The 70,991-nt window shown below is 38.3% G+C and overlaps 1 protein-coding gene across 2 annotated transcripts; it reads right to left on the bottom strand.

Moving 5' to 3' along the window:
- Window positions 1–20,284: 20,284 nt before the first annotated feature.
- LOC111833445 (electrogenic sodium bicarbonate cotransporter 1-like) lies at window positions 20,285–67,407 on the bottom strand. Of its 2 annotated transcripts, none has more exons than XM_072714467.1 (26): window positions 67,015–67,407; window positions 62,350–62,423; window positions 55,874–56,047; window positions 48,993–49,128; window positions 47,927–48,087; window positions 45,788–45,967; window positions 38,783–38,859; window positions 36,132–36,289; window positions 35,336–35,423; window positions 33,692–33,846; window positions 32,935–33,051; window positions 32,309–32,483; window positions 31,324–31,457; window positions 30,144–30,415; window positions 29,371–29,426; window positions 27,358–27,543; window positions 26,693–26,806; window positions 25,978–26,139; window positions 25,509–25,687; window positions 24,953–25,025; window positions 24,212–24,280; window positions 23,911–24,084; window positions 23,612–23,767; window positions 23,287–23,380; window positions 22,866–22,945; window positions 20,285–21,905 (listed from the first exon to the last, which is right to left on the bottom strand). In XM_072714467.1, exons 1-25 carry the CDS (start codon window positions 67,032–67,034, stop codon window positions 22,902–22,904), a joined length of 3,228 nt encoding a protein of 1,075 aa, XP_072570568.1. In that variant the 5' UTR covers window positions 67,035–67,407; the 3' UTR covers window positions 20,285–21,905; window positions 22,866–22,901. The 2 variants fall into 2 exon arrangements, with proteins under 2 accessions (XP_072570568.1, XP_072570567.1); XM_072714466.1 differs by lacking the exon at window positions 67,015–67,407 and adding an exon at window positions 66,504–66,565.
- Between the last annotated feature and the right edge of the window lie 3,584 nt (window positions 67,408–70,991).

The following is a 70,991-nucleotide window of genomic DNA, read 5'->3' as shown; positions in this document are numbered from 1 at the left end:
CCGGGAACAATGGGCACAGGCGGGAACCAACCCTGGGCATTCGCCAACACACCGCAGGGCACACACACACACCTACAGGGCCAATTTAGACTCGCCAATCAACCTGCCCTGCACACTTTTGGACCGTGGGAGGAAACTGGAGTCCCCGGCGGAAACCCACACGAACACAGGGAAAGTGTGCAAAAAGACCCAGGACCAAACCCAGGACCTTCCTGCTGTGAAGCAGCAGCACTAACCACTGTGCCACCATGCCAACCAGAAGAACCCTTACCACTGATTGTTAAAGTATAAATGACAGAAGACATCCCCTCATGCAAGCAACAACACAGATTTTGCAGATATTAGATAAATATGATTACAGTATGTCCTAAGGTAAATACTTAAACCTTAAATTAAATGAAGCATAATTTAGGTACTGTGTAGAGAATATGCAAAAGGATTTTTAGCTTTAATAAACGCAAATGAAGAATCACACAAACATCAAAAGTAACATTAATATACTTCCATAGCAACATTCTGTATTTATTTTGGTGTGGACATATATATTAAATGTTGCACTAAATGTTGTACTAATAAAGCAATGAATCAATAATTTAGCCTTACTTCACAGTCTTTCCTTTATTGCATCATTTTGTAGTGCATTTACTGCATATTCTCAAGGATACACTACAATGCTTCAGTAATGAAGTTGAATGAAAATGTCTATGACAACAAAGGGAAGAAGAGAATGAAAAACAAGCCATACTGACAGTCTACTATTTTAGTAATGTAACAAAAATATCAACCCGCCTTTCTTATGCAGATGGTACTGTGGCTCATAATAAGTAGGAAACGTAAGTATAAAAAACATATTTTATAAGAATCATAATTCCAAATAGGTTCATATTGTCACTAAACGTTTCCCTGTGTCTCCAAAGGAAATGTCATGGGGAGGCATTATATTCTGATTTCTAGTGGAAATATATGGAGATCAGAGGTGGACCAGATATAATTTAATGAATAAAAATTCATATTTTTTAGGGTTGAGAAACTGAGTCACATGCCTTATGCCATTTGCCATTCTCACTAGTGTAAGTGTATGCTAGCCTTCACCACTCTGGGTGTCATGTTGAGGTTGAAATTTGTGATGGGATTATTAGGTCATTCTTGTTTGGAGAGGAAGAACCAAAAGTCAGCATTCTGTTAAGAGTAACGAGGCAAAGATTCTCTCGCGCTCATGTGGTGCAGATGGTGGGGGAAGGCTCATTAATATTCATAAAGAAAGCAGTAGATGATCTTTGCACTACAACGCTTTTGGGAAACTCACCACTGTTTTGTAGCACAGAATGCTCTTTCTAATGTTAAAAAAAACATTTGCGCTATGATGTTTTTAGGTAATGCTTTTGTAATGCAAAAAAGTAATTGTGTTTGATGGCTATGGTACCAATGGTCAAAATTCTGAGGTAGCTGACTAGCTAGCTAAGTAAAAAGTAAGCCTTAAAATGCGTATCGGTTAACATCGGTTAAACGGTTGATATTTGTTAAAAATCAAGATAGCAGCAGATTCAAGATACAGATGCTCCTCTACTTACAAATGAGTTACGTTCCGAATGGCTGTTCGTAACTTGAAATGTTCCTAAGTCGTTATTCAACATCATTTTAAGGGTAAACGCAAGTACAAAAAACTAGGATGCTGGGAGTGCAAACGCTACGCTGCTACATGGCAGGAGTAGCGGCCAAAAGTCGTACTGGGTGGAATTGGCACACAGAAAGAAAAAATTGATGCTGCGGACAGGAAACGGGGTCCCAAGGAACACTATTTGGACTGACAGTCCTCTTTGTTCGTATGTCTAAAAGTTTGTAAATTGAAAGCTTGTAAGTAGAGGAGCGTCTGTACTTTATTCGTCATATACATAGCTATACAAGTACAACATGTAGTGAAATGTACCCCGGACAACCCTTAGACTGTGAAAATCCAAAATAGAATTAAGGATTAAGAATGTTAGCAAGTTACAAATCTTAGAATAAAATAAAAGTAAAAAAAACTAAGAATAAAATATACACATAATATAGAGAAACATACACCGCTTGAATTTAAATCAGCAGGTACTTAAAAGCCAATGATAGCATCTCTATTAAAGCTTAGCAACGTTATGCAGCAATAAGGTGAAGTTAGCTAAACACCTGAATCTACTGAATGGCCAGGTTATCCCATCAATGGATTTTTTCTTACCTAAAGGCATGGGCATATTCCAGGACGATAATGCCAAGAGTCATAGGGCTCAAATTGTCAAAGAGTGGTTTAGGGAGTGCAAGGAATCATTTTCACACGTGAATTGGGCAGCAGAGAGTTTTGACCTTAAACCCATTGAAAGTCTTTCAGATGTGCTGGAGAAGACTTTACGGAGAGGGACAACTCACCTATCATAAATACAAGATCGTGACGAGATATTTATGCAAATTTAGATGAAAGAAAAGTTGAGATGCTGCATAAGCACATGGAAACAATGCATTAATGAATGTGCACCATAATCAAAGTTAAAGGCAGTCCAACAAAATACTTTTTTTTGGCTAGGCAGTGTAGAAGTTGCTCTAATATAGAAAATAATCTTAAGGTTTAAACTGTACATGTGCATATGATTTAAAGTGCAGTGTGCCTTGTTGCAGGTGACATAAGCATAAATATATGCGGTGGGCGGATACAGGTATGTAATTTACAGATTGTTAAAATAGCAGGTTGGTGACCGGTAGGAAGAGTTTTACATGAGTTGTAGTGGTGGCTGTAGTGATGAAGGAGTCTTACAGCGTGAGGATAGAAGCTCCTCCTGAGTCTCTCTGTTTTTGCCATAATGCTCCTAAAGCGCCTGCCTGATTTCAGCAGCTGAAACAGACAGTTACTGGAGTGGTGGTCCCCCTTCTTAAAGAGGAGAGCGGGAGATCGACAGGCGGATCGGTGCGGCGTCTGCAGTGATGCGGGGCTACATCGGTCTGTCATGGTGAAGAAGGAGCTGAGCCAAAAGGCAAAGCTCTCGATTTACCAGTCGATCTACGTTCCTGCCCTCACCTATGGTCATGAGCTGTGGGTAGTGACCGAAAGAATGAGATCGCGAGTACAAGCGGCCGAAATGAGTTTCCTCCGCAGGGTGGCTGGGCTCTCCCTTAGAGATAGGGTGAGGAGCTCGGTCATTCGGGAGAGACTCAGAGTAGAGCTGCTGCTCCTCCGCATTGAGAGGAGCCAGATGAGGTGGCTCGGGCATCTGATTAGGATACCTCCTGGACGCCTCCCTGGTGAGGTGTTCCGGGCATGTCCCACTGGGAGGAGGCCCCGGGGAAGACCCAGGACACGCTGGAGGGACTATGTCTCTCGGCTGGTCTGGGAACGCCTTGGGATTCCCCCGGAAGAGCTGCATGAAGTGGCTGAGGAGAGGGAAGTCTGGGTTTCCCAGACTGCTGCCCCCACGACCCGACCTCGCATAAGCGGAGGATAATGGATGGTTGGATGGATGGAGTAACTTCCTGGAGTGTGAGGATCCTGAGACAGGGACGGGACAGGACAGGACGGAGACTTTCCGTGAGAGCAAACAGTAGCTCAGCCACTTCTCTGGCCACTGTCAATTGAATTATCTTTCTTCACACCTTGGTGGTGCCAAATGGAACCCCTATTTTCTCCCAGACTTCCCCCATGATCATAACTTGCTAACACTGTCTGTATTCAAATGATCAACCAAGAACATTGGTTATTTTCCTTGGTTTACTACTTTTCCATACAATACATAATAACAATTAATATTATACAGTAATAAAAGTAACTACATATGGTACTGTACTGTACCTTACGCTGACAAACCGCTGAACTTGTTTGTTGATGTTTTCACGAGCATCACAAAGGAGTACATGTGTTCATTATCATGAAGCATTGTATTTAACCCAATATTTTTTATATAATACACTTTATGGGAGTCCATAATTGCGAGTTGTCCATAAGTTGGATGTTCTTAACCTGGGAACCGCCTGTAGTTCAATGTTACACTTCAAAAACACTGCAGTAGTTATATGTTGATGCTTCCATGTCTGACTCTCGCCAGTGTGGGGAAGCAATTAAAAAGGCCAATAGGATGTTGGGTTATACAGTATCTCAGAGTTATCCTATTTTTGTGTGAGTCCCCGTGAAAAACGGTTTTTCAAAATCCATATAGTGATTTGTCCTGTCTTTTAATACATATGTCTTGCATTATATATGTATGTAAAACCATGTCGACCTTTCCCAGGTTTGGCAAATTTTATATATATTTAGAATTGTGCTACTTGGAATGCCAGATATAAAAAGTTTTACTGCACTTTGGAGCTTCCTTACTGTAAAACACAATTTGGCACCAGCTATTTACATTGCATTACATATTTGTATTATTTTTAATGTTAGCCTTGAAGTTAAAATTGACAGAGGCAAAAAATATATGTCTAAGCTACAGAAATATGAATGAGAGTAAAGAGCAACATTTTTTCAAAGTAACATGAAGTGAAGACATTTGCATTGGAAAGGACCAATTATGTACTGTATCTTAGGTCTGTAAAGGCAGAACATCACTAGAGCTCAGAAGGACCTTGCATAACTCATATGTTATTATGCATGGTGTGCACAGAAGTGTACCAGCTGGTACTGGTGCTGCATAAAGATAAATTTATCTATTTTAATTCGATAAGTTTCTATTTTAATACTCATAGTGATGTATTCCTGTTTGCACCAAAATACCAAGAGCTTTAGGTAAATTATCACTTCTACTCATAATAAGTTCCGTTATAATTAATGATATATGGAAGGGTTTACATATTTATTTGTTTTTAATTTAAAAAAACATGGATTCTTTCTTTTTTAAAATCCTGAATTACATCTAATGTAATCTGATTTGCATGATCTGTACAGCACCAGTCAAAAGTTTGGACACAGACCCCCCTCCACCCCAACCCCACACCATCGCATATTGAAAATTGTGAACAACCCCATGTAATGTCATTATTGTATTAAATCTATTTATTTAATTGTATTCATTTCTCATGGTCATGGTCACAGGGGGGCTTGCAGCCTCATCCAGACAGCACAGGGTATAAGGCTGGGGTACACCAGCCCATCATAGGGTATAAGGCTGGGGTACACCAGCCCATCACAGGGTATAAGGCTGGGGTACACCAGACCATCATAGGGTATAAGGCTGGGGTACACCAGACCATCATAGGGTATAAGGCTGGGGTACACCAGCCCATCACAGGGTATAAGGCTGGGGTACACCAGCCCATCATAGGGTATAAGGCTGGGGTACACCAGCCCATCACAGGGTATAAGGCTGGGGTACACCAGCCCATCACAGGGTATAAGGCTGGGGTACACCAGCCCATCACAGGGTATAAGGCTGGGGTACACCAGACCATCATAGGGTATAAGGCTGGGGTACACCAGACCATCATAGGGTATAAGGCTGGGGTACACCAGCCCATCACAGGGTATAAGGCTGGGGTACACCAGACCATCATAGGGTATAAGGCTGGGGTACACCGGACCATCACAGGGTATAAGGCTGGGGTACACCAGACCATCATAGGGTATAAGGCTGGGGTACACCAGCCCATCATAGGGTATAAGGCTGGGGTACACCAGCCCATCACAGGGTATAAGGCTGGGGTACACCAGCCCATCACAGGGTATAAGGCTGGGGTACACCAGCCCATCACAGGGTATAAGGCTGGGGTACACCAGCCCATCACAGGGCAGCTCATACACATGCAATCAATACTAAGGCCAATTTAGCCCAAATCATATCTTTGTACTGCAGACGAAAACCTGCAAGACACAGGAAGAATAAGCAGGGATTGAGACCCTGGGGGTGTGAGACAATGGTGCAACCCACTAAGCAACTGAAACACCTTTTTGATTATATATTTGAAGTGATTTTGCACATAGTCAGACGTGGCAATTACACTTAATATTTAAATATGTGCCTATGTAATTTCAATTGATATTAGAAATGACTGAGTACCAGTGTTCCTACATAATAGCTGTTTTTGCACATAAGATCCAACCCAGGAGAATAATACCACCAGCTGCTGAAATGATATGCTCTGAATATGTAACTTTGGCTGATGATCAAATTCATCATTTGCAATTCCTCCAGATCTCAAACTGAAAGGCAGTTTTTATGAAGGAAACACTTTCTATTTGTGATGGATAATGGGAGCTAATGCAAGAAACATTAAAAATTATAGCATACATAGGCTTATATGTTAACATCAGATACATTTAAGATGCTAAATCAAGAGAAAACTTAGATGCCGTGGAAAGGAAATATGTAGCATTAACAAATGATCACAGCAGTGGGACCCATCTAGAAAGCTGTCGAAAGTAAATGATTACAGGACATTAAACCTAACCTAAAACCTAAAGCTTATCCCACTTAAGTGTTTTCCATAGGGGACGACAAGAAAGTAAGACCGAATAAAAGCAAGGATTTAAAAATATATTCGAAAAGACTTTTCCTTGGCTTTAATGGCACGATTAGAGCAATTAAAGGATTAATACACACACAAAAGAAAGCATTCATCTCTTACATTAATGTCAGATTGTTAAACATTCTACACCCCTTAGTATCATCCGTGATTGGCAGTGTTGAGGAGTAGCTATCTAAAATTAGATAGTCGTAAGATGACGACAAAATGTATTAAAGTTTTTCAGTTTGATGACGACACCACCATTTTGGGACTGATCACAGACAAAGAGGAAGTCAGAATGCTGGCAGAATGCTGTCAGGAGAACAGCCTCTCCCTCAGTGTCAGCAAAAGCTGTGACATATAAAGGTTGTAACCATGTGCAATGATAATGATCATTGTGCAATATAATGTGCAATATACACTCACCTAAAGGATTATTAGGAACACCTGTTCAATTTCTCATTAATGCAATTATCTAATCAACCAATCACATGGCAGTTGCTTCAATGCATTTAGGGGTGTGGTCCTGGTCAAGACAATCTCCTGAACTCCAAACTGAATGTCAGAATGGGAAAGAAAGGTGATTTAAGCAATTTTGAGCGTGGCATGGTTGTTGGTGCCAGACGGGCCGGTCTGAGTATTTCACAATCTGCTCAGTTACTGGGATTTTCATGCACAACCATTTCTAGGGTTTACAAAGAATGGTGTGCAAAGGGAAAAACATCCAGTATGCGGCAGTCCTGTGGGCGAAAATGCCTTGTTGATGCTAGAGGTCAGAGGAGAATGGGCCGACTGATTCAAGCTGATAGAAGAGCAACTTTGACTGAAATAACCACTCGTTACAACCGAGGTATGCAGCAAAGCATTTGTGAAGCCACAACACGCACAACCTTGAGGCGGATGGGCTACAACAGCAGAAGACCCCACCGGGAATCCACTCATCTCCACTACAAATAGGAAAAAGAGGCTACAATTTGCACGAGCTCACCAAAATTGGACAGTTGAAGACTGGAAAAATGTTGCCTGGTCTGACGAGTCTCGATTTCTGTTGAGACATTCAAATGGTAGAGTCAGAATTTGGCGTAAACAGAATGAGAACATGGATCCATCATGCCTTGTTACCACTGTGCAGGCTGGTGGTGGTGGTGTAATGGTGTGGGGGATGTTTTCTTGGCACACTTTAGGCCCCTTAGTGCCAATTGGGCATCGTTTAAATGCCACGGCCTACCTGAGCATTGTTTCTGACCATGTCCATCCCTTAATGACCACCATGTACCAATCTTCTGATGGCTACTTTCAGCAGGATAATGCACCATGTCACAAAGCTCGAATCATTTCAAATTGGTTTCTTGAACATGACAATGAGTTCACTGTACTAAAATGGCCCCCACAGTCACCAGATCTCAACCCAATAGAGCATCTTTGGGATGTGGTGGAACGGGAGCTTCGTGCCCTGGATGTGCGTCTCACAAATCTCCATAAACTGCAAGATGCTATCCTATCAATATGGGCCAACATTTCTAAAGAATGCTTTCAGCACCTTGTTGAATCAATGCTATGTAGAATTAAGGCAGTTCTGAAGGCGAAAGGGGGTCAAACACCGTATTAGTATGGTGTTCCTAATAATCCTTTAGGTGAGTGTATACTAACAGTGTGTTCAACAAACATGTGCAATATTGCTAACACACAATACACGTGCTACAGACTGTTTAAAAACACATCACACTTGCACTCTTACGGTCACTCATGGGCACTCTGTCAGTAGCATATGTTATTTGCTAGCTGTTTATTGTCTGTTGTTTATTTAATGTTATTTATTTTAATGTTGCACTGCTCTGTTAATTGTTAATTGTCTAGTCTCCGAATAAGTAAGATGTTCATTGTACACTGTATACTGTACTTTGTACATATGACAATAAAACTTTTGAATCCTTTATTAATTTTCTCTCTTTACAAAGACGGGTATTTTCAACTACGGGGTGTTTATGATTGGTTTTTTTTGCTTGAGTACTCTGGGGATGGATGTTGAAGGGTTGAAAAATATTTCACGGCAAACAATATTTTAGGCACTTTCATTAAAATGCATAGGAGCACTTTCTTGGACAGAAAATCTTTTTTTGTTGTAACCCTTTTGTCACAGCAATTGTGAAACTTTTTTGAAACATTGTGATTACACATTTTTAACATTACATTGTTAAAAATATAGATTTTCATTTCAACTTTTAACATCATGTTTCACATCTTTTTAATTAATTTGCTTTACGCGTATCCTACAGCACATATATTAAGTATTACCCAATAAACTCACATTGATGTACTTAACTACTTTTTCTCTGTAGCTTGTAGTGTAGCTAACTACTGTATTAAAACAGTAGCTTGGCTGTAGCTTAGCTACTTTTAATCATAAATAGTTTGTAGCTTGAAAAGCTACTATTTACAAGGAGCATCCCAAACACTGATGATTGGTATATACATTCATTATGAATGCATATTCATGTTCAGGGACAGCAACGATTTAATAATCTAAAGCAACTTAAAGGAGTCAAAGTATTTTTGAATTCCATTTAGTATTTGGCTTGCTTTTGTTTTCTCAATGTGCACCATGTTTATTGATAACCCTTGTGTCCATAAGTGTAAAAGCCATACAAATGATGCAGGAGCAAAAAAAAAAACACCCAAATGTTGTGCCTTAGGTTGTTTGCAACTCGGTGTAAATCCCAGGTCCTTAAAGCTTATAGGCTTTTGCTTATCTATTGGGTTTTGTGTTTGCCTCAAGTGTGTGTCATTTTCATTTATCTCCATCGATAACCTCATCTAAATTCACAAGCACTAGCCTGCATCACTTGATGTTGCTGTTGTAAGTTGACAACGACTTCCCATGATACCCATGCCAGACCAACCGCAACCACACCCAGCTTCTTCTGAACAGCCTACGTTCCCTTCGTTTTGCTCCTTGGATTGTGTTATTGGATTTGTTTGCCTTCCCAGTGTTGACCTTGATCATACTTGACCATGACTCCTGATTCTCGATTAAACCACCTTCTGCTCTGCACTTCAGTGCTCTCTAGGTATTCATTATACTTGCATTCCTTAGCTGTAACTTGTATTCTATGTCAAATTGATGTGGCATTCATACTGAAAAAGTATTTTCAAGTATCCTTCAAGTAGAATACAGGCTGAAAACAGTACATCAACACTTCAAATTGAATGAAATCATATTGCTTGTTCCAGCTGAAGTGTCATTAACTGCAAATTTCATGTGGAATGATGTGCCTTGAAATGTTTCTGAAAATGATTCGCACTGTGCAGAATTATATTCAGTCATTGTTTCATACAACTGAGCTATTTGAAAAAGCTCTTTGTATAACTGAGTTTGTTATTTTTGAAATTCTGCATTTTTGTTGCTGACTGAGTCATTTCCTGGCATGAATGAAACTGTCTGTCCCCTACCCCGAACACACATGTATCAGACTAGGCTAAACAAGCACAAGCACAAATTAGCACCAACGGTACATGTACTGCAGCTCCATTTGCAGGGAAAGTAACTTTGTTGATTTCATTAGGAGTCCAAGCAGTGTTAGCTGATAGATCTCTATTGTTTTCCTAAATGTTTTCCCCCCATAAAGCATCAATTAAATTACAGCACAACACAACACAAAAACAAAGAATAGCAGTGACAGTAATCAGATAAGTTTATTCGTTGTTTTTGATAACTTTGTGTGGCTTATAAGCCTATTTTATATCTTTATGAAATTTACATTCACAAATATGCCTGAAATGTTCTTTCAGTAATAAACTTTAATTGATTGATTAAAATGGCTCTGCTAAGTTCAATAACAAATGAGTTATAAACAGTCACATTTCTCATGAATTACCATTGACTTATAATAGCTCCTGAAAAAAATAATGGAAACTTTCTAATTTTGTTCACACATCATTCTCTACAGCCAACTCATAGATGACACTTTAATTTGAACCACAAACTTGCCAGCAATTTACTTCCATAAACTGAGAACATATTGATCTAAAACATTATCTAAATCCATTGCTAATCTTATTACTGTAAACAAAGGAAAAAGAAAATGTATACACACCTCCCAAAAACAACAATGAACCCCATCTGCCCATTTAAATGATGAAAAACTGAGGATGCCATATGCTGTGTATTAAAAACAACATTTTTGAAATACCAAAATTTGATTTTTAACCAACATCAAAGCCACAGTAGGCTTTTCTGGAAATCAATCGATTTTTCAGAAGATTTTCCCTTTTCATCACACCCTACAGGCATCTCAGCCTGGCATCATAAGCAGCCCTTTCAGTTGAACAGCAGCTTTGGGAAAAACAGCATTACTATCTCTTTTCCTTAAGTACACCAGACATAAGGGAGAGATGACATTCTAGAGAAGCTAATGAAACAAAAAAAGGTTACCTGGTTTGCCATGCTATTATGCTGCATGTTTCTCAACCAAAAATGTGCTAGTGTGACCAGACAACCAGATGGAATACCTTTCATAAAGGCAATTTAGGAAGACCACGCAAATTCAATACCCAATACTTTGACGTGTCACACTAGGCAATCAACATGCCAAATTCCAGAAGCATTTCAGATCAGGTAGCATGTTTATTAACAGTACTCCTACTAAACAACTACTAAACAACTCAGCTACTTGCTATAATTTACTTTTATGTGAAACAAACAGGCTAATCTATGGGTCTGTATATTACTTCTTTTTTATATTTGCTGTCCCTGTACTGTAAGTTTCCTCATGTTATGTAGGAGGGGTGGGAGGGTGGAAATAAGCAGAGAGTAGGGCTCTCAGTATTGACCGAAATGATCGTGATTATGATTTTTGACATACTGTAATTAAGCAGACCTAGCATAGACTGCACTGCAAAATGACACAAATATATGTACGGAAGCACATCATAAAATCTTAGACTTCTACGTTAGAATGCAAACCTTAAATATAAGTGTTTGCTCTTTACAAAAATTAAAGTATGGCCATGGACTAAAATATCATTTCTGTTAACCAATCACTATGCTATGCTTTAACCAAAATTAAAAAAAAATTGTCCAGGAGTCCTTAGTCTATCAATTTCCCTTTTCTCGCTAATTCTGTTCTCTCTTCCTGCACAATATGTCCCAGCATTTTAAACAAAAATCATTGCCCAGGCTGGGCAAATTAATAAGTGTGTCAAACACTAATTCGTTTGCGATAATTTAAAATAAAAAACAAGCTGACCATCCCTGTATTAAAAAATAGGAACCAGACTGCTTTTGCTGTAATATATAACCCCATTCTCTTGTCGAGGCAAGCCACATCCTAAAATGTGTGAACTGACAAGACATGTACAAATGAATGCCTCCAAAATGACAAACTGTCAACTATCAAATACAGGGGAAGCAACAAATACAGGGGAGGCAAGAGTGCAACCCACTCAGCCAGCCTGCCATCCTTATTATGACTCACTTCAGGTTGTATACTGTAGGCAGTGTGAGCAGTGAATGTCAATCAGGGCAGTGATGTGTTAGCACTTCAATAGTGAGGACTGTCCTTAGGCGAACAGACAAGTGTGAAACTCCACTGCTCCAAGGTCAAGACATGAACCAGTTTTGAGGAATATCTGAAATGTAAGAACTGTAACAGCTCTCACGCATTGCTCCTGGAAATCATTCCCCATCATGAGTCAGATTTGATCTTTGTCAGAACATCACCTGGTGGAGCAACACATTAGCAAATAAAAGTCTTGTATTTGTATTGCAAACAAATCATAACTAGGTGGCTTTACAAGTAAGATTATTTCTTTACACCTACTTATCCTCTACTTCGTGCATGTGGAGATTGCATATTTCCTCTTGGTACTCCAATTCCCTTCTACATACACATACATATACAGATACAGATGCTGCTCTACTTATGAATGAAATACATTCCTAACGGCCGTTCGCAACTTGAAATGTTAGTAACGTTATTCAATTGATGTTGCGGACAGGAAACGGGAGCCCAACGAACACAATTTGGACTTACAGACCTCTTCGTTCGTATGTCTGAAAGTTCGTAAGTAGAGGAGCGTCTGTACACATCCATTTTCCAACTGCTTATCCTTCTGGGTCACAGGGGGACCAGAGCCTATCCCAGAAGCTATGGGCAGAAGGTCGGGAACAACCCAGGACGGGGGGCCAGCCCATGGCAGGGCGCACTCACACTCACTCACACTCACACTCACACACTCACACTCACACACCATTCACTCACACACCATTCACACCTATGGGCAATTTCGTAACTCCAATTAGCCTCAGCATGTTTTTGGACTTTGGGGGGAAACCAGAGTACCTGGAGGAAACCCCACAACAACATGGGAGAACATGCAAACTCCACACACATGTAACCCATGTGGAGACTCAAACCCTGGTCCCAGATGTGCTATGTTATAATACAAATGATCTTCATTAAATGATCTTCATGTTGGTGTAAAACTATGATATTATGTCTCTCAAAGTGTGTTAGCTTTTCCAAAACTTTGTTAAAACCAACCAGTACTTGCAGGAACCATCCAGTACACCAATGCATTTTTGGACCTGACCACTAGCCCACCTTGTATAGCTAATCAATACCTCAGTGACCATTTTAACTAATTAAATTAATTGATTAAGTGAGCTGGTGGTGAAATTTAATAAACACATGGAATGGCTGAGGTGCCCCTGAGGAGAGGTTTGGAAAATGAAGCGGTGTTCATCTAGCTATTTATCAGGATATCAGTGACTTTTTCAAGAACAGAAGAAATTCTTACTAGTTTTTATTGAGTTACACGTAATTTTCAGATGGTCTAATGCTAAATTGTGTGTTTTGTTCTAAGCAAAAGTGCACTTACTACCTAGATAAATAGCTTTAGACATTTCTTTTGACTGCCTTAGACTTTTGCACAGTACTTGACATTCACCATTTCTAAGAGATAGTCAATGTTGTTCGCTTCATATGGGGGTGGTCATGATGATTGGGCACGTTAAGTAAGTTTCCAGCCTTGGTCAATGGTGTTATGTTATGATTGTTTTGCTAGCCATTGGAATTGAACTCACAACCTTCCAGACACAGTAACAATATGTAAATAGACAATGATTAAATCTTAGAGTATTCACCAGGGCTGAATTGTAAATGTGCTGCAGCCGCTGTCATCCGAAAAGCCAGGAAAATGAGAAAACATCAGTTATGCATAATTCTTCTTAATCCGTATAAACCTATACGGCTGCTAGCAGTGACCTATTAGTGCTCCAAGTGACTGACTATTTTAACACTTTCCAAAGTTCTGATGATTTTTTTCCTTCAACATCTCTATGCATGTGCGATAAAAGAGTTTTGTTTAGTACAGCGGTAATTGTACTGTACTTGCTAGGAAATATCACATACTTCTGCCTAAATGGCAAGCCACACAAAATCCATCAGTTTTGCGAGGATGCATCAATTAGTTGGCTACTGCAGCCAGTGTGCTGCCTGGAGCCTGAAAAAAATCTAAATATTCTACCTACCCTGCTGCCTGTGACACCCCTACTACTTGTGATCTCCTTCTGGCCTGCCCGTCCTTCTCCCTGTGACGTCTCTCCTTCTTTCCCTGCTGCTGTACCACCATTCATCCTGTTGCCAGAAGCAGCACCATCAACTGCCTGCCCTCCACATTTAGACTCAAATCTTAAAATTTCGATTCTATGAATTAGGATTTTGTCATTTTGTTCATTTGACTCCCCCTGCTGGCCACTGGTGGTTGAGCTCCCCCTTTGAGTCTCCTCCAAACCAAGCTAAACTGTGATCTCTTGTTATACAGGACCCCAAAACTATCATAAAACACCTGCAAATGTTTGTGAAAGCCATAACCTTTCTAAACCTAACCCGAGCTTCAACTGGCTAACCTTAATATGGGGATATGGGATTACTTAACAGCCCTTGGAAAGTATATAAAATGTTATCAAACTGAGCTAAACTGTGGTTTCCCATTAAATGCTGACCTAGATCTTTGATAAAAACACCTTAGCATGTCAGGAACAAGCCATACATTTCTATCCTTGACCCTTGCTTCAATTAGTTAATTGTAATTTGGGGATTTAGGGTTACACAACAGGCCCTTGGAAAGTACGAAGCCAAGCTACACTATGGCTTTCCTTGATTTAGGGGCCCAGACCTTTGCATGTGTCTCAGGATGCTTCAAGATGCAGAACTCATGGTAGGGTTCACCTTTTCTTCTCATGACAGTTGATTTTCCAGATGTCCCAAACAGTCAGGAGGAGGCTTCTTCAGAGAAAATAACTTTGCACCAGTACAAGGATTGGACAGCAGAAGACTCGTGCAAAGTTATTTTTCCCAATGAAGTCTTATTCTAAATGTTTAAGAAATCTGGAAAATCGAATGTCGGGGGAAAAAATGTCAACACTACAAGGAGTCCTGTGGAGTGCCAACAGTTAAGTTTCCTGAGACCATCCATGGTGTAGTTGATTCTCATCCAAGGGAGTGGGCTCACTCACAGCTCTGCCCGAAAACACTACCATGAATAAAGAATGGTATCAAAATGTCCTCCAAGGGCAACTCCCAACGATGCAGGTGCAATTTGGTGATGAACTGTGCATTGTTCACCATGATGGATCACCATGTCACAAGGCAAAAATTGACAATGTAGAGGCTCAGAGATCATAACATTGAAACATTGTTGTTAGTGGCAACTTGCCACCTTCAGTCTCAAGAAAGGTACTGCTTCACTGGGTGAGTTTAAAAATCCATTACAACCCATCCAACCAACTACTAAATACAAGGAGATGGTTACAATCATCTGGTCAGTCTTTATATGAAATATTGAAATGGGAAATTTAGGATGGAGTAGAGTGGAGTACCCAAAGAAAAGCCACACGATATTATTATTTGTGTGGTTATTAACAGAGATGGGAACTCAAGTCACTGACTTGTGACTTGACTCGGACTCAAGTCACATATTTGAGGACTTGTAACTCGACTCAGTAAAACTGAAAGACATGGACTTGACTTGGATTTAATGCAAAAACTTGAGATTTGGACCAGACTTTGACCCTATGACTCGAGAAGACTTCAGGTTATAGTTCCCCTCTGGATACCATAATATTTATTTGATAATTTCAGTATATTAATTCTCTACTGTCTGCATTTTCAGTTGGCTGAATGCCAAGTTTCCTGAGATAGATTGTTAGAGAGATGCATCACTCTCTGCAAATACATGGACATAAAAACTGTGTTAGGAGAACCATACGTGGACACTCTTTTCAACCTATCTCTGCCTATGAAGAACATATCCTACGGGTTTTTGCTGCAGGAAATTTTAATAAAGTCAGAAAAACTGACATGGTAGGGACTCAAGTTAAATGACTCACAACTTGATTGGGACTCAAGTCACAAATTTGATGATTTGTGATTTGACAGCAAAAATGATGGAAAGACTTGGACTTGAGGGCAAATGACCTGAGACTTAACTCAGACTGCAATGTCTTGACTCTAGACTTGACTCGGGCTACAATGTCTTGAATCTAGACTTGACTTGGACTCGCCAAGGCATGACTTGTTCCCATCCCTGGTTATTTAGCTATTCACAATGTTGATGGTCAGCAGTTAAAGAACTTTCTTCAATAATCCATCGTGAATTGTGTTGGTAGTTATCATGTAACTTCATTATTACGTGAAAACATGCATATACTCCCACCTGGTGCCCAAAAGGAGTAACTGTCACATAATTTCCAATGTGTCTTTGCAATGCTTTGTGGGACTGCAGCTATACTTTCTTCAGGTAATCTTAGTACAGATATTATATCTAGATAACAAAATACAGGACAGATGCTTATCACAATATTGACTGTGATGTTACAATGGAGCTCCATTTACACGATAGTGATGTTCAAGCCACTTATTCTTTGATACTGCTATGTATATTTACTATTTAAACGTTGGTTAATATTTTTGTTTATGTATTCTACCTTGATTTGAATCACTTGTCTTCTGAATTTAGTTGAAGTGGTTTCTCAAAAATATCCTTGAAGTGTGACTGTGTGTGAACGTTATGGACTATCCACTCCCAGTAACCCTTAAGCTGTAATTATAGCATTACAAAACCCAGCAATAAACATTTTCACAGTGACAACTTGAGAAGTAATCCAGCAAACTAAAGGCCAATCTGTTTAACTTGCATAACTGGAAAAGTAATGGAAGCTATAATCCAAGTGAAAGTGGTAAATTACCTGGATTCAAATAACATTCTGAGGGATAGCCAACATGGATGCAGGAGAGGTAGATCCTGTTTAACTAATCTACTTGAGTTCTTTGAGGAAGCTACAAGAGAAGTTGATCGCAAAAAGGCCTACAATGTGATCTACTTAGATTTCCAGAAGGCCTTTGATGTTGTCCCCCACAAATGGCTCCTGCTTAAGCTCAAAGCTGCAGGGATTTTAGGAACTGTAGTAGCTTGGATCAAAAACTGGTCAAGACAGGAAGCAGTGGGTAGTTATTAGAAGCACAATGTCACAGTGGGCCTGCATTCATAGTGGGGTACTACAGGGTTCAATTTTAGGACCACTATTGTTCTTAATTTACATTAATGATATTGACACCAATACATACAGTAAACTGGTTAAATTTGCAGATGACACCAAGGTGGGTGGTGTAGCAGATACTGATCTAGCAGCACAGAGGCTACAATGGGATCTTGATTTAATTAGTGACTGGGCTGATACATGGCAGATGAAATTTAACATAGATAAATGTAAGGTAATCCATGCAGGGAGCAGAAATATAAAGTACAGATATTTTGTGGGTTCCACTGAAATAAAGGAAGCTGATTATGAGAAAGACCTCAGTGTGTATGTTGATGCTTCCATGTCCCACTCTCACCAGTGTGGGGAAGCAATAAAAAAGGCCAGTAGGATGTTGGGTTACATCTCTAGGTGTGTGGAGTTTAAATCAAGGGAGGTGATGCTAAGATTATACAATTCCTTGGTAAGACCCCACCTTGAATATTGTGTGCAGGTTTGGTCACCATACCTTAAAAAGGAAATTGCTGTCTTGGAAAGGCTTAAACATAGGGCTACAAGAATGATTCCTGGTCTTAGAGGGATGTCTTATCAGGAGAGGTTAGCTGAGCTGAATTTGTTCAGCCTCGAGCAAAGGAGACTAAGGGGGGACATGATCCAGGTATATAAGATTCTAACAGATGTGGATGCTGTTCGACCAAATAGTTACTTCAATATTAGTTCAAATGTAGAAATTCATGGCCATAGGTGGAAATTAGCGGGGGAACACTTTAAGATGGATTTGAGAAAGGACTTCTTTATACAGCGTGTAGTTAGGGTATGGAATAGTCTTCCTGTTGGTTTAGTGCAAGCTAAAACCCTGGGTTCCTTTAAATCAGAGTTAGATAAGATTATAACAACTCTGAGCTATTAGTTGAGTTCATCCCTACTGAGCTTGATGAGCTGAATGGCCTCCTCTCGTTTGTAAATTTCTTATCTTCTTATGTAATTTTTAAATTGTATTAAATTTCATGTTGGGAAGATGTTCCTGCTGCTTTAGTTTCTCTTATTTTGTCTTCTACGTTTTTTAACTTACATCAATAGCTTTATTACTCTGACGTTGTCCAGAAAAACCTACCTATGCTGCAAGACTTCACCACTAGATGGCATCAGATTCCATGCAGCTAAAAAATACCTAATGAATGTTCATCAAACCTCGAGTTCATTGCAAATATGCATAATAATGCAAATGTGGGGAAAAAAACTAACTGTTTATGAGGATGCAGTTATAAATTTCATTAATATGTTTTCAAAAAGAAGTACAGTATGTGCCTGGACTATATGCAAACTTTTTCTTTTTTTTTTTACCCGGGAACAATGTGCATAAACTGAGTAAAACATTGTCGAGATATCTGGGGTTTTCCAAATCAGTAACTGCCTCAGCCTCGAAAAAGGCCTTGACTGACTCACAAAGGACTAATGGAACAACTCTCTCATCATTGGCATTTATTGAATTTTCTCCAATAAGAGCTTTAAAACAATATGGCTTGTTGCAGTAATAGTTTATTAGATAGTTGACTTGGTAGGCAGATATAGATAAGTTGATAGTTAGTTGGATAGTTAGGCTGATATCCTTGACACACACAGAACTTCTATATTATAACAATGTTGGATTTTTAAATGACAAATGTAATTTAAAATCAATCTAAATCTGGTTTATAAGAATCAGGTTGTAGCAATGATAGGTAAAAGGCTAGTCTTTACACTCCAGCGACCTTGGGACAATTATCTCAGGGCTCTCACACAGAGCACCTGTAACCATTAATCAGAGATGTTATGGAAAACGCTGTGGGAAAACTGCAAGATCAAAGTCGGGCCTAATTTTTGCCAATTAATTGTCTTTGCCTGGAGGTGACAGTATAATCTGAAGCGATTAATGGGTGGGTCACCTCTAAAATCTTGTGATACAACTGAACTTCTTATGACCAGAAATCAAATTTTCCATAGATGCATAATTTGCTGCAATGTAACAGCCAGACATCTTTACAGTACCCGTACCATATAACATATGTTCATGACTCATGGAGATTAGCACCCTCAAGACATTCTGGTAATACTCTGTGAAATGCTTTTGGAATACTGGTACTTTTCCAAAGTTGAATTTCCCAGTGCAATATATGTATATCATATATATGATGCATCCATGTCTAAACTATAGCCATTTCAGTTGGGATAACAAAATGGAACATGTAAACAAAATTGTAGTTCTGCTCATGTTGCACATGATTTGATTTGTGCACTTTTGGAAATGTCAATTACAGTGTATTGTTTTTAAAAGGTATGAAACAAAAATAAATTGTAATTTGTGAAGGTTGTTTAGCATTAAATAAGTATTTGACCTTAGTAATACAAAGGATTGGAATATATCTTCTCTAACAACATGGCCTTGTACAGATAAACTACTGTATGCCATAAAAGAGTTCACTCTGTTCAACAATAATCTTTGCACTGACTGAAGGCGTTTTGATATGTGAGAGAACCCTTGGGAGAGAGTCAGGTCATAGTTTAGCTCATTGCTAAGATTTATTTAGTGTGCAATGAAAAACAATGGACAGAGAAGCATCGTGTTAACCAGCGATAAAATTACCAAAACGTCAAATCATCATATTTAAAGCTTAAAGCCAGCAAATACAAAAAAAGTATTTAATGTAATAACTAGAATATCTTGGCAAGCAGCTGAGCAATGCCATGAAAAGACACTCCCCATGTGGGAGCTCACTGGGTTATATATTAGGCATCAGCTGTGCTCTCACATATGGCAATGGAACAAAAAAAGAACCCCCCCCCCCCTCCATAAACAACTAGTAACATGGGACTTTCTCAAGATCAATGAAGAAGTGACACGGGAGGTTAATGATATTTAATTTCTTAAGAGTAATTTTACACTCAAGTGGCATGGAGCTCAGCAGGGCCCTTGGCACACCTCTAGGGGCTGTGGGCTTGGATCTGACCCTTCTCTGTGTGTGTGGAGCATGTTCTCCCTGTGTTTGTGCGCGCAGAATCTCCCACACAAAGACACAGCGTTCTGCTGGAGCTGAACCACCAGTAGTATGTGCAAGCTTCCCATGGCTTCCCATAGTCCCATCCAGAAAGGATCCAAGGAATAAGGAGCTTAAGAGTAAAAGCAGTTGTGGAAAATTGATAAATGGTTGCAAGCGGATGTTAATAGTTTTACAGCAATTACATTCCATTTCTTTTTATGGAGCTGTGAACTAGAATAAATCCATCTTCAGAGAATGACACAAATAAAGAGAAGCTTTACGAGTTTATTTAATATACATTTTCTGAAAAATACAAATTCTATTCATATTATATAAATTTTTTTAAAAAATCACTTTAATCTTTTATTCAAAACAGCAACAAATGACTTAAATGGCATAAGGTCTTTAACCATTATTGCATTTACTTTTCTAATATAGTGTGCATACTGGTGAAAACCTACATTGGTTTGGAAAAATAAAAAATAAAAACAAAACATGATCAAAAACAAGAAACCCCATAACTCAAGCATTGTATATTAAGACAAACAAACGATTGATTTTGTTCAGAGATGAACAAATTCAGTAGTGGAAGACTTAATAAATCCTTGGAATTATTAATCAAAATTAAAACTCTTACCAAAATGGTACATCAAGTAAACTCTTGCCTGTGATATCTACAGTATAATGCGTCCATTAGATTTTTAAAGAAAATATTCTGCATAACATGCTATCCTTTGTTCTAAAACCTTTCAGAATGCGACATTTTATAATAATGTATTATATTATTTTTTTGTTACAGAGATACCAAACATATACAGACCATTGTATTTCTGGGTTTGGAAAACACCAACCTTTTAGAATAAGACATTTTATAATAATGTGTTAATATATTAATATTGTTTTTTGTTAAACATACCAAACACATACAGACCATTGTATTTCTGGGTATAGACCAAGCATTCATTCTTTCAGCGAGTTAAAGACAGTTTGGGGCATAAATAACAGTTGTATAACTGCTGGTGTTATTAATCCAGAATACAGTGATAAATTCATGAGAAACAAAAGTATACAGATCATGCCAGTCCATTTAAAATTACATTATATTAACTTAATCACCATTTTAAAACTTAACGTACCTACACAAACTGTAAAATCATAATCTTGTGTGAACACATTTAACATTATCACATTCTCTGTTACTTATGTGCATCTCCATAGCAATTTTTAGATTCGTACAAAGTCATAGGACATCACAGAAGGTGAAGGTCTGAAATATTAAAATCATATGATGTAGTCATTACAAATCAAAACAAAATGACAAACAGAGGTAGAACTATAAAAATATTTTCTCCTACTACTGGAAAAGTTGATTAGTTCTTTCAGAAAATTAAGAAGTTCAGATAAGGCCCACAAAAAAGGATATCCCATAATTCTATTGTTTTAATATGTTCATCAGAAGACACAGGGAGGTTTTGCATAGTAAAGGATGATATGTGTACTGAACGGCAGTTTTCGAAATGTTCGGCAGAGGGGACAAACAGTTTTTTTTTTTCACATTTAAAAGGTTTCTTTGTACGTCAACTATGGCATCTGCTGTTAAATAAAAACCAGGCATATCTGAATGTTTTCGTTTAGTTGACGATACATTCATTCTTTTCAAGGAAAAGAGGAGCAGAAAGGATCCTTCAAGTTTGACCAAACATTTTTTTTTAAACAACCCTTCCTCAACTCTCACCCTAATTAAGGAATTTATTTTCTTTTTTTCCCACTATGGAAATGTGTCATTAAAAGGAATTCGCAAAATTAGCTCGAAAGACCTTGGGCATGGTTCTCCAAAAAGGACCCCTTGCCTTAGTCTTCAAGGTTCTCCTCTGAGGCACCGTTTTCCCCCCCTAAAGACCAAAAAAAAAGGACATAGTACTCATTTATCCCAAGTCACATTCACATAAATGACACTGAAACCTGCTGCTTTACCAATCTTAAGAGAAAATCTAATTCGTTCAGCATTTTGCAGGCAAAAAATTGTGTAAATAAATGTCAACTAACAGTCCATATCAATTGTAAAGTTCGGTTGAATTTAATACATTCAAGATGCAAAGCATGTTGGCTTAGGTGAAAAAGTGGTAGGTAAACTACCACAAGCATCTCTGTCATGACACAGTTCTTTAACAATCTTAAAATGTTAGGAATAATTTCTGACTCCCTCACCATCCCGCGTCAAAAAAAGGGAATTGTTACATTAAAATCCCATTACTGGACCATTTAGGTTTGTAACACTTTGCTCCAGACTAATGATGATGTAGTGACCTTTAAACATGCAACGAAAACATAAAACCAAGAACATTAAAGATCACCTGATTCACGCTTACATGGTTCATTAAGTTGGTCAATAAACCGCACTAACTAACTTACAGGTTACATGATAACATGAAAGCTAACACTAGCAGACTTGGAAAGACATTCCAGGTGGTTAAAATATTAAACAACTGAAGAATTTTGCCTTAAATATTGCATTGGTAGAATTATTACTTTCTGGTGACAAATCTTAAATGAGAAATGGCAAATAAATCGGTGGATTATCATTTTTGGTTTGAAAGCAACATTGCATTTCAAGTAGATTTCACTTGTATATCAGAGGCCAATATGTGTATAACGCATATCAATCCATAATGATGTTAAGACAGAAAGCTGTGTGAGCAAATCATTACTCGATGCACTACAGGAGGGGCTCTATTTAAAAAAATAATAATTTGTCTTTTGGTTGCTCATTATTAGGCTTAGAAAAATCCATTAACCAAACTATTTAAATAATACATTGGGAATCAGTTTAAGAAAGCGAGCTGTAAGCTTACCTCACCACCAAACTGGCCCGGATATAGTTCAGCCACTCAGCATGCGGAGTGTGGGTCAAGGTAAGTGGAGGACTTTTCTCCTATGGAAGGACATGCATACCACTTCTGATTACCACAAGCAAGGATCCATGTTCACACTCACCCTCCTAAACCCTGTGTTTACCATTTTTGGAGATACATGTTCAATAAGATGTCATATAACAACTCATAAATTTCCACTGGCAGAAAGAGGTCAATATCTACTTCACACGGTTAAACTAATGCTTCTTGTGCAATTTGGATTCAAGTTGTGTGTGACTATGAAAGCAACGGTCAGGAAAGTTATTGGCAAATTAAGGAGCTCTGTCAGTTTCGAAGAGCACCAGTTCAGAATGAGCTCCTGTTCCATAATTTCAGACGGTTACTGAATGGCTCTACTTACTGACGGGACGTTTGTCGCTCAAAAAGGGCTCCTGCTCCAGGATATCCATGGATATTTTAATGCCCGGCAGCGTCTCCCGATAAGGGAAGTCAGACTGTGAAGGAGGAGTGAAAAAGGGTTAAGAGGTGGCTGAAGTCTATATCAACAGCTTATAGAATATAATGCACATTTAAAAAGCCCTGAATCACTTCTGGATTCTACAAAAAAAGGACATCAGGTTCAAAAAGCTGATTCCTATGCACAAGGAAAAAGAAACTGACTTATTCATATTAGGATTTACAACATAAAACCATATTTTATACTAATCATGCAATACCATACTTACATCATCAGCATCACTGTCTATACTATCTTTCTTCTTCTTTTTCTCATCTTCCTTCTTTTTCTTGTCTTTTTCAGGAATGACATCATCCAAGTAGCTGAGGTCATGCTGAGAGAAGATGTAGTCCATGGCCTTCCTCACTGCGACCAGTGCCAGGATCTGCAAAGGAACGCTCAAGCCATTACTCAACAGACGATGTCTACTCATCACAAAAAGAGATGCTCAACGTCACTAGATGCACATCAGCATCAGTCATTCTACGGTCATGGTAACATGGTATCAAAGCGCAGCTTTGGACCAACCATGACTGGGAAGACTATTGCAGCCACCGTAGACTTAAGGATCCACAGGAGTGCCAAACAGAGTACTTGGATGAAGGTGAAAAGATGGATCCTGCGAAGAGGTACATGTCGAAGGTAGATCAAGTCTGGCTGATGTTTGGCAGGCATGAACAGCAGTTTGAGGCGATCCATAAACTACAAAAGTCAGACAGAGGCAGAATGTTAGTGAACCTGTTATGACTGTTAACCAATATGTGACCACTTTCAAATCCTACTTTGCAACCCCTTCCTTCTTGGCTACAAAGAAAAGTGACAAACTCACCTGCACACCACTGAGCGATGCCACGCCCATGTAGAGGAATATTCCGTACAGTACTGGCATGGGAATGTACTGAAGGACAGAGAAAAATTAAACAACTTAAGAATTTTGCCTTAAATATTGCATTGGTAGAATTATTACTTTCTGGTGACAAATCTTAAATGAGAAATGACAAATAAATTGGTGGATTATCATTTTTTTGTTAAAATACACACTCAAACATACACACTCTCTAAAACAAGCACAAGCAAAGAAGCTATTAATACAACTCCTGTGCCAGATAATGTCAAACTAGTCATAAAAAATGCTAGATAATCAGGCTAAACTCCCATCCGCATAGACGACTTACAAATGAGATATGGTGCTACAATATTCACTATGTTGACTAGATGAAGTTTGGTTATTGCCTATACTAACCACAAGGAGACACTGCTTAGCATTTACCTACCCTTTCATTAAAGAGAAGCTTTCTAAGGAGGTGGGTCAGATAACACGTGCAAAAGCAGTGGGTGAGTAGTTTGTTTAAATGATTATTTTTAACAGCGTGAGTCCAAGTCTTTTTTTGCAAGTTACCATGGTTAGTCTTGTGTATTCTGATGACAGTTACAGTTAAATAGTGTTAAAAAAGAATAAGGAATTCTAATAAATTTTTAATGATTAACTATATGTGTGTGCATCCTTCCACTGTCCTTATTTAAGCTGGGGAGGGACACCATATATGAAAAGGCAGAGTCAGCGGTGTACCTGAAGTATTGGAGCCATGAGCACAGAGAGTCCAGTCAGAATAAAGACAAGGATACCAGTCAGTCTTTGCTCCCTAGAAAACCAAGATGTAGTTATAACAATGTGCTTTATTTCATCCGCATCATTATCATTATCATTATCATAATTAAGGTCAAACTGGTGAAAGGGAGCAAATCTGAGATTCATATGAGATTTTATAAACCTGCCCAACGTTTTACAATGAATACCGTATATTACATCAACACAATCTAACTCATGCCATTCATGTATTTTCAAGTGAAATATTTTAAAAAGTAATACAAATTAAAATGAAATTAATGGGAAATCTGCCTTTGCGGGATTATTAAAGTTTATACATTTCTATATTTCAATCTAGAGCTTCCATATTTTTACTTTTAAACCAAATTATTACACGAAACAATCACATTATCCATTTTTCTTGCAAATTATGAAGGGAACTTGTCTAGTGGAGATTCATTCTGCTGGCTGTGCGTACAGCTGGTGAACCTTTGGCGTAGCTCACGTCCGTGGTGAGAAGGGCACGGGCGGCACTCACCTGACGCCCAGGAACTTGGGCTGCTCACCCGGTGCCGACGTCTCCGTCTCCATCTTCAGGCTGTCAATGTGCGCGATGGAGATGACCGTGGCGGCCACATACCACGGGAGGCCCATGAAGGAGCAGATCACCAATATAATCGCCACCCAGAAGAGGTCCAGGTGGTAGCCAGCGCCTTTCTGTATTAACACAACGTATTGGGGAGCACGGAGACACAAATTAAAACAATCTGTACAATTTTGTAAGGACTTGTAAAACTTTATATGTTGCTTTTTTTTTTTTATTAGAAAAAAAACATATATATTATTTTTTTTTACTAGGATCACATGACCAGTGACTTTCAAAATTAATTGCAAAAGGCACATGAACTACTGAATCAATAACTCATACTGCCACTAGTGATGCTGTCCAAAACTGTCAAAGCTCAAGCCACTTTAACACACCAAAAAGCACAATCCAGATACTCAACCTTTAGCTTGTGCTCCTTCCTGTTGACGATGACCGCTGTGACCTGCTGGTCCATGAAGATCAGGATGGTGACCAGGAGGGCAGGGAGAGCCGACGCCAGGTACACCCACCAGGGGTTGCCTCCAAATGGGGGTACAAACCAACCTCTGTATGGGCTTGTTGGCTGGTGAATAAAAAGTGAAAAAGCTCAGCAAGCCACTGAACCGATGTTTGTATGGCCAGCGTGAAACGAGAAGACCAAAGGGGAAAAAAGATTTAAATATGTATTCATACCATTACTACCCCAATTCCCTTAAGAAAACAAACATACATGTATATATATGTGTGTGTTTATATGCATGTGCACGTGTGTATTCAAAACACACAGCCCTGCCGGAATCTCAGCTAATCACTATGTTATTTGATGTCAGCTCTGAAGCAGGCCCCCTCCTGAAAAGATTAAGATCCCATTAAGATTAAAGCATTATATAGAATCAGAATTAGTGCCTTAGTTTCAGGTTATTTCGTTCTCAGTGAATTATGCCAATAACAAAGTCTAATTAGTAACAGGAATGTGAAACCTCCACAGATTTAAGTGACCACTGTAAATTACCAGTACATGGAAACATTTGTATCCTGCATTACTAAAGTCAACAGTGAAACACAGGTGACTTTCAGCCAGACATACCTGCAGTGTAATGAACGCAACACATGCAGTCAAGTGTAACACAAGTTACCTTAAATTCACTCGGCACCAGCAGTTTGGGTGTATTCACGCCAACCACAGCATCTACACCACAGAAAGTCAAAATGGCCAAGATTGTTGCAAAGTCGCTGATGAGTTTCCTAACCTAAAAGGTAAAAAACAAAAAGAACAGAACACATTCACTTTGAAAATCAATGCTATGAAGCAGTGGTTTCTGTAGGAAATGATCAGATTTCCCAAACAATGGATACAATTCATGAAGTAGCAAGCGTTTAAGAAAGTTCTTCCATGCATCCAACTTTTTTTCCTTTTTAAGAGTACTGAGCCCTCGGTATTTAACCCTTTCACATAAAATTAAATATGGAAATGTAAACTGACAGAAACAGTTCCAAAATACAAGAAGAATTAAAGATAAAAAATACACCATTGACAAAAATTGAATCTATTTGTAAACCTATAAATAAGCGCAAAATCCCAGGATGTTTGTATAATTGACTAGCTGGATTTCATTTTCTGAGTAAAATTACAATAAAGCTTGGATGATGTAACCCAGGAGAGAAATAAAACCAATTTAATGTTAAGACATCAGACATGGCTTTTGTTGACTTAATGCTTCATACGCAATAGATGAGACAGATAGAATCCCAGGTAAGACAGAAGTGACTGATTGAGGTCTGAGCTGGCATGAGGACTTACAGTTGTGGGGAAGAACGGACTGGTCTTGAACTTCTTCAGACACATAGTGAAGGAGTAGGTGCCAAGGAACAGGATGAAAGACATCAGAGTGATGTCAGGGACAAACTCACAAGCCAGACCCGCCAGCTTGCCACCGTACTTCAGGCACTCATCCCTGCTCAGAGATGCCCACGTAGCATTTGGAATCTGCAGCATGGATTCATAAAGCCATGAATACAGGGGGTCTGTAGAAATCCTTTTTTAAAAATTTAAGATCTTTTTAATGCCACTTCAAGCAGAAATTGTAATGTAAGCTTTACCAGAATTAATGCTCATATATTAACACTATAGTAACTACACCAACTTTTTTATTCCAGTTTGTCTTAAAAAAGGTCCAACAACTGACGTGAGAATAATACATCAAACTTTATAAAGCGTGAATCAAGGCATGGGTGACTCAGTTACAGAAGATTCTGCTATCAAGAAACTACAATCAAAACAGAGGAACAACAGACTTGGATTAAGACATTTAATTTTGCATTCTCCAACATCATGAGCTTATGAAGTTCTTGCAGGCACCATGGATGATATCTTACCAAGTACTGTCCTGCTATAGACCAAGTATTCATTTCATAAGATGAACTAGGTCACTCTGCATAAAGCAATTTAGCATTCCCTATGCATATACACTGGTGTAAATTTATGTAATATGTATAGACACCATGTACAAATGAATTAAATACAATGAACGAGCTATAGGTAACAGTCTTCAAATGGCAAATCCCAATAATAAAAGGTTTAAAGAAAGGACAGAGAGTCTCCTGGGGTAACGATATCTTTCACGTCATTCTGATGGTGCCACTGTAACTTTAACTGGCCCACTGCATAGAAAGGATTCATTTCACTGAGCAGACCTTGTCTGTCTGCTGAGCTAATTCAATGTGGCGACAGTTAGCCTGCCAATTTTCATAACTGTGAAAGAAAGGCTGCCGATTAGAAAATGCAATATCATTATTGACCCAGCATCCTAATTATAACATGGTGTTTAGTTTCCACCACTTAGGCAAGTCAAGCCAAGGCAAGGCAAGCCATTACCACCTCCATAAACAATAGACACAGCCCGGAAACACAATTTCTTATGAATAGAATAATGAAGGTGCATGAAAAACTATTTTTGTTATAGAACTGGATTACATTTAGATTAATTCAAACTGAGAAAGGGCCTGTGTTTAGACCCAAGTACAATGCTACCGCAGTTCATATGAAAGACAACTTTTTTCTTTTTTCAACATTTCTAAACGGCATATTCTTTTACTGTAACAAATGGGGTCACAGCCAGGGCACATTCAACCTTTGACAATAAATACAGGTAACAAAAAACAATGAATGCATACAAAGGAACATATTAGCTTGCTCTCATACTGCAGGGTGAACATCATGGCAAATTCTAATGGACATTATCAAAATGCAGTTTTTACCATGGGCATTTGGGTATTTAGTCTACATAGTTTTCCTTTCCCCTTGCCATGGACTTAACTGTCCATGTACAAAGAGGTTGAACACATAATACATCCATAAAGCATGTCTATAGACATTTATAAAAAGGCATAACATTATAGAAATGTTAATTATGCATTATGAATACATTATGAAGCTCTCATTTACCTTTATAATCAGAATCAGCTTACTCGTCAGTACAATGCAGTACGAAGCATCCTTAATTCTGATACCAAGCATAATAATGCATGATGAAGGTATCTATAGTGCATTACAGATGAGAGCTTCATTGGAACTTATAAAGAATTACAATTATTTATAATGCCTCATGACTAAAAAGTTGTTTTATTAATTCTTATACTTACCATAATAATGCATTATGAATGTATCTATAATGCATTACAGATGACAGCTTTAAGTGTTCCCAAAAACTGTTCCATTTAAAGTTTCATTATATAAAGCACACCTATAACTACTGGAACCAAGTATGAAAAACCACAATATTGACTACTGCTGGCAACATTTGGAGTGACTTACCAGATTTGTGCTGTTGATATAATCCATAACATTTTCAGAGGTACTCGAGTCATTCCCTGTGGAAAGGAAAAACTCGTGTGTTTCTTCAAGAATCGAAAACTTACCAATCTTACGTGAATGAGATTCATATCTATTTAGATAGATTACTAAAAAAAGCCCAAATGTGAAAGCAAGCAATCCAACCATAAGGTTCTGGATCGTTTAAAACTCAGACGCAGCAATATTTTATGATTTCTACTTGTTTGTGGCCATCGACTTTTTCGGAAAATGTAAAGTTTTAGTTAGCAGCATCTTGCACCATTTGATCCAAGTCATTTTCCCTGAATCACATTATACTCTACTGTTCCTTGACCTGCACAGTAAATATATATGCTGAGCAGGGTCAGGGGTACCAGTAACCCACAGGTCCAGGTTACTGAAAAGTTCGGGCAGCATTTGTATTGAAATGTTTGTATTTGTGGGTAGCAGAAAGGGGCAGATTGGAAGGATATGGCACAAGTTCACTGCAGGACAAACCTGGACAAAGATGACAGATGAAAAAACAAACAAACAAACAAACAAACAAACAAACAAACAAACAAACAAACAAACAAACAAACAAACAAACACCCTGTTCAATAGGTATTGGGCATTAAAGACAGTCTGAGAAGATGGGAGTAGATACTTCTGAGCGTTTTCTCCATCACCTACTGGGATTTATGGGGTTCTTGGTATGGTTTTAGCACAATCAAAGCTAGGAAGTAGAAATACAAATTACAGAACCTGGCCCTTACCCAGAGTGGGAGGTATACAGCGGCAGTCATACTGAGTCACATAGTCCATCGTAAAACCTTTGTGAATGGGGTTGTGATCAGCCAGTTTAATCATCTTCTTAAAGGCATCGTAGATAAAGATGAAGCTGATGAGTGAGGAAAATCCCTCTTCTGTGAATCGAGTGAAGTACTGCACCAGGAAGCTGGCATCCGTTGCTACCAGAATCAAGCAGAAGAATCCCGACCACAGGCCGATCCATAGCCTGAACTCTAAATAATCAAAATCGTTGTCCCTACGGGGAGAAAAAAATATCATGTGTGTGTGAATATCACACTGAAAAATGCTATTCTGTGGCAAGGCTGGAGGTAAAAATGAAGCATTGTAGCCATTTAAATGTGTAACGTCATTCAATCAAGCCGACTACAAACTTGAAATTTACCACACATTAGTAAATATTAGCACTGTAAGTAAACTGGAAGCTATGGTGCAACCGTTCTATATTCAAGATTTAAAATAAAGGTTAATTATTTATAGTGGAACATAGTGAGTTCAAGGAGAGGTAACATTAGACCTTCATAGTATCCAATGAGAAAGCGAACTCACTGCAAACTGAGCGATCCAGACACGCATTTAAAAGAATAGTGTAAGTGTGGCACAGGACAGTCAGCTTCTCGATGAGCACCTATGGATCTATTAATATAAATACTTGAAACTTACGGATTTTTAAAAGTGACAGAATGATACTGAACAGGTTTGAAAAATGTAGGCAAAATGATTTGGGTTGCATGTAAGAATACTGAACTTTTACTTCAGTACCTCCCAACAGCAACAGAAATAAGCTGAAAAGCTGGCCAGTCAATTGCCTTTTACTTTGACCTGATAAGCTCCCTGGGGACTGTCCCCTCCAGAAACAGCACATGTCTGCATAGCAGCTGTAGATAAATACAAGGGCAATTACAAAATCTACTACTACAAGAAGTTACAGAAAATGTTAAAGAACAAAATTTACTTTCTAGAAAGTTTTAAGATAATACACCCAATCATCTCATTGCTGACTTTGGTCTCCTGAGATGTTGTATCTTCAGCAGATTAATTTGTGGATATAGTCCAATTATGAACCTTTTTAAAAAAAAATAAAAATAAAAAAATCAAAAAACAATTCTTTACCCATATACAAAAATGCAGGATGACAAAACTCACTTGCTAAAATTGAAAAGGAGTCTCTCAAACACCAGCACAGGACCAGTGCTGCTCAGAATGGTGAGGGGCTGACCGGCCAGCAGACAGAACATCGCCCCACTAAGCGCTGTGCCCAGGAAGCTCTCCAGCACTCCCTGGATACGAGAACAGAGCACAACAACAAAGGTATAAATTCAAGGCATCCCCAAGCAACAAACAAAGAAGCACAATTCTGCACAGTGATGTCAGAGGCTTGACTGCAATTCAAGGCCCCATGAAGGTGGCTGCAGAACTCGCCGAACGGGGGGGAGGGGGGCAATGCGTAAAACAGTTGGCCCAAATACCGCTGAAATCCAAGAAATTATACCTAATTTCATCTAAATTATTTTCTCTAAAAGGTTTACCACTCAAACAAAAGGTGGCCAAAATCAAACATTCAAATAGATTAGGTCAAATGCAAAACCACACAAGGCCACTCGCACAAAAACCTTTAAAAGATATGCCAGTGGAACAAAAGAAATCAGAGATGAAACTGTTGAGGTAAAGAAACATACTTGTGCAGTTCTGCATTTTAAAGCAGACCTATATTTCTTTGCGTTATGTAAAATCTTACTAAATCAGTACATAATATATTCGTTGGGTAAGACAAACAAAACATCACAAACATAATATGTAATGTAAAGCATACCATTAATATCAATATTAAAATTTTAGCATAACACAGCTCCAAGAAACATTTCATAAGACAGTCAATGGTCTGTTGGCATGAGAAGCTAATTACTCTGACCTACTGGTGCTGCCTGGACAAGATCAGGTCTACTCAATGATACTAATTCCTGAAAACATCAGTTAAACATAAAGAGTTTGTGTATGTCTTTGTACTTTTGTGTGAACAGCTAACATGTTAACAGCTAAAATGTTGCATCTTAAAGTACTTCTGACTTGCATCAGACCATCTCAAACCTCAGGGTTGATCTTTGAGCAAAGCAGCAAGGTTCAAGCTCACCTGCATGTTCTCTGTGGCATCCCCTAGCAGTCCCCCGAAGGTGATGGCATTGGTCACCGTTCCCAAGTAAATGAAGAGAATCGCAGACAGAGACTGGATGTGTAACGCATCGTAAAAGTCACTGGCGAAGAAGGGCACTTTCCTCTTGATGTCAAGTATAAGGCCACCACAAAACCTGATGATGTAGTACATGTACTTTTAAGCTGAGTGCTCCAACAAACCTACGTACTAAACACACTATCAGGTGACATTTTATGTTTAACTTATTTAGGAGCATCTAGGGGATAAGAGCCCTATGGTGAAATAACTCTGTAATAATGCTGAGCATGGGATTTGAACCGGTGACCTTCTGATCACGTTAAGGCATTCTGACCTGCTTAGCCACACACTGGCCCATCTTTTTAAGGGACATCATGTTTTAATACTGTATTAATACTGCAGCTGCTAAGCACACAGGCCACAGAAGTCCCAGTAATGGCTTGTGAGCGGTTTGGGTTTATTTCACCTTCCAGGACTTGCTACAGGATGTAATGGTTTACAGAATAACTGTCCATTAAACCTACATTTTGGTTTAGATACATAATAACTACGTGTGCCATGGTAGCTGATGTGAATCATCACCTTACCTTCCTGTAAACTTAAGCTCGTCAGATTCGTGGTGGCCCCCACTGCCTCCATGTCCCCCTTCATGGGGGGTGTCACCATTCATCTGCATGTTATCACCACCTGCGTACATGTTCTTCCTACCCGAAGCAAACAGTTGTTTTTCTTTTATTAAACCAGAAGTTTCCATTAATGTTGCATAAATATTTAAAACGTTTCAAGTTCTGTGGTTAATGCATGGCACAAACCCCAAACATACAGTTCCTAAAATGTCCTGAGCTATTTGCAGTGATTAAGTCCAACCAAAGGACAGAAAATCAAGCAGTAGAGAAAAATACAAGACTAGGAGTATTAACCTGAATTCAGGTTAATAACCTCATCATGTGCCATGAATGAAGTCACACCTTTACGTGGGATTTTGTATTTTCCATTGAAACTTCCAAACAAGAAGTCAATACAAGCAGATGATACATTTATTACTAAAATACTCCATTTCAGATGAAGGTCAAATTTCCCACTGTGACTATCTAAAGAGGTCTACAGTATATCATATACTGCAGTAAATGCTGGACTGCTGAAGATTTTCCATAACATCTGAACTGTATATGAACTGTTCTGTAATGAGATAAAGATCATAGCCTATGGTAAACTTAAGTTTAAATAAATAAAACCTCAGCAGATGACACATACTCTAGACATACTCTACCCTTTATTGATAACTTGTACTAAAATAAACACTGTTCTAGAGATAGGAAAAGCTAACACCTCAACACCTCCTACCGTTTGTCTGAAGATGGAAGAGACTTTGGTGGCTCTATTCGGATTTCAGGGTCCCATTCACCAGGAGGCAGAACAATGACCTCATCCAGAAACTCTTCAATGCCAGCCAGGAGGTCTTGTCTATCCTTGGCCTTGTACGCAATATCATGGAAGATCTGTGTACAATAACAGCTACAAGTTAAACAGACATATCACTTGCACAATTACTCCTTCCCGAATGTAGGGACAGTACTACTAAACAAGCTCGTATGACGACATCACATTGCGTATACTGTACATAATGCTTTATGGTAAAGCAATCAAACAGAATTAGTTAAAAGCTGACAAGAAAAAACGTAACTGTCAATGAAAATATACAATCAATATTGTCTTTATGATTTTCCTTGGAAACTACAAATTTTCTACAAAACAGAAGATCCTGTTTTATGTGCCTTCGCTTTTTTTACTGCTACATTTCTGCTGGATATACTACACTATACTAGTGAAAAGGGAATTAATGATCATGTTTGGTTTAAATCTTCAGAGTGACAGCAGCGATAACGTGGTTCTGTTTCCATGGCGTAAATAAATGCGTGGAAAGACACGGAGACAGGCGTAATCGAGCTAAAGCTAGGAAAATAGAGACGCTTGCAGAGTCACTGTTTGTAAACAGTATAACATGAGGAAAGGAGATAACTGGTGGGGGGGGCCGGTTGAGCTTCTGAAGAGGATGAGACTGAAATGACTTGCTCTTTGCTTACACTTCAAATGAAAATTAAACAAAATTAACATTACCCTTTCAATGTCAGTTGATTTGTGTGTTTCATTAGCAAAGAGGAAGCAGAAATGTTTAACCTTGTGTGCAGTGCCCAGTTATCAAACGGTGACCACAAATGGACGTCACACACACATACCTGTTTCTCTGCAGTGCATTGTAAGATTTACCCCAAAGAAATGAGTCTGTGGAGTCGTCCAGCATTATTCTGCGTACTTATGTAAGGTAACGCTCAGCGGGTTAGCACGTTGAGGTGTCATGGCTATGCTTGTGCATCTGGTTTTATCGTTTTTAAAAACATGAATGAACATTTAAAAAAAATGTTGATATTGAACTTTATACAGACTGTGGAGTTGAGTAGTTTGAGTACAGCCTGAGGGCCACATTCCTCAGTCCCCAGTTCCCAATTACGCAGAATGTCTTGTGCTACCATTTCAATATACTTCCCCAACAGACACATGCAACATTTGGAAGATTACATTTTAAGTACATAATGAGGTAATGCTTTACATTAATTGCACCTTCATAATGCATTCATAAGCAGCATGTAAGTATACCATAACGTCTTACATACCTTAACAGCTGCAGTATACGTTAATAACAAACATTATACAATTATAATATTTGTTATTAATGTATATTACAGCTGTCATTGAAGGCATTATGAATGCACTGCTTTAAGACATGTTAAGATATACATGCTGATGAATGCATGAAGGTGCAGTCAATGCAAAGTATTACTTACTTATATATGGCTACCTATATATATATATATATATATATATATATATATATATATAGGTATATATAGGAGAGAGAGAGAGAGAGAGAGAGAGAGATTAGTCTGTATCATACAATAAATGCATAGACAAAGTAACTAAGATCCTTACTTCATCAGACATAAGCGTGGCTATCGCTCTTCCTATTTCATGGTAGGACTTGGCTTTGCCTTTGGGTCCCAGCAGGATAAAGAGGAACCTAATAAATACAAGCAGTTTACTTGTGCAGAAAAAAAGTATAATAATCTGAATAGATTCAGATTTTAATATATCAATCAGCTATATAAAAGAAGCCCCCACAGAGCCCTTCATATCATTTTACAAAACATAAGTGATGTATCACAAATTTGTCACGTATGGGTTAAATGAAGGAGGACACTTTTCGTTGTTGTGCACTGTGTGCTGTGGTGTGTCAACAGTGACCACTGATCACCAAATTCTAAATTGTAGCTTTATGCCCTTCAGAAAAAAAAAATCCTTGGTAATTTTAAACGAAGCATATTAAAAAATATTGGTTTTTGGCATGTATGTGTGTTTGTCAGATATACATTACAATTTGGGGACCAAATGTCCCCACAATGTGATATAAATCTGTTATTTTGATGTTATGTGAACCATTTTTTCGGTCCCCACAAAGGGAAATTCAATTTCATAAAAACCTGTGAATGCAATCAAAAAATAAAAATACCAAAAGTATTTTGTTTGGTTACTTATGATTAAGGTTAGGGATGGGTAGGGGTTAAGGTCATCATGTTGGGATTAGGGTCTTGGCCATATAAATGAATGGAGAGTCCCCACAAAGATATGTGTACAAGTCTGTCTGTGTGTGTGTGTGTGTGTGTGTGTGTGTGTGTGTGTGTGTGTGTGTGTGTGTGAGAGAGTGTGAGTGTGAGAGAGAGAGCCATACCTCGTTGGTACTGGAACTTCAGTCAGAGCTCCCAACATAACAGCATGTTGCAGGCGAACAAAAGCAACAAAAGGGCTGTCCAAGAAATCGACCTCCCCCACCAGGACATTGGAGGCCTCTGCATCACGAGGCAACTTTTTCATGAATTTGTTCTTCAGCTTAAGACACAAAAGAAAAGCGATGAAGAGAGCAAGGGCAAATAGATTTACAAACTACAAATCTAAGCTGACATACAACATTAAGTTACTTGGTCAAAAGCAAGAATTTATAGTTCCCATTTAGTGGAACAAAAAAAAAAAAAATGGGAAAGAAAGAAAGAAAGAAAAACACACTATCAATGTTCCCATAATGTGTATGAAGACTGATGGTGCTTAGAGAAAGGGGTTTGTAGCACCCATTATTGGTTCTTATTCTTTGTCCCTCAAGAGTTATAAACTTGCCCTTAAATGAAAATAAAACCAGTGGCAACCTTATTACAGAACCTTGAGTCCAAACACTTTTACCTATTCATCTGCCAAGACAGATTAGAGCCGTTTCCTAGAAACAACACTGATACTGAAAATAACACCCTGATTATAAGTTCAACCAAGCATATAAATCATGTCAGCAGTACCGTTTTCTAATCTCTGAAAAGGCAGACAGAATTCCAGTAGTATTCATTTTAAGGCGTTTTTTTCTAAAAATGTCATCATGAGATTTTTAACACCAAAAATCGATCAAGGGAATAATACCTTTTAAGTGCAACAACATTAAAGAATAAACAAACAATAAGTGACAGAAACATAAAGTACCCATGCATACTAGGCATTGTGGTGAACCTGCATCTTGGCCACCGGATAATATGAGTAACATATTATAAATCTATAGTCAAACATCCTTATCCTCAAAACAAAGTTCAGATAAGTTTGGCAATCTTAGGTATCATAAATATGGGATTAAATGGATTTAATACCTCATAGACTTTCCATTAACAGATGGCTGCTTGCAACCCCACTGACAACTTAACGAAATCCCATAGCCAGTAAAAACACGAGCTTTCAAATGAGACCGATTAATATGACAAAGAAAGATATGAGGGGACGACAGGAAACGTATCCAAAAAACCTGACTGCACATTCATCGCAGGATTATGATTCATATCATCATGAGGATTAAAAATTAAAACTTAACATTTTCATCCAAAGAGACTTACTTAAAACACTCATGCGATAAACACAGATAAGAATAGAAAATTACAGAATTATCTATATGATAAAGGAGGATTGTTTCCCATCTGGGACAAATAACTTTCAGTCGAGTAGTAAAAGAATTACCATCAAAACCAGCAAATAAACTCCCAAGAATATCTGTCAAATAACACATTTCACACTGTGTAAACCTTTCAATAGAATAGCAGACAGAGGGTTAAATTATGGCTAGAAAAAAAAGCTGATTACATGGTTTAGGCTGGTGGTTAAGGATGTTTACCCTTTTAAACAAACTGCAGTCTTCAATGTGTGAATCTGCTATTAAATATTGTTTTGATTCATGGGTTACACAAGACATTTAATTTTGGCTTCACTTATACATGGTCCAGTGTATCTAAGAACTTGTGGTTTAAACTTATAGCTAGAATGTGGTCAGCACAGTAATTATAAGAAAGAAGGAACACAGAGACCTACTTCCAAGCCACATTAAACAGACATTTCACTGCTTTAGAGTAATTTTCTGATTCAATTAACACTACATTATGCATTACTGATTTAACACACCTCAGCATGAACCAATGTTGCCCATTTCCGGTCCCAGAGAGCCAGAATGTCACATAGTTTGCAAAGTTCCCTGTTCAAATCTTAATCAGCTAATTATCAGGTTTAGTAGGTGTGTCAAGCAGTGAAATTGGCCTCCAGGAATCAGAACTGGACAACCCTGACAAACAGATGGTCAAAGAATTTATAAATTTATAAATTGTATCAGTATTCTGTTCTGCTGTTCATTTGTGGAAGAGCTGAAGTTCCCCCCCCCCCAACAAATTACTAAATTACTAGTTTAAACAGCAGAGTAGAGGGCAAAGTGTTTAAAGTACATTGGCTGAGGAATAAAGAGATAAAGGGTGAATTGTATCATTCTCTTTCAACAACCCTGTGACGTAGAGGGTCAAGGTAAGACACACACCCACACAGTTCCAGTAAGTCGGTCACTGAAGTATCTAGCGGCCAGTACAGATGTCATAAAGTTAACAGTTCAACTTGTACCGAGCTTTATCTTGAGTGACAGTTTCACCCCCACCCTCCCACATACTAGCATATGTCTGACACTGTAAAGTGGGCGAGAGAACTTGGAGTGCCCCTCATATAAGTAACACTTCTGTTTTTCATCTTGTTTTATGCCAATCACTCAATTTCATCTCCTTTCAAAGGCCTGCTCACGTACATAATCCCAAAATACCAGTTACAAAGGAGAGTGTACATTGTCCTTAAAAATAATACTACTTTATAAAATAAAATACATATTTACAGCTTTGATATTTATACTGGAAGTACAACAATGAATGAAATCTAGCAAAACCAAAATAAATCAGTTCTAGCACATATTATTATTTCTTCAGTCATCAGTACCCTGATATCTACAAGGAAACAGTATAGGGACACTGGAATAAAAATGTAACTAACCTGATCTTTTTCAGGTTTGTCAGAGAAGTCATTCAGGCTGTTGGATGTCAGGTTTCGATGTGAAGTCATTGGGCTACCTGTAAAAAGATTCATCAAAAATTCCTAAGCGCAATTCAAATATTAAGCAATTTCTCACGAAAGAAGGGAGTCTGGTTACTATTAGAAATTAGTGGAAAAGTAGAACATGTGGACCTAAGACAAAGAAAAAACCCACATATCAGGTATATGGATGTGGAACAAGCACTGTCATGTGATATCTGGTCTCAGCCTGTCTATAATATCTACCGAAATCTATACATAAAACAGTGATCGGTGAAATTAATCATTAAACCTCAAAAGACCAGTAACACCAGATTAAAACTCTAGCCAGTAGTTCACTTTCCAAGCTTGGCAGTGATTGGCAGGTCACAGTAATTCCACCCACCATGGGTTTCAACACCTCATTTCTCCCCTCACCAGAAAAGGTCTGCAATTTCCGAGGGTAACGGAGATAGAAGAAACCTACCATTATTACACTAAGCTCTTTATAAGAACCCTGAATAAGCAATAAAAAGTAGAGTTGTGTGCAGAAAAAAATCAATAGCTGCTTCATACTCCCACTGTTATAATCACTCTTTATAAACTCTCAAAAGCTCTGTTCCTGTTAAGATACAACTGATGCGTTGACCGGAAATCTCCAGTCTGCTGTGGTTGGCTGCAGACAACATTGCTCATGCTTGAGTCCTTCCTCTCACAGTTCCCTCCAGTAAATTTTCTTAGGCCTGTCAGCTGAAATATGGCATATAATGCCAGTATTTATAAGGAGTAATTCAGTGAACTCCTTATTGGTTCATAATCTCTCAAAAATTAATTTCTTAAGTAAATGTCTTTGCTGTACATGCATATGGTAGGTCGATGGGAATTCTGCTGACCTCATACTTTGGACGTAGCATGTGTGAATGTATGTATGTACTTATTTTGGAACACACACACACACACACACACACACACACACACACACACACACACACACACACACACACACACACGGAAGATGTTTATATGGTCTGCAATTACTCAGATTCATCCCCATCATCAAAATCACTGTAAATGCCACAGAAGTTTGTGGGGAATAGAATGGTCATTCTCAGGCCACCACAAATACTATGGTTAAATCCAAGGTAATCCAATTTAAAATTACTATAAACAGCGTCCAAGACTTCATCCTGTATTTTTCTTGTCTCAATGGTTTTTCTATGCTTCACAGCTGATCTTGTCCTCAAAATTCCCATATCACGACATCTCATTCTAAGCTGCTCCTTGTTCATGCTTGCTTTAATCGTCTTGCTGACAACTGCACTGTCACTTGTACAAAGTAATTTCTTTTCTTTTTCCGTTGTCATGTCAGAGATCCAAGAACCTCAACAAACTGCAATGTGATCCAAGATGCTTCATTATGTTTACCTAGAAACTCTGTCAATTATTACTATCCAACAGCCAACCCAAAAAGTCTTAATCATAAGGTGTCAAATTGTGTCGACTGAGCTATTCCTGGGTAGTCATTTGACTTCAGTCAAGTATACTTCAGGTAAAATCTGTTGCATCCACAAGCAAAATCTCTTTTGCTGGAGTAAATATGTTCTACATTTATTTTAAGAGGCTAGTTCAATTTATCATAAGTATACTTGCTTACAGAGACAGGTCAATGTTAAGCAAGACTGAATTGTTAATGAGTTTGAAAACACTTTAATGAAGGACTGAAACATTATATGTAATGATGCAATGCACTTCCTTTAATGTCTGAAAAAGCCTGTACTTTTTTTTCCAACCACGCTAATGCCTAATTAAGGAACACATTATATAAACATCCAGCTTAATCATCACTTAACCGAAGTGTAATTCTGACTGGAAACAAAATTACGTTCAGTAGCAACAAGGTGATAACAGATGGACAAATTTCAATATAGTTACAGTCCATGTAAGCCTGTACTGCAAAGTACTGCGCAGGAAAGCAATATTTCTGTGACCATATTCCTACTTCTGCCTTTATCTGTTTTCTAGAATTCCGTAAATTTCCTGACTTACAATTTCACTGTTATTAGTCTTTGAACAATTAATACATTTAGATATGAAGACCAAATGCTAGACATTTTTCGTGTCCAAAATTTTCCCAAATAAAATGACCAATTTTATTACAATGAACACACCTATATCACGTACCATGTATCATGTAAAACCTGCCTAGGGGCACATCTTTACAGAATAATTGCTGAAAGAAAAAAAAAATCATAATTTCCTTAACCACTTAAAAGAAACAGAACACTGGGGGAAGGATAATAAAAATACATTAACAGGGAGGACTAAACCACTGCTTCCTACAACTCAGTGCGGTCTGGAAATTCAGCTAGCATTAAATAAATGTAGGTATCATCACTTTTATTCACATTAAAGGTATGATAATGAAGCTGAACTGGTATCGCAGTGTATACACCACGTTTACACATTCACCATGTTCAGTGCCTCTGTTTTAAAGTTTAGCATATTACACAAAAGCACCACAAAATGACGCTATTTCTAGCCAGGAGGCTAAAATACTCTGCTTTGCTTTCAGGACACTTAAGGAGCCGTTCCATGCTCATACTCCTGTGGACCTGTGACTCAGATGTGTCCCTGGATGTTAGGCATGGCACAGGGTATTGAACTGGGTTAAATGCTTCAGCTGAAGGAGAAGGTTGCAGACCAGGTCAAAAAAAAAAAAAAGGCAGAAAAAAAAAAAAAGTAAAGAGAATGAAAGTTGACAAGGCACCAATGCTACAGTAGAGAGACTAGCACAAAGCAGAGAGAGAGCCATTATAATTAACACTAAAATGGCTTTTGGTGCATAAAGAATTACAGGAATATTCTTACTTTTTAAGCTTTCTTTAGATGGTCAAAAGGTGAGCTTCGACAGTTTGGAAATTGCTATTCAAGTTAGTGTAGTCACCCATAATAAAATCCCTTTCTGCCATCATAAACATGTGATATTTCAATACATGGTCACCAAATATGGCATATTGCATATTATCGTATCCCTCAGGAAAGAAAGACGATTGTCACATGGTATCCCCTAATTACACAGGACAGCAGTATCAAGTCCAGTCTTGGGGGACGTGCTTCACATACAAACATAAAAAAAATTGTGCCTACAGGTGATCCTGGGCATTATGTACTTCAGCCATGTCCTTTTCAACAAACAATGAATAAAACTGGCAACTTTCAATAAGCAGCGGTATCACGTCACATTTTATCACTGATGAGAATAAAAGAAACCACCTAGCAACACTGGCATTTGCCCATGTGGACTGCGAGTCAACTTTGTCAGGAAGAACAGTATTGTTCCACAAAGTTTATGCACATATTAGTCTAACCCAAACCCAACTTGAAGGACTGGGGACATTCTATCAAAGGAAAGGTATACGATTTCCTTTATAAAAAAAAAAATCTAAATTCTTTTGAACAAATGCGTGGGAAAGTGTCAAACTGAACTCCGGCAAGCAATAAATCCTCCAACTAATTGGTGGTGCTAGTAGTAACACATCTTCATCTGGCCTTTTATAATAGTAGGTGTCCATGATATCCACAAAATAAATGTAGCTTAACATTATAATTTAGGTAGCTATGTTGACTTTTAACGTAATGACAGCAACTAGGGCTATATTCATGGCTAGAGTATATGGATTTAACATTCTAATCTGCGCACATTTCAAATTGTATCTCTGGGAACGGAATGGTTTGTGAAGTGAGCAGTAGTGTAATTGAAAATAACATGTAGGAGCGCTGCATGTCAATTAGGGCTTGAACTTTTTCAGAACTATGAATAGGTAGGAAATGTTTCCAGGTACTCAGATTCTGAATGCAGTTATAGTACGAGCTGAGGTCAGCTGGCAAGACAGTGAAAACAGATGAATATGACATTACCAAAAGCAACTAAACAGGTGGGAAAATGTATAACAGCAGAAACAATTTCCAATATAGCTATTGCTGCGGAAAAAATAGTGACCCCAAAGCTTCCAGACGTAAAGACACTGATGTATGTGTTGCAAAAGGGGTCACTTATGAAGGGCAGTGTGGGGTTACAGGCACCTGTTATACTGTTGACCTTACATCACATACTTACAAATAACATGGCTGGGATTATTCTTATATACTTATAATATTACCGCTGTGAAAGTTCTACTATATTTTTGGTAGGACTGCAACTATTTTGATTTAAAAGAGATGCCAATAAAGGAGCATCCAAAACCACCAAATATGATACAGTACCAGTGTAAATCAAGGCCACTAGTGACTGGGCTCCAGCGTGACATGGTCTGACCTTTTATTACAGACGAGATACTGAAATGAACACTGGAAATATAACCTCGCTTCCAAAAAAGTAAAATGTAAATAAAAACAGAATGCAATATCTACAAATTATATAAACCTCTATTTAAACTGAAAATAGAACAATGACAAAGTATCAGATGTTGAAATATTATTGTTTTATGACAAATATATATTCAATTTGAATTTGAGGCCAGTAACATGTTTCAAGAAAAGTTTGGACAGGGGCATGTTTACAAATATGCTGCATCACCTCTTCCTTTAACAACACTCAGCACTTTTAACAACTGCAGTTTAGCAGTGTCTTGCTGAATTATACAAGGCCTCCTCTGAAAAGGACACTGTCAGGACGGCAGCATATATTAACATGCATTTATTTGTTTAATTAGTCTTTTTTGTAATTTTAATTATTTTATTTATTGACGTACAGCACTTTGGTCAGTACCAGCTGTGTTTAAATGTGCTTTATAAATAATTTTACTTACTTTACTTACTTACTTTACTTACTTACTAATGCACCCTCATACCATCACGGATGCTGGCTTTTTAACTGCCCGCTGATTGTCCCTCGTCTCTTTAGCACGGAGGACAGGGCATCCATGATTTCCAAAAAGAATCTGAAATTGATTCGTCAGACCACAGGAGACGTTCCCATTTTGCCTCAGACCATTTTAAATGACCATGGGCCCAGAGAAGCGGGCGGAGTGTCATCCTGCATTTGTAGATGCAGTGACAAACTCTGTTCACAGGCCATGGTTTTCAGAAGCGTTCCTGAGCCCATACAGTGATTTCCACTAGTATCATGTCTGTTTTTAAATGCAGTGCTGCCTGAGGACCTAAAGTTCACGACTATCCAATATTGGATTTCGGCCTTGTCCCTTGCACTCAGAGAATGCAGAGAAATCTTTCTCTCTTAATGATATTATGTACTGTAGATGATGAAATTCCCTAATACTTTAAAATATTAGGTTGAGGAACATTACTCTTAAATTGTTGCACTATTAGCCTACGCAGTCTTTCACAGAGTGCTGAACCTCTCCCCATCTTCACTGCACAGAGACTCTGCCTCTCTGGGAGGCTCTCTTTATACCCAATCATCTTATAGATAATTATTACCTATTTATCGCTAGTCAGTCACTAGATTCATTAGACTTTGTCATGCTGCTGTATTACTTGTTTATATGCACATTGCACTGTGTATAAATCCATTTGTCTAACCCCCCTCTTTTGCATGGGCATGTGTTTTGAACTTCAAGTATTGTGGAAGCTCCCTCTCATCAATGCTGTTGTATATCACACTGTTGGACCTGGGGGAAGGCTATTTCATGCCTCATCTATATATAATAATAATAATAATTGATACTTTATTGATCCCCGTGGGGAAATTGTTTTTACGCCTCCCTCAACTTGCTCTTTTTGTAGAGTAAGCTGTCCGCAAAGTTTTGATTGTTATATATGGTTGATATAACAATATTTCAAAAAATCAATTAGTCATGTGATCAAGTTGGACCAAGACAGGGTTTAAAGTAAAATGTAAATGCTTCATTTAAAAATTAGGTATTTTAAAATTACAGCTGTAATTATTTACACAGGGTAGAGCATCTCTATTTATACTGACAAAAAGGCATAGGAATAAAATATGGTGGGGACAGTGGATTTTAACTTGCTAACAGTTGTCCTTAATACCACGATATACAAAGTCTTGATGAAATTTTGAAAAGCAACTATTTCAGCATTTTGAAATCTTGACTATAAAATTTGCCAAGATTTCAGAAGTGCCATATTACCACTATATCACCCAAACCTAGTAACAACTTTAAAACTGATCATGAGCATTTAACCATTACACATCTGCCCTCTGCTCATCTGAATATCACTGCTGTGCGAATGCGCCGACTGTGACAGTCTGTGTCCACAGACAAATGCAGTATATACACAAGAGTCCACGCAGAACCATGCTGGGATCATAAGGGCACATAGTAAAGTGAAGAATGAACTAGGCTTTACACACCAATTTTAACATTACTTGGTGGTGACTTTATTATATGCAATCTACAGAAATACAACTAATCGATAACAAAATTCATTGTAAACTATTTTTATTAACCATTATTACTGATGTTATCCTTTAGTTGTTGCAGCCCTACACGACAAAGCCCATTTGACTCAAGCCTGGGATTTGAACCAGCAATGTTCCGATCACAGGAACAGTGTCCTGAACCACTGAGCCACACAGCACCCTATGGACTTCAGTGTACATATTACCTCAGACAGTGGTCCAGAGTTGACAGTATAATTTTCACATTGCTATAGAATTATCTTTCAATCTACCATGTCATCATAAGACAAATCTACTGAAAATAAAATTTAGGGAGGTGAAAAACAAGTAAACTGACTTAAAAAGCAAGCTGATTCAAGCTGATTCAATGCTTTCTCTCTCTATGCTTGTATACAAATAATAAATTAAAGGCAATTTTTAAAAATGGATGCATAGTGTATATTCTCCTTTACGTTTTGTAATATTAAAAGATAATCATGCCTTCCTGTCTAATGTATAAACTGGACAAAGCCGTCTTGTACAATTCTTGATCTTTGTCTCTAACAAAGTAATATTCAAACGAGAAAAAACAAGAGTGAATGTCACATAACTGGCTCTGATATTACCATTGTCCGGGTTGGTAAACAGTCTACTTGCACTGGAGACTGTCTTTCCAATGTCAGCCAGGGATCGCAAGTTGGACTTCTTGGTCTGGTGGCGATGTCTGCGCAGCAAGGTGTACATCACCTGGTCCTTGAGTTCGGCCTTTAAGAGACCACTTGCTATTTGGTTTTCGGTAATCATCTCTGCAGGAGAAATACAAAAGCATTATTATAAACCAACTAAAACTGTTTAAGAGGATAATTGGCTCCAATATCACAAGCTAATGTTCTGCTTCTAAATACATTACTGTTCAAAAGTTTGAGTCACTTAGGAATTGCCTTGTTTTCATGAAAAGAGTTTGAATAGGAAATATAGATAAATAGGAAATATAGTCATAGATAAAGTTAGAAAATCATTTTTGAAATTAAGATAATTGTGTTCTTCAGACTTTGCTTTTTCCCCCAAACAGTCTTCCGTTTGCAGCAATTACATCCTTGTAGACCAGGGATGTCAAACCCCAGTCCTGGGGGGCCGGAGTCCTGTGTAGCTTAGCTCTTTCCCTGTTCCACCACAAATGGATTTAGCTTATGAGCTGTGTGGTAATTAGCACAAGGAGTTGAATCAGGTGTGTTAAATGAAGGTAAACCAAAAACTGTGCAGAGCTCCGGCCCTCCAGGACTGGAGTTTGATATCCCTGTAGTAGACCTTGGGCATTCTGGATGTCAGTTTGTTGAGGTAATCTGATGAGAGTTCACCCTGTGCTTCCTGAAGCATCTCCCACAAGTTGGATTGGCTTGAGGGGCACTTCTCAGGTACCATTCAGTCAAGCTGCTCCCATAACAGCTCAATAGAGTTGAGATCCGGTGACTGTGCTGGCCACTCCATTATACACAGAATACCAGCTGACTCCTTTTTCCTTAAACAGTTCTTCCATAGTTTGGAGCTGTGTTTGGGTCATTGTCCCGTTGTAGGACGAAATTGGCTCCAATTAAGCGAACATCTGATCCGAATGATCCGAACACCTCAAACTTAGATTCATCTATCCAAAGCCTTCTAATCCAACCTTCCTCTGTCAAGTGTCCTTTGCCCATTTCTCTTTATTGGCCAGAAAAAGAAGCAGCTTTTTCTTTGCAATTCTGCCTAGAAGGCAAGTATCCCAGAGTTGCCTCTTCACTGTTGACATTGTGATTGGTCTTTTGCGGGTACTATTTAATGAAGCCACCAGTTGACGACTTATGAGGCATCTGATTCTCAAACTACACACCCTAATATATTTATCCTCTCGCTCAATTGTGCACTGGACCTCCCTCACCTCTCTCTATTGAGGTGCTCTGTGAAGGGAGTAGCACACAGCATTGTACAAGATCTTCAGTTTCCTGGCAATGTCTCACATGGAATAGCCTTCATTTCTCAGAATAAGAATAGACTGACAAGTTTCAGAAGTTCTTTGTTTCTGACCATTTTGAGCTTGTAATCGAACCCACAATTGCTGGTGGGGGTTCGGGCTGGTTATACTGTATGTAAAGTGTTTTGTGACAATGACTGTTGTTAAAAGCGAGACATAATTTAAATTGAATTGATGCTCCAGATACTCGACTAGTTTTACTGCTTCTTTAAATCAGCACAACAATTTTCATCTGTGCCAACATAATTGCAAAAGGGTTTTCTAATGATCAATTTTCCTTACAAACTTGCATTAGCAAACAACATTCCACTGGAATACAAGACTAACTGTTGCTGATAATGGGCTTCTGTAAACCTATGCAGATATTCCATTAAACAGCTGTTCCCGCTATGATAGTCATTTGGAGCATTAACAATGTCTGTCCAGTATTTCTGATCAATGTGATGTTATTTTAATGGACAAAAACCTAGCTGTTTTCAGAAGCAATTAATATTCTAAGTGACCCAAAATTTGCAGTGTAAGAACAAAAAAACACTCTGAAGTACATACACTGAATCTATCAGGAACAGGAGACATGGATTTTTAAGCCAAGAATCCACTGGCATACATACATACCCATGCAGCATAAATCATTTAAATACATATCCCTCAGAACATCAAAACATTCTATTTATGCATGGCCAGAAGTTTTCATAATGTCAATCAGGGCACAGCTTTCCCACAACCCTCCCTGATAGGGATGACAATGACAACTCACCCACAACTTGTGGAAGTGTGGATGCTTCCAAGTCCAACATAATGGTGCCTTTCTCAATACAGGTTTTCAGCTCAAACAGGCTGTGTAAGGACAGTGTGGCGACATGAGGCTTACTCCACCGCTCTCCTCCCTTCTCCACCTTCTCTTCAAACTTGATCCATCTGTGGAAAGAGGAACACCCTTTGGATTTAACTTTTAATTCACGTTTTCAAATTTTTGGCTTTTAAATTGTGGAATGTCACGCAATTCAGGTTCAATTTTCACTGCATAACAGAAAACACACACAGTCGCTTTGGAGGGTATACAGAAACCTGTACACCCCATTGTAAAATTCACTCATTGTCATCCTTATGAAATTCCAACTATTGTTCCCAACAATGTTCCATTTATATCCTAAGAACAATATCACCTTAGCATGCCATTAAATATGAAGATTGATTTCTAACAATGAATTTACCGATGACATTTTTCTTCAGGTCTTATGATTCTGAAGCACCTTGACAAATATTACCAAACAGAGATCACTCAGCCTCTATAATTCTCCATGATTCGACTCCTAGAGCATAGACCTTTCATAGTAGTTGATTTACAAAATGAATATGATAGAGAAGACCAACATTTCAACCAAAATTCAGCTATGCTACATTCAGATGAACATGGAGTATACTAACAACTTTTCAAGGCTCTATGGTTTCTAGGTTTGTTAAAAAAAAAAAAAAAAACAGGAAATAATTAAATAATTACTTGTAATAACACTGTACAATATGGTATGAAATACCAAGCAAGTTCAAGATTCCAGTCAGTTTATCAGACATCAAACCATGGTTAAAAAGAAAACATAGTAGTTGACTGCACGTAACATTTACTCGCAGCTTAAATTGATTGATTAAATTGATTAAAGCTTGCCACAAGATTAATAAAACTCCATTTCACATAATCAAACAAGTGTTTATTAATTTTAGTAAATATGAACCAGAATTGCTGGTACCACACTCTGCCTAAGACTTGTCACATATGGATCTGAACATTTCAACCTTGAGTCCTCACATGCAGAGGCAAAGCCTACCTCGCCGTCTCTGTCCACTCCATCTCCTGACCTTCCCCGGCCAGGAGTTCATCAAGTTCGGTGAAGAGCTGAGGTGGTGGAGGCCCATCATCCTCCTCACCAAGCATGAAGCGGATCCGCTCGGCAGCAGGTGAGACTAGAGACGGCAAGGAAATATGGTTCATAACCCAGATACACCATGTTTCTTTGGGTTTCCTGGTACTTCGGTTTGGTCCCACATTCCAAAATAAACCATGCAGCTTTGGAAACCCTTTCAGGAGTATGATCTGCCTTCTGTCCTATTCTTCCTGGGACAGGCTCAAGACTCACAAGAGGGCCATGGACTGGATAAATGGTTATGGAAGACAGGAAGGGCAAACCATAGTAAACCACAAAAATACAACAAGTTGGCTGTAGTCATCCTTAAACCACCAATAAAGGGGTTTCCTGTATTTTAAGAGGAAACTAACAATACTAATGACAAGCCCACACAGTTGCAAGATAACTAGCCAAAAACTCTGAAATTAAATACTGAAGTTCAGCATCATTAAAAAGCAACAACTTCTACATACATTTTAATCTTGAAGGATGGAGGCTTTTGGATTATTAAACATCTCAGCTGAAGGAGGGAAAACCTTTACCAGTCAAACAGGTACTTAGGCACACAAACAGCAGTAAATTTAAAACACACACTAGACTCCACTTCAGGGGTGTTGGCTGAAAAACCTCAGGAGAAGAAAGGCTTTCATAACCGTGAGCAACATCCTCCGCAAAATAACACGAGATAAAAAATGCCAAGTCATAACCAAATGAGAACTGAGGTGCGAGCTTTTAGAAGTCTCAGTAAATGGTTAGTGCATTAATTATCCCTCTCAGTTTATACCATACAGCCCACACTCAAATTACTGCAAATTAATACTTACCTCTATGCAAGTGTAACAAATGCGATATCATATAAACTATAACCTTTGTCAACCAACTTCCTTGTTAAAGGCAATAAGCCAATGGGGAAGTACATTGTATATTTTAAGAACAAAATTCAATTGTATAAATAAGAGGTAGAATTCCTTTGCTTGTGTAATGTCAATAGCTCCATCATCATCCATTTGACTGATATAACCTGCAGTCGCAAAGTCACACATCAATTGCAAACATCAAAAATGAGAGGAATTCACAAGTTGGGTTACAGGCATTTGAGATCATCCATCCATCCATCCATCAGTTCTTAAAAAATATTTCTTATCCGGTACAGGATTGCTGGGTAGCCTGAAGTCTACAGCAAAGAAGCACAGTGCACTGAAAAGTATAATTATGAATTTGTCCGTGAAGCTTCAGCTTAAAAATTCAATATAGCTGCACTTCAGTGAAAAACAAATCTGCTCTACAGAGTAGAGCAGCATAACACGGATTACTTGAGTTAAACTCCCAGTGATGCTACATTCACCCTCCCGTTTGAGCTGGGCCCCACAAAACACAAAGCTTCCCCCCTTCACACACTGGGGGAGGGCATTTTGAAGGCGCATGGGCCAAAAGGAACATGTGTCAAACACATCGAGATTTGTCCATATGCAGTCAGGATTTGGAAGCCTTACACCATTTTTATTCCGGTAATTGTCACTCTACACAAATGAGGACCAAGTCAGTTTTAGTCAGTCATTCTCCTCAGTTGGGTAGTGTTACTGTTTACTCATATTAGATCAAATGGTTGATATTTAAAATGAACTTTTTGACAAATTCTGTGCTAAATGTTTTAAAATGTACTGATTGATTATTAAATTTTCAAAGCAGAATCCAAGGAAATTCATAAGTATATTTTTTCTCGCCATAAAGTTTCCAAATCATCACCTAAAAAACTACTGGTCTGAGATTACAAACTAAACTGTTAGTCACTTCACCCAGGAAAAGGCTACTTTTCTTCTGGTGCGTGAAATCTGGTTTGGAGTAAAGCATCAAAATGGATAAAGTAAACCTATAGAAACAGTTGATTATTAAAACAAAGCTAAACATAAACCGTCCCTATGCACTTTGTGCTCTGAAACGGGTCAAACAAAGCATTCTCAGGCCACCTTAATGAGTGACCCTTTGAGTCATTCGCTGACATCAGCATCCTTTCTAATTACTAAAATGTCAAACCTTTTAGGTTTTTGTAAAATAGGGGTCATTTCAGTAATTTATTAAAGGAAGCTATAACTGATAAAATTTTTACAAATCTGTAGAAAAAAATAGCAGAAAATTACTCCTAGAAATGACATTAAGACCAAAAAAAAATGAGATCTTTGTAGGCGGACACAAGGCTTGCGTAAAATTTAATTATGGGCGTGAATACCTTGTAAATGTCTCATAAAGCCTTGTAAATGTTGCAGGTCATAAATCACAATACGCTATACGTAAGTTTGGGCAGTATCTATTTTTTAATGGAGTCATACTCTCCAGAGTGTTTTCAAAAGCAATTTTTTTATTAATGCTGGAGTATACCCAATTAACTTAATACTGCCCAACCCAATATGAGTGAATACAATTTTCAGAAGCAGCAGCCAGAGGGATGTGCGAAAAAGCCAATAATGCTGACGGCATGATAAAATGCGGTTTTCCCCTTTGTAATAGATGAACTTGGTCAAAACTAGTAAAAGTCTGGAAAATAGCATCAAGTTAGTGAACATATTTATAAATTACATTAAGACCAACCTAATTACACATAGTAGTTCATCAGAGTCCTTCAGAGCACACACTTATACTTAAGTATACTTAAGGTTCATTACCCACCTCTAAATCAGCAAATTATTTCAGTGGTCATGACAACCCACAGAATGATATTTCAAAGACTCTTTCTACCATGGGGTAATCAATACCACCACTAGGAGAGTTCACATGTCCATTGTTTAAGGTACGGGTTTTCACCGAAGACTGACAAATGGAAATAGACCAGAGACATTGCTCTCTACCACTAAAAGGTGACCATAGAAGTTACTACTAGTAACCAAGAACAGCAAACAGGTTGGATCCTCTTTAATGTTAATGTTCTGTTAATTTACTTTATATGTTTAATACATTAATTTACAGGCTAACAGCAGGCTAACTACAAAGCTCATTGAAACCTGAGGGGATGACAGACCCAAGTTTGAAAACCCCTGCTGTGGTGAACTGTGTAGAGGATGAATGAATGAAAATCAGAAGGTCAGTGGCCACCAAACCATAACTCGAAAAAGAAAAGCCTTGATATTTTCTAGGGTACAAAAACTAAAAAGCTTCAATGAAGGAACACTGTTCCAAAATGAAATCTTGATTGACTGAAGGACATAATGACCCAGCTTGGCTGCCAGAGCGTCCATAATAAAAAGAAGCAGATCAACAAATTGAATCACTTGTATCCTGTAGTGGACTCTGGTATCCCTCTCCATGCCCTCAGTTTCTATGAATTATTCCACTCAAAACCTTACATCTCAACAGCACCACACCCACAGCTTCTCTCTTAAGTAACACCCTAACGATCTCACAGCACTAATCGCACATTAACGTCCTAAATCAAATAATTTTTAGGTAGCAGGCACATTTAAAGAGGCTGTTACACCAGTGTTTCCTTGAAACAGGTGTGTGGATTGCAGTTTCTAACCGTGGGTGGGATTAGCCTTGCTTCAGTGTACATCATCTTTCTAATCGTCTTTGCTGAATAACATAAATAGTAGCAGAGCTGCGGGGTAAGTCTTAGCTCAGAAATATAAGAAGAGCCCAAACAGGAGGTACTGCACTCTCGGCAAAAACAAATTATGAAGTAGGTGACACTCCTCCCTCAAGGCGTTTTTTTGTCCTCAGAACTCTACTGATGAGTTAAATTCCTGTAGAGGCTTTTGATATACAAACCTATTGAAAGACTCTCATTCATTTCAGCTTCAATGACAGTAGGATATGGCTTGACCAGTTTGTTAAAGCTCAGGTTTCTCACCAATAGTACGTTAAAGTTGCCAAGGTACATCATTATTAAGGCACTATTTAAGCTCCTAAAGCACTATGAGCTGGAAAGCTCATACCATGGATGTGACTGTGACTCTTCCCATGCTCAAGGGTTGAATTTGCCAAATAATGTATTACAGTTGCGGTTAAGTTCAAGATTGTTTTCACCCACCTCCACCTCAAATGGAATGTCTTTCACCTAACAATTTAGATTAAACCCACAAACACTGGTTATAATTCAAAGGTGGAACTATTGTACAATTATTGTGATACAAGAAGTATACATAAGTGGGCTAAACCTTTATGCCTGTGAGGGGAAGGTTGCTGGTTCAAGCCCTGCTTTGACGGAATAGTCACATGTCCATGGGACCTTGAGCAAGGCCCTTAACTCCCAGCTCCGTGGGTGTCACAAGGTGGCTGATCCTTCACTGTGACCCCAAGCTTGCTCTCACCTGCATGTGCCTGTGTCTCTCATGGAGAGAAAGATGGGGTAAAGTGAGAAGGGAACCGCACTGGGATTAATCAAGCATCACTATAAAAAAGGAATGCAAAAAAAGGCAAACTCAAATTAAGCAAAAACAATGTCTTTATCGTACCATGTCTTTTACGTTGACCAAACTTCAGAAGAAGCCATTGTAGCACCAAAAGGGGATAGTTCAAGTTCAGAAAGCAAAAATCCAGACAAACATTGTTTTTGCTTAATCTGAGTTGATCTTATCTTTCGGGGCAGATTTAAATTTTTTTTTTTTTATACTTGCTTAATCCCAGTTTCACCAACCAGTTGCATACTCTGACTATAACTCGGTATACTGAATTGGTTGATTGAAACAAAATCTTGGTCTGAATTTGTACTTTCTAGACCTGAATATCCACCTCTGTGCAGCACCCCTTTATAAATTCTACCTTCAGTTTGCAGGTGGCTTGGCTCATTCTTTACAGAACAGTTTCAATGGGTTTATTTTGGGTCTGTCCCACAAATCATGCGACAGTCTTTTAACTGGGTTAAAATCCCAACTTCAGTTTTGCATGCTACAACGCAAAATTTCCATTTCAACCATTGCAATGTAGATTTACTTGTGATTTTAGATTCCTTACTCCTTTGGTATCACTCTCCATAATAATCAATCAGCGGTCAGTACAGTAATATTTCACCAGATTAAATATAAATGAAAACTAATATATAACCTTTCACAAACCCATTTATCATATTAAATTATGCGCATCTTACAATAATCATAAAGGAAATTATTAATTTAATCCTAGAGAATTTCTTTAGGAGGTACAACCAGAAATAACTCTGGACAGGTGCCATCCTTGAATCATGCCACAAGCATGTGTGTCAAAAGGCAAACTGCATCACTGCCAAAGACTCACACATGGATATTTAGCAGGATAATGTCAAAATAATATGCTTATGGGGCAGTTTTCTAAACCTGGGAACATGACCTAAATGTGAGAAACTAGATAATCCTAGAAACTTTGCAGATATAAGGATGCTGAAATCTCCATGCATGAGGTACAAGCCTACATTCAGAAATGCCCAACCCTGCTCCACAATAAGATCCTTCTGGCACAATCCATTTTGACAATTATGCAAGGAACAACTAGAAAAAACAAAAGGGAGGGGTGAAGACAAGCTAGCACCCTGCCAAAACAAAACCAAGGCCAAAGTCAGGATTACTCACACTACTGAAACTACCAGGCCTGAAAGACCAATCCTCTGTAATGCTTGCTAAGGGTTTGCCCAAGAGGTGGTGTAATTTTTAGTTGATTAGTTGATTTACAAAGAAAAAAGTGAGTAAGACAGCTAAACATTAAAAAGACCTTTAACAACAACATATTTTTCTACTGTTATTTAAAATTAAGATGCTGGTGTATGAAATAATGTCTTCTGCACATTATTGCAGCTTGTTCCACAAATAAATTGAAATAAGTTGTCAGAACATTATAAATACACAGCACATATTTGTCCAGCCTAAATGAACGCTTACATTTCCAGATGCCATGAAGTCTGGCATGCATGAGAGATTTTTAATCTTTTAAATTATTATTACTCTAGATTTTCAGAGACCACCGCAATGCAACACACACACACACACACACACACACACTTAAGGAATATATACCAAGTTTACAAAAGAAACATCTGACTTCTGGCTGTAAAAGTTTACACCACATATATTAGACTAAACATTACATGTCAACAAACACTTAAGGCCCATTTACACTGGGTTCTTCAACAATCCAAAGGTAAATAAGAGTATATTTGCCTTGATAACACTGAAAGCAAACAGTATTGATATTTTGGCCTGCTGCTACATGTGTGTTCAGTATGCTTTGAAGTTGCGGTGTTCTTTCACATACCATACACGTAATAGAGCCTTAAGGGTTCAGTCTCTTCAAGGCATGGTTCTTAATTAGTTAAAGTAATTAACAGGATAGTTAGTCACCTCATCAGGGATTTCAAGTTGAAAGTAGGAACTAATTAAAATGTTGTCAAAATTGGCAATAGCCAGGCCCTCAAGAACCACAGCTGTTCACCACGCTGGCTTCAGGTGAGGACCTTCACAGCACCTCCAAGATACTGCTTACAAACAGAGACCTTTTCGTAAACCAGGTTTCCAAGCAGTGTATTATTGTTGATACGAAGATTAATGTATAAAATGTCACAGAAGTAACATTTTATTAAGCATTACGATTTCTGATCAAGTATACTAATATGCAACAAAATATGGACACCACTGCAACCATACCAATGCTAAATAAATTGTAGGTAGGAACAGCTCTTAGCTGGCAAAAACAATCTACATCTGCATAATTACAGACCATGTTTCTGGGATTTCTGCACAATATACACTTATGCAATGTAAAGAAAATACTATTCTGAATTTCGCAGGAAAATAGTCATTATAGTGGCACGTACTATATGCTAGACAGTCCTTTTCAAGACTTACTGAGTGGTTTGAGGATGCTGGTGTTGGTGTCATCTGGTGTTTCGCAATCAGACTTATCGTTCACGTTTTCTATGGCTCTCTCTTTCCTCTCCCTGTGGGTGGTCCTCCGACGGTGTCGTCTCCGCCTCCGGTAGCTCTTCGGCACGTGCACACCGATGTAGACTGTGTGATGACCTGCAAGTACACCGCATAGGTTATACTCATTCCATAGATAAGTGCCATTGATTCATATCCAATTTCTTCCTTAGAAAAACAAAACCATTCAACATAACTAAACACTGATGCAGATAAATCAAAGCAATTTGAGGTCTGTCTACAATCTTTTTATATATTAGGAAACCTAGTAAGGTTGACTATTTTACCCTTCTAAGAAACACGAGTAATTATACCTTCAGGTGTTACCCAAGTCAACCAAGGTTAGGAATCTGTTGCCTGCCACAACCTGCAATTTAACTGAAGAACATGTCAAGGCCCATTTCAATCAGACTAGACAGTCACATCTGTCTTTGAAAAGGTCAGTAAAGAACAACTGATGATTTAAGAAAACCCTAACACTTCTCCACCTATTTGGTTTAAATGCCTTGGCAGGGGCATGTTTACAACACAAACCTGTAAACAAACATCTGTCAAAACGAAACATTTATCTAAAACACACTTAGCTTGTATCTATAAACATCCCTGATTCAGGGCTTCCTGCAAACACCGAAACAAGAAAGCATCCTGTGGGGCACTGCAGGGATTCCCAGCTTCGAAGAGAGATAATGGTACTTAATGATTTGTTTAATGAATTTATCAGCTTCATTCCATGAAAATGCCAAAAAACTTGCCTCCCACTCTAATGGTAAGCAGGCACCATCTTTTTGGGTGAGGGGCATGTAACAGGTGGCTTAAAAAGGAAAACTAATGCAGAATTACAATTATTTAAATGCTGAAAAGCTACTAACACAACTAGAAATAACATGAACTGAAGCTACCCCATAAAATATTACATACATTATAGAACTAGATGAGGCTGAACATGTCAGATCATAGACTGATACTACATTTGTTACAGAAGTGAAAATACATTACAATATAGCAACATGAGATTATTAATAACAGCAGCCCAGCAATTAAAACCATACTAACCTTGTAGGTTTAGTTTTATTAGCTGAACCTAGATAATACTGAATATCATCGAGCCAGGTGGGAACATAAAAATAATTACCGTTACCCCGACCAACCATTTAGTCAGATCAACATTTCTAAATATAAAATTTCTAAAATGACATTAAGATATTTTTGCTGACTAAATCATATTTTCATCATTGCGATATGAACATGTATGATAAACACATCCCAAAAGACTGTCTGAAATGCCATGAAAAAGAATAATATTATTTATACACACTGTGCATTCACACTCAGCATGTGTGAACATTTGACCTATCAGGTGGAGACATGTGAAATTTCATCGTACAAATTCCTTCCTACTGTAATCAGCTGTTTGGCTGATGGCACAAGCATGATGATGCAAACGTAAATTTCAAGTTCATTGTTATGGCAAGCATTTGCATCAATAAAACACATTCACAAACAGTTTTATTAATCATCATAAAATCTCATTTACTTTTAGCTTGACAGCTAAAACTGACATCTTTTACTATGGTTTAATGGACATTAACCAGTATTTTGTTAGGATTATTAATATATATTTGGCTTGAGAGAGACATGTTTTATTGATTATTATGATGTAGAATAATCAACTTTAAAAGAATTCGGAAACGTAAAGTCATTTAGCTTAATATAACTGACATTTTATCAATTGACAGGTTTTTAGATTAATGTATATTGATTTCACTGTGTACCTATTAAAACACAAAAACATAGAAAATGTATAGCTAATATATACACATCAGTATCACAAGTCATATCATCATTGGAATACTGACAATGTTATCGTACATCACATATTTTCCTCATATTGTGCAGGCCTGGAAGGTGCTCCCTAATATTGGCTCATACTGTAAGAAGTCGAAAAATCAGCTTTGTCATTGTCCATCTGCACAAAAATGAGACAGTAGGCCCCCCTAATGTGAAATATAGTAAAAGTAATTACATCATCTTGTTCTTTAAATTGTACACAGATACATTAAGAGACCACTGCACAATTTTTTGGTTCACTTGTTTCTCAATTTATGGCTATGAATTTTTTATTTTTTTTTGCAAACTGCAGTCTGGTTCTTCTGTTTCTCATTAATGAAGGGCTTCTTCCTTGCTTTATGGGACTTCAGTGCTGTTTCTAGGAGCCTGATACGAACTGTCCTAGCAGTGCACTTCACACCTGCACTTAATGTTTCCCATTCCTTTTGACAGTCACTTGATGTCATGAGATTCATGAGAACCTGTCGAGCAAGTCAACGGTCACCTCTGGCATTAGAAAGTCGCTTCCGCCCTTTACCTGGCTTGTTTCTGGTCGACCCCAGTGTCTCCTGCTTCACCTTATTCTTGTGTACTGCTATCTTAGAAATTTTGAACCTGGAAGCAGCCTGCTGCTCAGCGTAGCCTCTGCCAGCAGAACCAGGATTAAAATGATCGCTGGTTCAAACCCAGCCTCAGCACATCTGCGGGTCCTTCAGCAAGGCCCTTAACCCCCAGCTCCCTGGGCGCCGCTACGGGTGGCTGCCTTTCGCGGACAACTTACTCTTAAAAATTTTTTTTAAAAAAGAGCAAGTTGAGGGAGGCATAAAGACAATTTCTCCACGGGGATCAATAAAGTATCGATTATTATTAATAATAATAATAATAATAATAATAATAATAATAATAATAATAATAATAATAATAATAATAATAATAATAATAATAATAATAATAATAATAATAATAATAATAATAATATTATTATTATTATTATTATTATTATTATTATTATTATTATTATTATTATTATTATTATTATTATTAAACCAGGATTTAAAAATGCAGATTTGTTAAATATAGAATGGTCTCAATGTTTTCCACGACTGTATATACACATATATACATACAAACAAATGCATACATATAAAAATAGCTTCTGGAACCAAATCTCCTATTATTCTAACTATGCCGTATATACATACAGCACTGCTGTCCAAAATGCAACCGTTAGCTAATGTTAATCTCAACATTTGTTTGCTACAAGCAATCGGATCCGTTAGTGAAAATGTACAGGTAGCTAAAGGCAAGCTTGGCAGTATCAAGTAACCGGACAGATAAGTGACTTCATTATGATTGACTAACTACATATCGCAATACTTTGTGCTTGCTAGAACTACAAAAGCATATGTTTTGCAACTCATCACAAGTAGCACATCCCCAAAACTGAATCAGATTTCCATTTCATTTTACGTTTACGTTCACCACCATACAAAAATCCCCCCACCCCCAGCATCTGTAGCTTGCAATTGTGAATATTTCAGAACAGTCCAACCAAACCACATGAGAACCATGTTCACAATGCGTGAGGAGGTGGAGCGAAAGCCAGCAAAGCCAGAATGTGTGGCGTTCCTCGGAAACCAGTTTGAAAAGCACTGATTTAGACAAAGCACATTTTTGTGCATATCTAAATAGCTTGCTCAGCATTCAAGGTTAAACTTGGACAGCATCATGTTACATTTAGCCTTCAGAAAAAAAATAATAATAAACTGAACAGGCAATACCAAATCTGTCTTCATACACTTGAAATTGAAATTAATCTATGCAAATTGACAGACAACAAATAAATGCCAAAAAACCCAAAACAGAGCTAAGAGAAAGGATTTTTTTCCACTTGGCAAGTTTAAAATTTTAAAACCTCAAACTACCAAAAGAACTGAAAAACATGGCCACTGAAATTTACAGCTAAAAGTTTTTTTCTTGAGACAGAAACTTACTTTATATTTTTTGATATATATTAGTGCTGTCCCAGACAGTTATTCTTTAAACAATTAATCTAGTGATTAATACGAACAACTAATTTTTCGATTGTTCTGATAAATTTATTGATAAGTAATTATTTTCAAGTTAGTCATTTAATACAACAATTCACTCCCTCTCACACACACACACAAACCTGAAATTCTCATTAAGATTTCAATTTACTAAAACATTTCTTAAACATTAGAGCGGACGGCAAATTTCCTTTTTGCAGGGTAGGAGATGCCTCATTAATATTTATGAGAGAAGTGCTACATGATTGGCCAGTGCATGCCTTACAAAATAGTGCGGCACTGCTGGCACCCGCGATATTAGACAAAACTATATCGGAATTCAGTCTATAATTGATATGGTTTTAATGGTGCCAGCAGTGAAACAACTAGCCAGCTTATTAGTGGAATAACTTTGTATTGTAAATGAAAACCATACTGTAGGTCCAATAAATAAAAAATTGTAGCTCTCGAGCGGTGAAGAGATCATCAGGTGGACAGTAAAGTTCAGTTATTAGCAGACTGTTTTATTGCGCGATTCTTAAAAGGACAGCGTTAACGTGCTACAGAATGGATAAAGTATTTTCCCTTACAATACGTTTAGCTTATGTAGTGCATTGCAGTTACAAAACATTTACATAGTTTTACACAACACGTCGACACTAAAATTGCACGTCAATGCATTTTTATAAATCGACATCATTCACAGCAGATGTATAAAATAGCTGCAAAGGGAAGCCCTTGATGTGATGTTCTTTTATTTTCACAGCTTGATGTTTTCAGGAAGCCCGAAGGACAACCCCAGAATAAGGAAGAAATAAGGTTAGCTGACATTACAGTGGTTAGGAACATGAAAATGTGACTAAATTCCTCTGACAAACTCCTTACAAAAAGTAGAAGTAGTAGAATAAGTCGAAGTAGTAGAATAAGTAGAAGTAGTAGAATAAGAAGTAGTAGAATAAGAAGTAGTAGTAGTAGAATTCTAGGCTCGGTATACAGAAAGGAATCTGGTCAGGTGTCTTTCCTGTGTTTGATAATCTATTGTATTTTTGATACATGGTGAAAAGACCTTTATATGGAGTAACTTTAAAATTTTTACGATTGGTGTGATTTCTGCAGGCCCGCCTTATATAATTCTTAGGCCAGGGACAAAATTACTTCAAATTGGATCCCTATGATGGGCAACACTTCCCACTTGGACCCTCTCCTGTCCCCTAGCCCACCCCGGGTCCAGGTGGGAAGGGTCGTCCCCCTGAGCCAGTCCTAGATTTATGGTCTGTTTATTTATGAAAGGCCTCTTTGCTTCCGTGTGGCACTATTACTGCACTTATGCCATTATTCAAATGTCTATCAAGCTGTGCATTGTTACGCCATGGTCAACATCACAGTAGAGATGGGCGATGCACATTTTGTCAGTTCCGATCCGATTCCGATACACAACTGCTGATACCGATACAGATTCCGATACAAGAGCTCTTTTTACTTTGTTATACTTTATATATAAAATTTTTAAGCTAGTAAATGCAGGTGGAAAAAATGACAAAAAATATTAGGCTACTACAAACATACATAATGTACTGTTCCACCTCGTTTGTTTTAAGAGTTTTTGAGGCATTTGCAGTTCAATATGAATATCTTCAAAGCAAGTATACACAAGTGGCGAATGCTTAAAATTTTAACAGTTTTTCTCCCATTGCCATCAGCGCAGTTACACTTTTGTTGCGATGGCAGCCCCTCTTGTATCACAAGCTACAGTGAGTTCGCAAAACAGTCCAATTAAGTTAGCGACTCCCAAATCATCCATTGCTTTGTTTTGTCTCGCAGTTGCGTGCGCTTTGTTAAATGGGATTGTCCATTAAACGCTATTCCCACCTCAAAACTTTATTTTACATAGGTTGCAAATAGCTGTACTACTGGTCTCTGTTAAAAGCGTAAAATACTCCCAGATCGTCACGTCTCATCTTACGCTCCTCGTACTGCGAAGGGTATGCGCATGACGTCACAGTAGGCGGAAGTCACTGTACTGATACCCACTGAGTAGCAAAAAAGACTGAGGGGCAGCGATAGCATTCGATTTGAATGCCGCAAAAAAACACATGTAAAATGTGAGAGCTGTCGTGCGATTGATTACCAAAAGCTAAATAAGTAAGTATAGGACGTGGATCGGTCACGCATGGCCGATACCTGACCCGTCAAATAGGTCTGGATTGGCGCCGATACCGATCCGAATATCGGTATATCTCTACATCACAGTATGAAGATTTAATCATGAGAAACTTGACACTGAAAATGGGTTCGAGTTTGACCTCAAATTCATACACGAGTGCAATGTTTGTCGAGCGTTTACACTAGTGTTAGCATGAAACTAACAGTTTATCGCTGCAGACATGAAGATGACAGTTTGTGCTGATTTACCCGGGAGATTCTCCCTCAAGGTATTTCACAGGTTTCTGAGCAGTTACATAATAATGGAATGGGGGGGGGGGGGGGCAGAAAATGTACTAGAACAGATCAGTAATCATGAATATGAGGTTAGAGCAGTTTTACCTTCCACCTCCTCATCATCACAGACGTGCTTAAGAAATGCCGCTCCTCTGTCTATCACTGCCTCATCCTCCACCCTGAAGAAAGAAGAAGAATAAACTTTAAAAAAAAATCTCCACATCCCCAGCGACATTACAAAACCCCAAGTGAGTGCCAAACTGTGCAGCTACGGAGAACACGCTGGACACGTGGCATGTGCGTCACAGCTGCGCAAAGTACTGATTTTCATTTCGGCCCCCATGTCAACAGATTGGAGCAGCCACACTATGGCTCACGCCTTGCGGCAGCAGCGCCTCATCTAGAGTGTTGGAGTGGCGCCTATTTATCAGGCTTGCGGTAAGTTGTTCACAGCATAAATAGACAGGGGGACACTTGTTGAGCTGTCTTGGTTCCTGCAATTGTATGTTCTGGCCACAGTAGTGGGGGGAGGGGGGCACTGGAATGTGAGAATAGAATGAGGCAGTATGGGGTATAAGGGGCAGTGAGTTGGATTAGACTAATTTCTTAAATCTCAATCAGATATTCAGGGATATACTAGCAGGTAGCCCTGCAGAACCCCCCCCCCCCCCCCCAACATCAAAGCAGTCCTGTTGTTGCACACAAACACAAACAAACGCTAGATGCCTCTGCCATCTGGCCTTTAATACAAGTATATCCCACCCGCCTCACCTCAACAACAAGTTACCCATCACGTGACCATCTAATAATGATCTGCCCTTTGAGGATTAGTCCAGCTTTACTCAGGAGAGTAACATGCAAGCGCATAATGAGCCTTTGTTGGGAACATGTCAGCTCTTCCTCCATTTAGAACTAAGAAGCCAGCTCCTCACATAGCCAAACCAGTCAATCACTCTGTGAAATGTACCTCTAACAGCTCTGTGCTTTGGGAAGGACCTGCAGAGGTTTCTACCTGTATCACATGTCACAGTAAATGACAGTTAACCACAAAATTTAAATATTGCAGAATACTACAAAATCACTGTCCACACATTGCATTTAGCAGCTACAAGGATAACAGATATTAAAAAGTTCTGCGTACTAAGGTAATTTAATAAACATAAATAGACAACACTTAGGATGGTTTTGCCTACTCTGGTGGTCCATCGTCCAAAATAGCACCTGTGTGTTCTCTCTTCAGGCACTCGTGGAAAGTTCAGTGGCAAACTTTTTAAGTGATAATTTGAACTACTCCCATAATTATGTGGTAATATTAAAAAGGAAAAAAAAAAACATTTGTTACAATGAATTGAAGTGTTTTAGAACTCATAATGGTAATGTCATTAAAATAATTTAAAAAAAAAAGACGCATCAATTTAAATTAATTTTCATTTTCAGCGTCGACATCGACTACGTTGACTAATCGCGGCAGACCTATAGATCATTAACAGAAATCCAAGAAAAACCTTTGTGGTCAGACAAATTAACCAAAAGCAAAAATAAAGCTTCTTGCATTTGCATATAAAATCTAAGCAGGTTCCTTACATCAGGAAGGTCCTGTTCCCATTCCGTTTTCATGTTCTATCACTCCTTTGTTGGAGAAGCTGGCGGACAGCCCAGCGATGAATCAATATGGGGTTTTATGGTCTCTTTCAGAACAATCTCCATTTAGCAGAGGAATGCACCAGTTCCAGGGCTTCTAGCAGAATGGTTTAGATCCATAATTTTGCTGCACAGCAAGGGCAGTTAAGAGAAGGGGATTCCCTATGAACACTTCTGGGCCTTTATACATTCTTTCACTGAGTTTTAAATTTCATCACACAAGTGGCCATTTTCGCCACCTTGAACAGCTGCCAGCTGAGATGTTTGTTGACAGCTAGCATGCTTTGTGGCAAAACATGCATAATTAACATGCAATAAGTCATATGGGAAACTCGCTACTCCAGTGTATCTGATGGAAGAGGGTATTGGGTAGGACCAATGCGACAATGCTGCTTATCACGCTACAAACCAGAAGCCACACGCTATGAGCACCCCACCACTCAGAAGACCACCGTCCTCGATCGCAAGACCGCCGTTCTCTCCACCCCGGCCGCCGCTCATTACATGCACAGGGCTGAAAGACGGGATACAGAAGCTAAAAGTAAACAAAGACAGGAAGGATACAGCTTGTTCTTTAGATAACACCCGCTACTCATATGCTTCTCCCATGAGACCCCTCTATTACCACAAATCCTGTCTGATGAGGAGATAAATGACACCCCTAAGTCAAGCTCTCCTGTAAAAGATATTTTAATATCAAGCAGCAGATGGCATGAGTACAGTGAGCGAGTCTTTGTATCAAAGGTTTTTTCCTCCCACAAACAAAACAAGAATGTTTCAAACCCATTTAAAAGCTCAAATGTATCAGATTTGCGTACATGCAGACATCATGGTCTTCCACTGTTTCTTTCAAATGAGAGGTTATATCCTAGTATCTCTCCCATTATTTGCTCCCTTGTTTTTAATAAGACTGTCACTACAGAGTAGCTGAAATCAGGTGATCCCTTTCGTAGCCTCCTAGATGCCTTCCAACAAAGCTTCCTTTGTAGGGTCCAGAACAGAGGACCATTGCAGCAGTTTCTGACAGCAGCCGGAAACCATACATTGTGTGCAAGTGGTGGTGACTGTTGGATGAAGACCCCCCCCCCCCAAAAAAAAAAAAAAAGACCAGTGATCTGTCATCGATCTGATTCATGGGGACAAAAGAGCTTGTGCCATGTTCTCCACTGCTCAAGCATGTTTCAGCATCATGCTAAACTGAAAATATCACATGTATTGGAGGAAAAAAAATGGCATAATCTAACCTTTTTGCTAGCACCTAATAAGCATTTGAACCTGCACCAGCTGAGTGACTGAGGTAACTTAGGGTTCAACGCCCTTGGAAATTAATCACAGGCTAAAGGCTCAGTCAGGGAGTGCCCACAGTCATAACTGAACATGCATGAGAGGTTTATAATGATTACTAGGAATATAATAATGGGTAATTACAGTATGTTGCAAACCAAGTAACACCACTTCTGCAACAGTGAGTGTGGTCATCGTTTTCTTATGGCTGCCACAGCAAGTTACAGCATTTTTGGAGCTGAGACTAACAAGCATAAACTTCTCAGTGTTTGGTACACACCGTCAGAACTTCAATGGGAGAACACACAAATTCATGCAGAGTTTCCAACACAACACCTGCAATAAAATATTTACCCTCATGAATACCTGCAGTACCTGACAACCAATCTGCCAAGCTAAAAGCAACTAGCCAGGGGGAGAGATGGCCACCATGTAGATATTAATGCCGCATTTTACGACACTTAAATTAGACTAAAAGTATAATGAAACACCTTCCCATGTAACTTCGGAGTGAAAGATTAGCAGGAGGTGTATGCCAGGAACAAAGTGTACCCACACTTCCCAGTGTAAACTACCTTCCACATACTACTCTAGGCATTAAGTACACCTAGTCAGCACAAGCACCTTCCACACAAATATCCTGCAAGCATGACAATGGGTTAACTTCTGAGTCACTATGGAACTTCCAGTTAGAGTATCTTTACAGGTACTGCTCTCAAATGTCAAGGAAGTCAATGGAATTACTCAGAGTCAACATATTCCCCTTTTGTTATTTTCCGGCACCTGAGTCTGGAGAATGACATGACACGGGTATGCAACACGGACAAAACTTCGGAACAAACCCCTCGGAGGTGCCTGAACTTACTACGCAAAGCTTCATTGCAAACAAACAACCATTTTGCATGACTAATCAAAACGTTAAAGTCCTAAAACTACATTGCTTACCATCTTTTGATTTCACATTATTTTCTTTCCAAGAATCGTATAAAAAGGCTGACAGTCAAATCTACCGCTTAACTGCAGATCAGTACGCATACCGGTAGATTGCCGAAACCCAAGCAAAACCTGAAAGACTGAAAAGATCACATTTTACAGACCGCAACTCACACACCTTAAGTTAAAATGAAACAGGTTGTTCATTCGCGACATGAGATACAGACGAATGTCGAGATATAGATCATTCTTTTAATTAAACTACCCCCAGAACACAGCTGAACATTTATTAGCCTGGTAAAAGATGTAATGGATGATAACCGCTACTTCATGGAAAACAGATTACAGTGTTTCTCTACAAGCTTTTACAATGAAGCGGTGTCGGAGGACCTCTGACTAACCGGTGCGGCTCACGTGTGCGGCGCTGCAGCTTCATCCAGCTAATGTTTCATCCATCTAATGTTGCAAACCGTTACAACTTTCCAACAGTGGAGTGCACTTAGTCTGCGATGTCTACATTCAGAAATATCACGTTTAAGGAGACGCCTCCACATTTTGCCAGTCTGTAGTTATGCGACAATTTTTATTATTTTTTTAAAGTTCCATTTTCGATTTTAATATCCATTATTGTTGCCTTCCTGTTTAAGGAGGCTACGAGTCTGAAAACACGCTTCTGTCGTCAACTTTTCATGCGCAACAGATATCAGGCAGCGCTGAAATATGAATCAAGTGAACCATTTTTCAGAAACATCTGCTGTCTGAGGAGATATTACATTCGCTGGTATTTTGACCGGGGCGACAGCTTTACTGAGACACACGCGCCCGACCAACATGTTTCACAAACCAGACATCAAAGTTTTTAAAACATTGTATAATTCAGCATAAACGCTTACGAAATTTCCAAAGACTTACTTGCTCTTGTCGACGCTCATGTTGTCTCGCTAAGCTCCGTATTCCCCCCCTTGATCTCGGTAATATCTGTACCGCCGTACGCTAAGCTTTCAGCCAGGTACCGTCCCCTTTTAGGCTGGGGGGGGGGGGGGGGTAACTTCTACGTTGTGGTAATACGTTGTCTTGCAGTAATTTCGCTTTACATATACTAAATACACAACAACTACGTTATGTTAAGAACCGGCGATCGCAAATGAATGACTGGATATTTAGACAACGCTAAAACGCTACTATAAAACAAATTCCAAACACCGTCAAAACGATATCGAGCTTGCAATTTGGGAAAACTTTAAAAGGAAAAAAAAAAAATCAAAGTGTACTTTGAAATAAATGCCTAAACCGAACCAACGTGCGGTCTACAGTACTTCTCAGAATGAAGCGCGTCTTTTTCCATATTTAAAGCGCCATCCCTCTTCCAACGTCACGCTGAAAGTGGGAGGTAGTTGCCCCGCAGAGGTCAAAGAGTTAGGAGTACATTGGATACTCTGTTCTCAAACTTCCGTATGGAAAGTCATCCTGTCGGAATCGGGGCAAGAACTGCTCAGGTGCTCTTTAGTTTTATAACCAGGCTCTACGTCAATCAGAAATAGCAAAGCGGGGAACATCTCACCACGCGGCTTTAAAGTTATGACTTATAAGGAGTAAAAGCCATAAATATTCATCTTCATAAAGCGGCGGAACTTTATGTAAGGAAACAGTGAACGTTATATTTAAAGGTGACGTTTAAATAACTAACGATGTGTTTAAGTAGACAATGATTAATAAAAGATGACAACATGTTACATAGTGTCCCATGTATTTTAGACAGGGGAAAACGTTTTTAATCATTTTGACATAAAATGTTTGAATTACATATTCACATACATATAGATCGATAGATAGATGTATGGGTGGATGGATAAAGTTGGGATAGTGCACTGTCAGGAAAAGAGTGCCAGTTTGTACCTTTGCTTGCCACTGGGGCTGTACCCTCAAGGCTCTGCCAATTGTATCTTATAGCCGTAGGTAACTGTACCTTTTAAGGTACAGAAATGGACTATGAGGAACATTTTGTACCATTGCGGGTACATTGATGTTGTTTATATATCTTAGGAATGATCCTCAGAGTCCTTTAAAGGACAGTGTGGGGCAAAGACTTACGTTTGAGAAGCCCTTTTGTTGTCTGTCTTCTGCAATCGCTTGACTTGGAAATCCTGTCTATTTACTGATAACATAAAAAGTTACATTTGTTGCTAAGTGCCATTCCACTGCGGTTATGGCAAAGTCTGCAAACTGTTCTTTTGTAATCCTGTGTGTTTGCACCTGTGTAGTATTAAAATTTATTGTCCAAATAGGGTAACAACCATATGTTTGCTATAGTTGCAGTATTCAATGTTTAATATTAATAATTAATAATTTAATACTCTCAAAGAACTAAGCACATCAGCAAGAAAACAGTTGCGATATCTATTATAAAAACAGACCATACTGTACACAGCATTTATTAACACCATTGTACAAACACCTATATCTCAAAAGATGTACAATCATATTATTTAGAATTGTAACCATGTCGTTATAGTGGAACCTTCTAGGTACGTATATGTTGAAATGAGCATATTCACAAAATAAAAATCTTTCCTACGCACACACAAACTCTCTCTTCAGACAGAGAGAGAGAGGCAGGATAGATTTTATTTGAAATTGGTGCGTTGGAAGGTGCAGACAAGTCACCCTTTGCACAGTGCAGAAGTTCGGAATACCAGGACAGATATACCTTTGAGAGGAGGTTCACAACCCCTGAGAGAGAGAGAGAGAGAGAGAGAGAGAGAGATTGGGGGGTGGGGTAGTATTGTACAATGTAATAGGATTTATCTTTAGAAAAGACACCACTTTGTACGCCACTCTGATCTTAACAGTGACACAATTTACTACAGACTGTCTTAGATTTTCCTGCTCCATCTACACCATTTCCCCTTATCATGATCCAATGCAAAGCAGTGTGAATAAGCACATTAGATCTGCAATCAACCTGGATGAGGGTTAGCCTGGGCTACCTGTGAACAATATGTTAATCAGTGACACCTTTGTGTTACAGCACACTTCGTGGAAAAATGCAATGCACACTGGCCCTTTGCCGGAATGGCGAGTCTCAAAACACCTGACCAACCATCAACAAGGTGTTCCGGCTGAACATGGAACCCAAACCTGATGCAAACCCAGATGGAAGTGGATACTATACCAGAGTATAGTAAGCTGTAATGGTTTTTTCATCGAGTGACAATTTGCCCAGAGAAGGTTATATGTAAGATAAGTCATTAAACAAATGTAATAGTCTAAATGTAACTGTTTAATGGGATGTCCCAGACCTGCTATAACAAGTACTTATTGAAGTTATAGGGAATGGAATAGCAATTCAAAACCCAGTTTAGTCTGTAATGTCATATAGAGCATATATATAAAGATATATATATATCTTTTTGACCAAGGTGTTTCTTGTCCATATGTTGCATTTATGTTTTCAGGGAGCCTATTTATCTTCCCATTCTGTGTTTGTTATGTAAAATTTTACATTGATAGTAATCAAAGCTAACATCAATGTCCTTTTAGCGACCATAAATATTTGTGTAGATTTTGGCCAAGACATAAATAGAAATTAATGATAAACCAATGAAGGACAGTGTTAACTCGACCAGTACTATGACATCTGAATTCCAGTATTGCCTGCTGGATTTCATTTGAAATTGGCGTGTTGGAAGGTGCAGACAAGCCACTGTTACCGCAGTGAACAGGTTTCACATATTAGGATGGATGTAACTTTGAGAGGAGACTCTAAACAATGATACACAGTCATTTAAAATAGCTTTATTCATTTCAACAAACATTTTGCATACAACCAATTTATTGTACTTCATCAGTAAATGGTGAGTTATCCATTCAGTCTAAATTGATTTGTTAAATGTACTCAGTCTATGACTTAAGTGTGCTCTAATGAAAAGTCTACTTTATTATCCTCTGATTCACCCTCCTGCTTTTAACAAATGTGTTCCCTGATGATTGAGGACAGAGGAAATGTCAAGATTTTGTTTCACGAACCATACACAGGGCTGAATTTTTCCAAATATGTTCCTTGTGCATATTACAGCATAGTTGTAAAGTTGGAAAAGGATTATTCTCAATTCAGAGAAGAGAGAGGGAGAGAGAGATATACATAGATAGATGGATAGAGAGAGAGAGAGAGAGCGAGAGAGAGAGAAAACAGAGATTTTTTCCTTTTTCCCAAATAGTTTTTGATTCACCAGGTGTTCTTTTTGGCAGTAGAGTGTCTTTGTTTCTTTTCTTTTCTTTTATTTTCTTTCCTTTTCCAGGAATCATTGGGATATTTACCCTGTTATCTAGAAAAACAAAAATATCGTACAAGTCCTTGTAGATCTGTTTTCAGACCATTTGATACTTTTCATATGCTGTCCATGTTATGCTTTTTCTAATAATATTATGGTTTCTATGGTAAGCTCTTTAATAAATAGATTAATACTTAGGAAAAATTGTTGTGCTCAGTTTGAATATTTGGAGCAAAGCATTTGTAAAACTTTTTTAATTTGATCATTTTGCCAATAATTCTTAATGTTATTAAAGCTGAGATTAAAGCATGAGGATTTGTCACCACTTTTTTCCATGATGTAACTGAAACCGACTGATAATGCAAACAGGAAGATATCGAAGCATGCAGAAAACAGAGATCTTTATAAATCAACAATGACAAAGACTTCAAAGAAATAATAAGATAGACATAATGCTATTACAAAGCATTTAGTAATATTTGACAGATCGTTTCCATTATTCTTATTGTGCTTAAAGCCAGATAATATACCAAACCTGAATTGCGTAGTGCATTAAATTAATTATTAATAATAAATTATTAATGATAAATCTTTATATGTATATGTGAGTGTGTCCCT

This window comes from Paramormyrops kingsleyae, chromosome 7 (genome assembly GCF_048594095.1).
Source record: "Paramormyrops kingsleyae isolate MSU_618 chromosome 7, PKINGS_0.4, whole genome shotgun sequence".
In the NCBI taxonomy this organism is placed as follows: domain Eukaryota; kingdom Metazoa; phylum Chordata; class Actinopteri; order Osteoglossiformes; family Mormyridae; genus Paramormyrops; species Paramormyrops kingsleyae.
The sequence above is the reverse complement of the archived record's forward strand: the minus strand, read 5'-3'. Positions and strand labels throughout refer to the sequence as shown.

Coding starts and splice junctions, on each gene's coding strand:
- LOC111833445 (XM_072714466.1), bottom strand. CDS start 66,538: ATGAAGCTGCAGCGCCGCACACGTGAGCCGCACCG. Junction 38,860..45,787: donor GTTTACCAACCCGGACAATG/GTAATATCAGAG, acceptor ATCTTTTTACAG/GTAGCCCAATGACTTCACAT. Junction 26,140..26,692: donor TGGTGCCGAGTGAATTTAAG/GTAACTTGTGTT, acceptor TTTATTCACCAG/CCAACAAGCCCATACAGAGG.